General features: G+C 43.0%; 1 protein-coding gene across 1 annotated transcript; it reads left to right on the forward strand.

Moving 5' to 3' along the window:
* Window positions 1-2,899: 2,899 nt before the first annotated feature.
* On the forward strand, window positions 2,900-39,051 carry AMD1 (adenosylmethionine decarboxylase 1). Its single transcript, XM_040428879.1, has 9 exons — window positions 2,900-3,352; window positions 18,759-18,845; window positions 21,710-21,836; window positions 28,902-29,004; window positions 35,683-35,725; window positions 36,581-36,725; window positions 38,065-38,157; window positions 38,249-38,404; window positions 38,906-39,051. The coding sequence occupies exons 1-9, from the start codon at window positions 3,243-3,245 to the stop codon at window positions 39,041-39,043; spliced, it is 1,002 nt and encodes a 333-aa protein (XP_040284813.1). The 5' UTR covers window positions 2,900-3,242; the 3' UTR covers window positions 39,044-39,051.
* Window positions 39,052-72,089: the final 33,038 nt, after the last annotated feature.

A 72,089-nucleotide genomic window follows, 5' to 3' on the forward strand; every position in this document is an offset into this window, starting at 1 on the left:
GAATTTTAGATTGTAACATGCATAGAGGTTGATGCATAGCTTAGTGTCAATTTTAATATCCAAAGAGAGAGAAACCTCAACAAGTTATACCCTATTTTCTGAATAGGAAACAACTGTCCTAGTAGTCAGCCCCCCACCAATCACAAGAACAGGGATTCTGTATGCCCCATTTGAATGATGGAGTGGTTAAGTATCATGCTGCACTCCATTCAAACTCTATGGGAATGTTGGATGTAGCTGAGCGTTGTACTTGGTTATCTTCAGTAGTGTCCATGCTCAACTGCTTCTCCATTCATATATGGGACACAGGACCCTCATTCGCATGATCAGACACCCAATGTAACTATTGGAGAAGGGATAATTTGTTGTTAAAAAGGGGTCAAGGGGTTTGTCTTGTCAAAGAAGACAGCCAGTATACATATGGTGGAACTGAAAATCTGATGTTACAGGAATTCCGGTCTGGACAGCTTGGTGGTCTTCTGGAGAGGTTTTACTGCAATCACATAGCAAAAAACTGTATGGCTATTATTGCAATATATCTTTCAAACGTTTCATTAGCAGAATAGGGATTGTAGTCCCACATTCAAACCTGAGTCAGTAAAGCTAGGCAGACAACCAGGCCGGCTATGATGAAAGGAAGGGGCCCACTGTCCTCTGTGTAAAGATGCTCTTCTATGCACTTGTAAGCCCCAGTATTGTGCACTACATGGTATCTGCTGTGCATCACACAGACTCAGCCATAAAGTAACAGAACGGGGATGTACTGTGACACTGTACTGCATACACGCAGCCCTGATGGTACACATTTTGGAAAAGATCCCACTGGCATAGCAAACATTTCCGATCACTACATTATGGAGACTTTCTTTTGCAGTAACTTTGTGACGTCCTAAACGGTAGCTGTAGGCAGACTGGGCATACTGGGAGTTGTAGTTTTACAACAGCTGGAGAGCCACAGTTTGCCCATCCCTGTGCTAGTCTCATCTCTTAGGCCGGGGTCACAGCACTGTCTAGTTTTCTATTCTTCTGATTCATCAGATGAAACGATGCATCAGTTTATGCTCATTTTGCATCCGTTTTTGCCATTTTAGATGGGAGGAATTTTTCTCCGGTCAAAAATAACAGATCTCTGACCATACAGATGCAAACGGATAACGGATGTTCAGAATAAAGAATCCGTTTTCTTCCTTCTCTACTGACAGAAAACTAAAAGGTGATGTGAACCTAGTTCTGTATGCATTAGGTTCCATACAAATGGCAAAACCACTGTGGTGACACGTGGACTCCATGCGGATCTGTGCTATGTAGCAGTAAGCACTCGGTGCCGCCATACTGCTCTGTAGAATTCCTTCTCTCACCTAGAAGTCATGGTTTTAGAGGGAAGTGGGTCTGTAAGGCTATGTTTGATGGAGCATGCCAACATTTTGTATTCTCCTTCTGCAGTGGCGTAGCTAGAAATGACTGGGCCCCACAGCAACTTTTCGAATGGGGCCCCCCTCCCCCAGTAATTTTTTCGCAACCCCTTCCTTTCACGCCGCCCCCATTCCTGTGGCTAGTAAAGATCGCTCTCTCAGACCAGGCCCGGCAGCTGTTCTGTCACTGTATATCATTTTATTGTGTAATACTGTTGAGGGGGCCCTGACAAAATCTTTTAGTCCTCCTCCTCCTGGATGGGCCCCTTCTGTGTCAGGGCCCCAAAGCAGCCGCTTCCCCCTGTGCCAGATGTTAGAACGGTATGGTCCTACTATGGTCCACTAGTGTCTTATTGCCCTGGTACAAGCCACCGCCATTTATAGTCAGAAACAAATCTAAGGGCTCTTTCACACTTGCTTTGTTCTGTTCCGGCATAGAGTTCCGTCGTCGGGGCTCTATGCCGGAAGAATCCTGATCAGGATTATCCTAATGCATTCTGAATGGAGAGAAATCCGTTCAGGATGCATCAGGATGTCTTCAGTTCCGGACCGGAACGTTTTTTGGCCGGAGAAAATACTGCAGCATGCTGCACTTTTTGCTCCGGCCAAAAATCCTGAAGACTTGCCGCAAGGCCGGATCCGGAATTAATGCCCATTGAAAGGCATTGATCCGGATCCGGCCTAAAGCTAAACGTCGTTTCGGCGCATTACCGGATCCGACATTTAGCTTTTTCTGAATGGTTACCATGGCTGCCGGGACGCTAAAGTCCTGGCAGCCATGGTAAAGTGTAGTGGGGAGCAGTATACTTACCGTCCGTGCGGCTCCCAGGGCGCTTCAGAGTGACGTCAGGGCGCCCCACGCGCATGGATGACGTGATCACATGGACACGTCATCCATGCGCATGGGGCGCTCTGGCGTCATTCTGGAGCGCCCCGGGAGCCGCACGGACTGTAAGTATACCGCTCCCCACTACTACTATGGCAACCAGGACTTTAATAGCGTCCTGGCTGCCATAGTAACACTGAACGCATTTTGAAGACGGATCCGTCTTCAAATGCTTTCAGTTCACTTGCGTTTTTTCCGGATCCTGCGTGTAATTCCGGCAAGTGGAGTACACGCCGGATCCGGACAACGCAAGTGTGAAAGAGGCCTTAGTTCTCAGTTCAGTGAGCCTCAGAGATATGAACATGCATGTCTACCAAGCACTGTGTATCATGTCCTCGCCTCAGACCTCTGACACAGTGCCTGCAATGACGGCTACCACCATGACTACTGCACCCCCGCCCCTTTCCCGGCCGTTAATCCTTCTCAGATTGACTAACAGGACACCAGCCATGGAGAGGGAGATCCTGGGGGCGTGGCTTACACGACTGACGTGCTCTAACATCAGTTTCTTTCGAGCTGATAGGCTGTTCAGTCGCTCGAGCCGTCTACGTCATCAGTGTCACCGCCCCGGGTATTTAAGCGGCGGCTCGTGCCCCTTCTTGCCGCTTTACACAGTATGGCCGGCGATATTAGCTAGCGCTCGCTCAATCGCGTTCTCTGTAACAGGGGAATCGATATAACGGGAAATAAGAGACTGCATCGGAGGAATTCACTATATCCATCACATACAGAAACACCCAACATCGACCACCAAGCTTAACACCTCATAGAACCTTCCGAACGCCGAGGAAGAAGCTAAACACTAAGAATATTCTAGAATCATTTAATTTTTAACACGAAAAGGAAAAATCGGGCGTGGGAGGAAAGTAATATAAGCAGATATCTATTTTCCGTTTCTCGTTATTTTCTGCGTTGTTAGTGGGTCTCCGGCTGCTGGGGGCGAGATGGAGGACAGCGCCGCGCACTTCTTTGAGGGCACAGAGAAGCTGCTGGAGGTCTGGTTCAGCCAGCACGATGAGACCAAAGGATCCGGAGACCTTCGGGACATCCCAAGGTGAGTGTCCTGGGGCCGGCCGACTGTGGTGAAGGTGACACTGACCTGGCTTATGGCCGTGCTCTCCTTTCCCCTGCAGTGAGCCGGCTGCCCATGTGCTCTGTGCCGTCTGAGCAGTGGGGGATGGGGCGCTGACATCCCTGCCTGGCGGGGAGTATGAGCGAGGCAGACTGACCTGCCATTTTGTTTCTGCCTTGCCCCTCTTGTCAGGGTGCGGAGCTGAGGGGACAGGCAGCCGTTATAGACCCCTTGCTGCTGCAGCCGTGTGGGGGCTTGTTAGTGCGTGGGCGGTAGACTTTCATTCATTTGTGGCGCAGTTGTGCTGGTAACATATGGAATGGCTGCCTGCGGGCACCTGTTTCTGTATCTCACCGGGCAGCGTGCTGGAGTATGGTCAGTAATGGCAGCACACCTGTCCTGCCCCAGGAAGGCAGGAAATCCTACCCGCTGAGGTGCATTGCTTCCCCGGGGAGGGTGGGGCTCACGGGTCTCGGGCGCGGAGCATGTGCTGCTTTTGCACACGTTGCCAAATGGCTTCCCGTTGCCCTTATAAGGGGAGGCCCCATATAGAGCTCCTTGCACACACACCTCGCCAGGCCTGTGCACGGCACACCCGGTAGTGAAGTGACGGCCATAGACGGTGTGGCTCCTGGCAGGGAAGATTTATTAGCTATGCGGTCTCTGGTGCACGCTTCCATTGATTGCTGGTGAAGGACGCCAGGTGTGTGAGGCAGCCTGTCAGTAGTCTCTGACCTCTAACAAAGCCGGCTGGTGGAATATTTAGATGTTGTCTGCCTAAGGAATTGTGGTGGAGCACAATGAAATAATGACCTAATCATAGACTCGCTGCTCTGGCTACCCATTGGTTAGATTGGCTCAGTCAGAAGCTGGCATCTTTTCATTATTATGGCAGACCTAATGCTAGTGATGTAGTGTTTGAGAAGAGAAGCATGAGATTTGGGAAAATGCCATGGCTGCTTATGCAAAAGCATTTGGTTCATACTGACTGTCAGTGATACCCACTATTACAGCATGGGAACCCCTAATGCCTTTCCTGCCTCAGAGGCTGTGTAGTGACAGGTGAAACATTCTCTAATTCAACCTCGGCTAAAGCATTCTATAACTTCTACCTCCGAGAAGCTCAGTGTAGTGACAGGTAAAGCATTCTATAACTTCTACCTCCGAGAAGCTCAGTGTAGTGACAGGTGAATCATTCTATTTCTACCTCCGAGAAGCTCAGTGTAGTGACAGGTAAAGCATTCTATTTCTACCTCCGAGAAGCTCAGTGTAGTGACAGGTGAAGCATTCTATTTCTACCTCCGAGAAGCTCAGTGTAGTGACAGGTGAAGCATTCTATTTCTACCTCCGAGAAGCTCAGTGTAGTGACAGGTGAAGCATTCTATTTCTACCTCCGAGAAGCTCAGTGTAGTGACAGGTGAAGCATTCTATTTCTACCTCCGAGAAGCTCAGTGTAGGGGCAGGTAAAGCATTCTATTTCTACCTCCGAGAAGCTCAGTGTAGGGGCAGGTGAAGCATTCTATTTCTACCTCAGAAGCTCAGTGTAGGGGCAGGTAAAGCATTCTATAACTAACTTCTACCTCAGAGAAGCTTGTTGTAGTGACAGGTAAAGCATTCTATTTCTACCTCAGAGAAGCTCAGTGTAGTGACAGGTGAAGCATTCTATTTCTACCTCCGAGAAGCTCAGTGTAGGGGCAGGTAAAGCATTCTATTTCTACCTCAGAGAAGCTCAGTGTAGTGACAGGTGAAGCATTCTATTTCTACCTCCGAGAAGCTCAGTGTAGGGGCAGGTAAAGCATTCTATTTCTACCTCAGAGAAGCTCAGTGTAGTGACAGGTGAAGCATTCTATTTCTACCTCCGAGAAGCTCAGTGTAGGGGCAGGTAAAGCATTCTATTTCTACCTCCGAGAAGCTCAGTGTAGGGGCAGGTGAAACATTCTATAACTTCTACATCATAGAATCTCAGTGTAGGGGTAGGTAAAGCATTCTATTTCTACCTCGGGGAAGTTCTGTATAGTAACGGGTAAAGCATTCTATAACTTCTACCTCAGAGAAGCTCAGTGTAGTGACAGGTGAATCATTTTATTTCTACCTCAGAGAAGCTCAGTGTAGGGGCAGGTAAAGCTTTCTATAAATTCTACCTCAGAGAAGGTCAGTGTAGGGGCAGGTGAAGCATTCTTCTACCTCAAACTCAGTGTAGGGGCAGGTAAAGCATTCTTCTTCTTCCTCAGAAGCTCAGTGTAGCGACAGGTAAAGCATTCTATTTCTACCTCAGAGAAGCTCTGTGTAGGGGCAGGTGAAGCATTCTGTAATTTCTACCTCAGAGAAGCTCAGCGTAGGGGCAGGTAAAGCATTCTTTTTCTACCTCAGGGGCTCATTGTAGGGGCAGGTAAAGCATTCTGTAATTTCTACCTCCGAGAAGCTCTGTATAGTGACAGGTAAAGCATTCTATAACTTCTACCTCAGGGAAGCTTGTAGGGGCAGATGAGGCATTCTATAATTTCTACCTCAGGGAAGCTTGTAGGGGCAGATGAGGCATTCTATAACTTCTACCTCAGGGAAGCTCGTAGGGGCAGGTGAGGCATTCTATAACTTCTACCTCAGGGAAGCTCGTAGGGGCAGGTGAAGCATTCTATAATTTATACGTCACAGAAGCTCGTTAGCTTTAGTAGTGGATGTATATACAAGTGTAGTCATTTGGGAAGGGGATCTGTATAATGTGCAGCATATGATAGAGCCTTAGTTGCATGATTAATCCAGCAAGGACAGGATTTGCTCGCTGTTGGTTTAACCCTTCTACCTTGGTAAAGCCGTAGCAGTTATTGAGGGCGGTTTGATCTATGGAATGTGCTGTAGATTGATGTGCTATGCCAGGCTTTGGCAGAGTGGAGCTGGCGCAGGCAGGCTTTCCTCCCTTTACAACACTTGCTGGTACCCCACAGTTGAATATATACACTAGCATGTAAGTGGTGTAGGAGTGTTTGTTTACCGCAGCTCTATAGGTACCTAAACTTCAGGGGCCTGTTTTATAAGTAAAACTAACAAAAAAGTATATTAGAGAAATTATAGCATTTACATATATTTAATTTTTTTATAAAATTGTTTAAAAGGTTAGGTACACTTTAAAGGGAATGTCATAAAAAATTGCCTGTTTAAATTTGTTATACTTTTTAGATTATTTTTTGATTTTCATGTCACTAAAAATAAACATCCTGCCGTTTTCATGCTGACAACTAGGCTTGAAATGTCATGCCTTCTGGTTCTTTGAGAGCTGTCATATGGGCCATAGACACAATGGACAGGAGGGGATCTCACTAACTTCTAAGGGAGCATTCTGTAGGCATGTTCTGTGACCTGTGTAGAGGTCAGAAGGGAGCAGAGAAGCTGTGAGATTACCTATTGTGAATGGTGGATAACCGTGTTAGGCTACTTTCACACTCGTGTTTGGTGCGGATCTGCACAGACGGATCCGTTCAGTTAAGACAACCGCATGCATCCGTTCAGAACTAATCAGTCCCCATTGACTTACATTGTCTCTCAGTTTCGTCAGACTGACACCAAAACGCTGCTTGCAAAGCGGAATGGAGATGGAACGGAGGCAAACCTGATGCATTCTGAGCGGATCCTTTTCCATTCAGAATGCAAACTGATCCGTTTTGGACCGCTTGTGAGAGCCCTGAACGGATCTCTTAAACGGAAAGCCAAAACGCCAGTGTGATAGACTTATCTATATAGAAGTGATATCAGTCATTGTAATTCCGCCTATAAGTTTGCTACTGAAAATACCTGTGCAGAACACAGGCTCAACACTAGGCCTAGTGTTCACTGCAAAAACTGCACAATTTGTTTGTTTTTCTATTGGTAATTTTATAATGCCATATTCCCATTGTAGAAAAAGTATAGCAATCAGTGCTGTGGAGTTGGTAAGCAAAGATTCTGACTCCGACTCGCATTTTATAAAACTACGCCTCCTTCATAAATGGCCAATAATTTAGTGATAAATGTACTGGTGTAAAGTGTTATCAGGCATTTTCTGACGATCAGGCTACTTAGACCTTTCAAGGGTCCATTCACACATCGCCGGCACTTAATAGAAAATGCGGACAAGAATAGGACATGTTCTATTTTGTTCGGGAACGGAATTGTGGACCTGGAAGTACGGATCCGCAACTCTGGATCCGGGCAGCACATTATGCGACCCCATAGAAATGAATGGGTCCGCAATTCCGTTCTGCATAATGTGGAATAGAATTGCGGACGTGTGAATGGACCCTAAACCAGTGGTGAACCTATGGCATGGGTGCCAGAGGCGGCACTCGGAGCCCTGTGGGCATCACACCCTGGAAAAATCTATGGTGTACCAATCAATATGCCTTGATTTTTTATTTATTTTTTGCCTTCATCAGCACAGGACATGCTATGAAAAGCACAAGCAGCACATTGAATGTAGGCAGGCTATTATAGCGAAATGATAAAGTACATGGACGATATACTATATTGGTATTCAGGTTAAATTGCCGTGTTGGCACTTGGTGATAACTAAGTGGGCTTTGGGTTGCAGTTTGGCCACTTTGTCTCTAAAAGGTTCACCATCACTGCCTTAAAGGGAATAACTTTGTGCTGCCAGACAGGTGAGTTGATTTCAGCGATCTGTCATTTATAAGTTAAAAGTAAGTGGTTGCTGCGAACCAACTTCACAATCATTGCAGACTGGGCCTGGAAAGGAGTCCCGGCCACCTGAGAAGAGTCATGGTTATTCATGAATTCCTGCCCACCTGCTGATGACTGACCGTCTTCTACCTAGTTTTCTCCCTTTCTCTCTAGGAGAGAACTGCCAACCATCAGCAGATGGGCAGGAGAGCAGGAGATTAGGAATAACCAGGACTCTTCTCAGGTAGATTTGACTCTTTGGCCTGGGCTGCAATGGTTATGATTAGAGATGAGCAAATTTCCACTTATGAAATTCGTTCACATTTCGTTTGGTGGTAAAAGGTGAATTGCGTTATGGATTCCGTTACCACGGACCATAATGCAATTCTATGGCGGAATGCCTTCAGAGGTATTCCGTTATTCATTCTGTCATAATAGAAGTCTATGGGCTGCAAAAAGGATCTGTCCTGTTTCAATTATGGAGGAAGAGGACTCCATTCACCTTTAACCACCAAACGAAGTGTGAACGAATTTCATAAGCGGAAATTCGCTCATCTCTAATCATAATCATTGCAGCCCAGGCCTTGGCAAGAGTCATGGTTATTCATAATCTCTTGCCCATCTATTCAAAATATGAAATTCGCTAATCTCTGATGGTTCTCGGCAACCACTTTTAGCTGATGTGCGACACACCACTGAAATCAGTATTTCTGTGACTATTTTATGCTGCCATCAGTGAGGTCAGCATAAAGTTGATAGGTTCCCTTTAGACCATATTTATTGTAATACAATTTCTGAAATTCCTGACATTTTCTGTAAGTAAATATACAATGTACTGTGTGCATTTAATAAGTGGAAAACACTTATTATGCCATAAATAATTTTAAGAAATCTATGAATTTGTCTTCAGAAAGTTATAAAAGCTGTATTTATATGCAGAATCGTGTAACATTTAAAAAGTATGTGCTATGGATGTAACTATAGCCAGGGCACAAGAACATTGTAACTTTTTGTGGTGATAAACAATATAGTGGGTTATGTGGTGCTATTATACATGCATTTATTGTGATTTATGCTGGTGTTTTAATTTTTTTACACTAGGTGGTGGGAGCCTGCTATGAATTAGTTATTCCTCTTGTAGTTGATATATTCAGTGCTTGTCATAAAAGGGTTATCTGGGAATAAATAACTTTTCCGAGGTGGCTGCAGCCTTTCTCCACTATGGAAATATTCATACTTGGGGTACTTTCACACTAGCTTTATTCTTTTCCGCCATTGAGTTCTGTCCTAGGGGCTCTATACCAGAAAAGAACTGATCAGTTTCATCCTCATGCATTCTGAATGGAGAGAAATCCAGATGCATCAGGATGTCTTCAGTTCAGTCACTGTACTGAGGAAATACCGCAGCATGCTGCATTATTATCTCCGTCCAAAATTCCGGATCAGTTGCCGAAATGCCGAATCCGGCATTAATTTACATAGAAATGTATTAGTGCTGGATCGGCATTAAAAATACCGCAATACCAGATCAGTCCTTCCGGTCTGTGCATGCACAGACTGGTAAAAATGAAAAAATATAGAACTGATCCGTTTCTCTGGATGACATGCGGAGAGACGGATCTGTTCTTTGATAGCATTTGTAGACTGATCCGGATGCGGATCAGTCTTACAAATGCATTACGTTTGCATGCAGCCACGGAACTGCTTGCCAGATCACTCTGCCGCAAGTGTGAAAGTAGCCTTACCTGCTATCCGCAGCGCTGCTCCTGTTTCCTGGCTCCTATGTGTCTCTTCCAGTCTTTCTCTCCAGCATGGACCTGATCATCTACTCAGCTGCAGTCAGTCAATAGACACATCACCACTGAATCCAGTTATTGGCTATCGCAGAGCAGATAATCATGTCCATTAAACAAGCTGTGGATCGGAAGATGGATAAATGGGAGCCAGTTCTCAGGACTTGGGGCAGTTGGGAGTAGGCAAATATGTTACTTTCCATAGCAGAGGCAAGCTCTGGGCACCTGAGACGTTGCTTATTCCCAGCCAACCCCTTTAAGGCTGTTCTGTCTAGCAGTTCTGAGACAACCGCACGCGTGCCCAGTAGTGAACTTCCTCCTCTGGCCTTTAGAGAAGGAACTTACTATTTAGCATGCACAGTTTCAGGTATTGTAAGTAAGGGCCTTAGAGCAGCAGTGATAAGCAGGGTGTTCTAGTGGTGATAATCAGTTCTCACCTCCACACTTTATAGTATAAGGACAAAAGAGGTGAGAACTGATTCTCACTATTGGAACATCCTGCTTATCACTGTTTATTATATAAGGACAGTCTAGAACACAGGAGAGGTGAGAACTGATTATCTATCACCACTAGAACGCCCTGCTTATAACTTTTTGACAAATAAGGGCCATTGAATTTGTCACATAAAATATAGTTATGATTGGCATTTATAAACGTTTCTAAATTTATATGAAAGTTAATATCATTAGATTATTTAATGGTTTTTGTTTGCTGTAAAACATGGGTATCCTGACTTTGGAATCCTCCCCTCATCAGCCTTATATTTTTTTCAGTTTACAGGCCGTTTTTTGCGTTCCGTATACGGAACCATTCATTTCAATGGTTCCGCAAAAAAACTGAATGTACTCCGTATGCATTCAGTTTCTGTATTTCAGTTTTTCCTTTCTGTTGAAAGATAGAACATGTCCTATTATTGCCCGAATATCACGTTCCGTGGCTCCATTCAAGTCAATGAGTCTGCAAAAATAAAATGGAACACACATGGAAATGCATCCGTATGTCTTCCGTATCGTTCCGTTTTTGCGGAACCATCTATTGACCATTTTATGCCCAGCCCAATTTTTTCTATGTAATTACTGTACAGTCGTGGCCAAAAGTTTTGAGAATGACAAATATTAGTTTTCGCAAAGTTTGCTGCTAAACTGCTTTTAGATCTTTGTTTCAGTTGTTTCTGTGATGTAGTGAAATATAATTATACGCACTTCATACGTTTCAAAGGATTTTATCGACAATTACATGACATTTATGCAAAGAGTCAGTATTTGCAGTTATGGCCCTTCTTTTTCAGGACCTCTGCAATTCGACTGGGCATGCTCTCAATCAACTTCTGGGCCAATTCCTGACTGATAGCAACCCATTCTTTCATAATCACTTCTTGGAGTTTGTCAGAATTAGTGGGTTTTTGTTTGTCCACCCGCCTCTTGAGGATTGACCACAAGTTCTCAATGGGATTAAGATCTGGGGAGTTTCCAGGCCATGGACCCAAAATGTCAACGTTTTGGTCCCCGAGCCACTTAGTTATCACTTTTGCCTTATGGCACGGTGCTCCATTGTGCTGGAAAATGCATTGTTCTTCACCAAACTGTTGTTGGATTGTTGGAAGAAGTTGCTGTTGGAGGGTGTTTTGGTACCATTCTTTATTCATGGCTGTGTTTTTGGGCAAAATTGTGTGAGTGAGCCCACTCCCTTGGATGAGAAGCAACCCCACACATGAATGGTCTCAGGATGCTTTACTGTTGGCATGACACAGGACTGATGGTAGCGCTCACCATTTCTTCTCCGGACAAGCCTTTTTCCAGATGCCCCAAACAATCGGAAAGAGGCTTCATCGGAGAATATGACTTTGCCCCAGTCCTCAGCAGTCCATTCACCATACTTTCTGCAGAAGATCAATCTGTCCCTGATGTGTTTTTTTGGAGAGAAGTGGCTTCTTTGCTGCCCTTCTTGACACCAGGCCATCTTCCAAAAGTCTTCGCCTCACTGTGCGTGCAGATGAACTCACACCTGCCTGCTGCCATTCCTGAGCAAGCTCTGCACTGGTGGCACTCCGATCCCGCAGCTGAATCCTCTTTAGGAGACTATCCTGGCGCTTGCTGGACTTTCTTGGACGCCCTGAAACCTTAACAAGAATTGAACCTCTTTCCTTGAAGTTCTTGATGATCCTATAAATTGTTGATTGAGGTGCAATCTTAGTAGCCACAATATCCTTGCCTGTGAAGCAATTTTTATGCAACGCAATGATGGCTGCACGCGTTTCTTTGCAGGTCACCATGGTTAACAATGGAAGAACAATGATTTCAAGCATCACCCTCCTTTTAACATGTCAAGTCTGCCATTTTAACCCAATCAGCCTGACATAATGATCTCCAGCCTTGTGCTCGTCAACATTCTCACCTGAGTTAACAAGACGATTACTGAAATTATCTCAGCAGGTCCTTTAATGACAGCAATGAAATGCAGTGGAAAGTTTTTTTTGGGATTAAGTTAATTTTCATGGCAAAGGACTATGCAATTCATCTGATCACTCTTCATAACATTCTGGAGTATATGCAAATTGCTATTATAAACTTTTCCAATTTCCTAAATTTATGTAATTCTTAAAACTTTTGGCCACGACTGTATGCTGTATATGCCATATCGAAAAACGGAACGGAAACACAACCCGAACGGATCTGTGAAAAACGGACCGCAAAACACTGAAAAAGCAATACTGTTGTGTGAAAGAGGCCTAACTCAATTGTTCTTTTCCTCTATGGCATTGATGGCCATCCCATTGAAGGGTACTCTCCACACTCGGTATCAGTAAATTTGACATTTTCGTGTTGTGCTGTACACCATACAGCATGGCGTTTCATGCCGGGGCATGAATATGAACTTCCCTGGTTGTCAGCTGCTCTAATAAAACGATTAGATAAAACAAACAAATGTCCCATTATAACTGTTGGTCCGACACGGTTTTTAACCCCTTTAAGGACACATGACGTACCGGTACGGCATGTTTCCCGAGTCCTTAAGGACGTACCGGTACATCATGTGGTGGTCCGATCACCGCCGCCCGGTGATCGGACCAAGGTGCCTGCTCATACCATTGAGCAGGCACCTCGGCGTGACTCCCCCATGACTGCTGCGCTTTCTGCAGTTTCTGATCCCCGCAGTCCCTGACCGCGGGATCAGAAACTTTAATATGCCGAAAATAAAGGGGGGGGGGGGGGGCGGGTGGCAGGCAGTGCGGCAGGCGGTATCGCGATCCCCCGCCTGCCTCCTCTTGAATATTCATTGGCGTCCAGTGGTTATACCAGTGTGTCAGCACATTGCTGACACTCTGGTATAAACGGCTGACATCTGTGCTGTGATGTCAGCTGTTTAACCCTTTCCATACCGCGGTCCGTACGGACCGCTGTATGGAAAAGTTTAACAGTCGGGGAGCTCCCTCCCTGTGGCCACAACTGAGCAGACGGGGAAGGTTCCCATGGCAACAGGACGCCTTCTCAGGCATCCTGCTGTCCATGGTGCTGAACAGATCTGTGCTAAAGGCATAGATCTGTTCAGACAAAGTGTAAGTAAAATACAGTACAATACACTATATAGTATACTGTATTATACATACATCAGACCCACTGGATCTTCAAAAACCAAGTGGGTCTGGGTCAAACAAATGTGAAAAAAGTAGATAAAAAAAAAACACATTTATCACTGAATAAAAAAATAAAATAAAAAATACACTACACATATTGGGTATCGCTGTGTTCGTAACGACCTGATCTATAAAACGGTCATGTTACTTTCCCTGCATGGTGAACGCCATAAAAATAAAAAAATAAACTGAGGAAATTGAAATTTTGCCTACCTTACTTCCCAAAAAAGGTAATAAAAGTGATCAAAAAAGTCGCATGTACACCAAAAAAAGTATACATATTAGGTATCGCCGCGTCCGTATCCACCGGCTCTATAAAAATATCACATGACCTAACCCCTCAGGTAAAAAAATAAAAATGGTGTAAAAAAAGCCAACTGTGTACAAAGTGTAATAGCAAGCGATCAAAAAGTCATATGCACCCCAAAATAGTGCCAATCAAACAGTCATCTCATCCCGCAAAAAATGATACCCTACCTAAGATAATCGCCCAAAAACTGAAAAAAACTATGGCTCTCAGACTATGGAGACACTAAAACATGATTTTTTAATTTATTTTTTTCAAAAATGAAATCATTGTGTAAAACTTGCATAAATAAAAAAAAATTGTATACATATTAGGTATTGCAGCGTCTGTGACAACCTGCTCTATAAAAATACCACATGATCTAACCTATCAGATGAATGTTGTAAATAACAAAAAAAAATGCCAAAACAGCTATTTCTTGTTACCTTGCCTCACAAAAAGTTTAATATAGAGCAACCAAAAATCATATGTACCCTAAACTAGTACCAACAAAACTGCCACCCTATCCCGTAGTTTCTAAAATGGGGCCACTTTTTGGAGTTTCTACTCTAGGGGTGCATCAGGGGGGGCTTCAAATTGGGACATGGTGTCAAAAAAAACAGTCCAGCAAAATCTGCCTTCCAAAAACCGTATGGCATTCCTTTCCTTCAGCGCCCTGCCGTGTGCCCGTACAGCAGTTTACGGCCACATATGGGGTGTTTCTGTAAACTATAGAATCAGAGCCATAAATATTGAGTTTTGTTTGGCTGTTAACCCTTACTTTGTAACTGGAAAAAAATTATAAAAATGGAAAATCTGCCAAAAAGTGACATTTTGAAATTGTATATCTTATGCAACACCTAAAGGGTTAACAAAGTTTGTAAAATCAGTTTTGAATACCTTGAGGGGTGTAATTTCTTAGATGGGGTCACTCTTATGGAGTTTCTACTCTAGGGGTGCATCGGGCAGCTTCAAATGGGACATGGTGTAAATAAACCAGTCCAGCAAAATCTGCCTTCCAAAAACCATACGGCGCACCTTTTTCCACCACGTAAACTGTGTGCCAGTACAGTTGTTTACGGCCACATATGGGGTGTTTTTGAAAACTACAGAATCGAGGCAATAAATATAGCATTTTGTTTGGCTGTTAACCCTTGCTTTGTTACTGGAAAAAATGGATTAAAATGGAAAATTTGCCAAAAATTCAGAAATGTTATCACCATTTGCCATCAACTCTTGTGGAACACCTAAAGGGTTAACGATGTTTGTAAAATCAGTTTTGAATACCTTGAGGGGTGTAGATTCTAGAATGGGGTCATTTTTGGGTGGTTTCGATTATGTAAGCCTCACAAAGTGACTTCAGACCTGAACTGGTCCCTAAAAAGTGGGTTTTTCAAAATTTCTGAAAAATTTCAAGATTTGCTTCTAAACTTCTAAGCCTTGTAACATCCCCAAAAAATAAAATATCATTCCTAAATTGATCCAAACATGACGTAGACATATGGGGAATGTAAAGTAATAACTATTTTTGTAGGTATTACTATGTATTATAGAAGTAGAGAAATTGAAACTTGGAAATTTGCAATTTTTTTTACAAATTTTGGGTAAATTTTGTATTTTTTTATAAATAAAAAACATTTTTTGGACTTCATTTTACCAGTGTCATGAAAGTACAATATGTGACGAAAAAACAATCGCAGAATGGCCTGGATAAGTCAGTGTTTTAAAGTTATCAGCACTTAAAGTGACACTGGTCAGATTTGCAAAAAATGGCCTGGTCCTTAAGGTGAAATAAGGCTGTGTCCTGAAGGTGTTAAATAACATTGCCTGATGGAACAATAGAGGTCCCCTGTCAAAGTAAAAAAAAACTTTGCTAAACCTTATAACGACTCAATTGTCCCATATCACACATTGGGTTAATTGAGAATGATAACACTTCAAATAAAGTATACATTTAGCAATTGACACTTCATGGTGGTCCTCATCTTCATTCTTAACACATTAAATAATTGTAATGTTCAATGGCTTTGTCACAAGATAATACTGTAACATGTATCGCAGTGTTGGCTGTTCCCATTCTGAGTGACCAGGGTTCTCCCTCTCTATCACCCGATCAACAATAAGCGTATTTATTACCTGGGTCCCACTTCTGACACTGTTTTTTACAGTGAATTCTGAGATCCGGAAATAAAACTTAAGTCTTGTACAGAGCATGCACAGCAAACCAATGTGTCATGAGTAGTCTGCCCCCAACTCATATGCTTTCCAGTGTTTAGTACACGTCCTATGAGTTAAACTGCTCAGAAATGTGGCCTGGTGGTCATCTGACGCACGAGGTCTTTGTGCTACCTAGCTAACCAACTCGCTACATTAAACAAGTTAGTAATGGGTAAGAACCAATAAGAATAACTAAAAATACCCTTCTAACACAGTATGTTGCAGTGTGAATAATGTCTTAATTACATAAAGAGCCATGTTGCAATAAAAGTCCACTTACATTTATAAAATGTGTTGATTTCACTTCCTTATAGTTCTTTTACCATACAGCAGTATTTGTCAGTGGTGGTAACTTACTGCTCCCCAGACTTTGGTTCTGTACTTTAGTACTGATGATCCTTTGGATAGATCATCAGCGTTTGGTGGGGGTCAGACACTCGGGACCCCTGCCGATCTGCTGTTGGAGTAGGCAGCAGTGTTCGCAGTGGCACTGTTGCCTTCTCTTTCCAGCAGGCCCAGTGATGTCATGACTATCATCACTGACCTGGGTGCCGCTCAGCTGCCTTCGCTTTAATGGGGCTGAGCCATGCCCAGGCAAGTGAGGTCATGACGTCACTGGCCTGCAAGATGGCAGCTGCCTTCTCAAACAGCTGATTGGTGGGGGTCCCAGGTGTTGGACCCCTGCAGATCAGATGGTGATGAGCTATCCTAAGGTTAGATAAATATAATAAAGTGTAGAATCCCTTTAACAGTATGATACTGATGAGCAGATGACCTATAGATGAGTCCTAGCCGCCTTACATGTCTTCAATTAATTTTCAATTTTGTCATTGGCAGCAACAGCTCTGTGGCATTGTGGTGGTTAGGCCGTGTACATTTGTCATACTTAATGGGGTTGTCCACTCTATTACTGTTAATAGCCTATTCTGCAGTAACAAGCACTGTCCACTACACAATGACAGAGCTCTGCCACTGGAACTACTTTGAAACAGCTAATCAGCCAGTCAGATATTTATGCCCTTAAAGGGGTTCTGCAGTTTTTTTAAACTGATGATCTATCCTCTGGATAGTAACATAGTACATAAGGCCGAAAAGACATTTGTCCATCCAGTTCGGCCTGTCATCCTGCAAGTTGATCCAGAGGAAGGCAAAAAAACCCTGTGAGGTAGAAGCCAATTTTCCTCACTTTGGAGTCAGGAAGGAATTTTTTATTCCCCTAATCAGGCAATCAGACTATCTCCCTGGATCAACGACCCCTCTCTAGTAGCTATAGCCTGTAATATTTTTACACTCCAGAGATACATCCAGGCCCCTCTTGAATTCCTTTTATTGTACTCACCGCAGCCTTCTCGCTGTTTAGCGCAGGCCCGGTGACGTCATGACTAGTATCACTGGCCTGGGCGGGGCTAAGCTCCATTCAAGTGAACAGAGCTTAGCCCCGCCCACGCCACTGATACTAGTCGTAACGTCACTGGGCCTGTGCTAAACAGCGAGAAGGCCCTGGCGCTACTGCCAGCGCCTCTGCCTTCTCAAACAGCTGATTGGTGAGGGTCCCGGCTGTTGGACCCCCGCCGATCAGATGCTGATCTATCCAGAGGATAGATCATCAGTTTAAAAAACAAACAAAACTGCAGAACCCCTTTAAAAGGTTTTACAGACAGCCTGGGTTACGAGTAAGGGTCCATTCACATGCAATTGCGGACAAGAACAGGCATGTTCTATTGGTGCCGGCAATGTGCGGTCCGCAAGAATCGGATCCGCAAAACACGTTGCAGACGTGTGAATGGACCCTAAGGAGGATGAGTTCTGTCATTCATAAACCAGCCTGTATGGCAAGTTTGTGCTATTTTCTGTGGTGGGCAGTGCAGTTGTACTTATTGTGCTAGGATACAATATCTCTACACATACCACGTTATTGCCAGAGGCATTCAGAGGCCCCCATACCCTTTCATTGTCACCCTAAAATCTGGCATTGTATAGTTTTTGTGTGGGAAGGCTGGGGATCAGAATCACTGTTCTGTTATGGCCCCCATACTGTACTTTTGCCTTTCTGTGAATATCTGCACTCCTAAAGGAGTTGTCAACTAGAAATGGCAATATTGCGTTCCCATCATAGGAAATTCTGACCCATCACACTATATTATCAGTGATGGTTCTGACCCACAGTGTTGATCCTGTGATCTCTTCTCCAGCTTGCCCCACCCCTGTTGATGCAATGTGCTGCATTGGTTATGTTATTGCCTATGCTGGCGCACTACATAGAAACATAGAATGTGTCGGCAGATAAGAACCATTTGGCCCATCTAGTCTGCCCAATATACGGAATACTATGAATAGCCCCTGGCCCTATCTTATATGAAGGATGGCCTTATGCCTATCCCATGCATGCTTAAACTCCTTCACTGTATTTGCAGCTACCACTTCTGCAGGAAGGCTATTCCATGCATCCACTACTCTCTCAGTAAAGTATTACTTTTAAACCTTTGCCCCTCTAATTTAAAACTATGTCCTCTTGTAGCAGTTTTTCTTCTTTTAAATATTCTCTCCTCTTTTACCTTGTTGATTCATGGCCTGAACTTTATTATTCAGAAGCCTACATCTTGCCAAAATTCTAAACACCAGACACTTTCCAATCATGTTACCAGAGCCAATACTGATATTATATTCTTATGGGTGAGAGATTTTTCTATGATGCCAACCTAATGTCCTATCTTGTCTGACGGGACAGCCCCTGTGTAGTTGTGCTCTTCTATCTTCTGTAGGAGATGTTTAAAGCATTTGTATAATTTTCACTCTTGTATTTTCAGGTTTGAGTGGGACAAACTTTTGGAGAATGTCCATTGTTTGATCATAAGTGTGACAAAAACTGACAAGCAGGAAGCTTATGTACTCAGGTAATGTATATACTGCATCTGTCTATAGTCTATATAAACCTTTTCTTGTTCTTGGCACCGAGCCTTTCATCATAAGCATACATGATACAGTAGTCTTTATTAATGGACCCTGACAGGGAGCTGGTAATACATGGTCCTGCTTCCTGAACTTCTCTGGGGATGTTGCCATGGAAAGCACACGGGTAGTAGCCCTGTAGTGTCCTTCAATGCAAAGGCTTTATGTGGCACCTTCTTAATGAAAGGTTATCATGAAATGAAGCGCAGTCTGCAGGCAGCATGATATAGTTTTGAGGATAACGTTTTTTTTTTTACACTTAAGTCTCTGCTCTTTCTGTATTCATTTGTACACAGGGCCATCTGATCAGTAACTGAGTTTACATAGATGGCTGTCAGTCACTAAGAAGACAGCTCCCGTGTACAACTGAGCTCAGAAACAGCAGATCTAAATGTATATATTTCAAAACTATATTTCAATCTCTGCCCCTTCACTCTAACATGCTGCTTGCAAATTGGACTGCATTTTGTGATGACTGCTTCTCTTTTAAAAAATGTCTGCTTTAGACTGCCCCTATGCACATCGTTCAGTGACTGACAGCTATTTATGTATACATATAGAGAATGCTATTAGTCACTGACAAGATGGATCTGATTTGCTCTATGAACCTTCAGAAGACTTGTAACAACAATCTAGCATGAACACTGAAACTTCTTGTTGTAGCTATCTAGATACAAGTGCTGAGAGAAGAGGGCCACAAGATTTGCCATCTATGCAGTGCTCCACACACAAAAATGACCAGGAGCCATTGGCTCCTAAACTAAAAAATTTAAAAGCCAAATTACATTTTTTAGTCTCCAAATTTAAAATGCATATAATAAAATAAAAAAAAAGGACTTTGAGAAGATGAGACACAGGTGACAGTAGTGAGCCAGCACTACATATAGGAGAAAACAGCACCACATACCTCTCACATCCAGTGACCTCTTCTGGGGGACAAGGTGACTAAAAATGGCGAATTGCGTGGTTTAGAGGTTTTTTTTTTCTGTTACGGCCTTCACCGAGCAGAAATATTTTTTAATAGCTCACACTTTTTGGGACGTGGCGATATGTAATATGTATATTCTTTGTTTGTAATTTTTATATGTAAAACTGGGAAAGGGGGCCATTTAAACTTTTAGTATTTTTATTTTTTTTTTACTTTTTATTTAATAACCATTTCTTCCCTTAGGGACTAGAACTTGGATCTTTTCATCCCTTGTGCTATTCACCCTGATAGAGATCTATCAAGGTGAATAGGATCTCACACATCGTGTGCACACAGCAGCAGGGAGCTGAACATGGCAGCCAGGGCTTCAGTAGCGTCCTGGCTGCCATGGTAACGATCTGAGCCCCAGCAGTGTAATCTGCCACTGCCACCAATGAAGGGGATGGGACCCTGTGGCCACCATATAACAATGGGGGGGGGGAGAGACTTGTTGCCAGTGATAATGGGGGGGGCGCACTGCACCGCCAATGAATGTAATAAAAGAGGACCTTTCGTGGGTCCAAAGAATATGAACTTAGTAGCAGGCTGCATAGAGCGGCGCTCAGGGATCTAAGTGCACTTACTATTATTCCTGGGCGCCGCTCCGTTCTCCCGCTGTGGCCCCCGGTATTTTCAACATTCAGAGCAAGGAGGAGGAGACGCCAGTGTCTCTCCCTCTCCCTGACAGCAGCGCTGTCCAATCAGAGCTCAGAGCGAGGGAGTTTTTTTTTTTTTTCTCCCTGGGTCTGAACTCTGATTGGACAGTGCTGCTGTCAGGGAGAAGGAGAGACACTGGCGTCTCCTCCTCGTTGCTCTGAATGTTGAAAATACCGGGGGCCACAGCGGGAGAACGGAGCGGCGCCCAGGAATAATAGTAAGTGCACTTAGATCCCTGAGCGCCGCTCTATGCAGCCTGCTACTAAGTTCATATTCTTTGGACCCACGAAAGGTCCTCTTTAACTCCTCTATACAATTGTCTGCAGCGGTATCACAGACCCGGCCTCAATAACAGGGCATGCGATCTGTGGCACCTGAGGGGTTAATTGCCGCGTATCGTATGCCCTGTTATTGAGGCCGGGTCTGTGATACCGCTGCTTATACTTATGTTTTACATTCATTGGTGGCGCAGTGGCGACAGCTCCTCCCCTCCTATCTCCCCATTGGTGATAGTGGAGAGGGAGGGACTCCTTCCTTCTCCACTGTGCTACTGAAGAGAACTTAGGACACACAGGATCGCAGCGGTCCAGTCGCAAATGGCGACCAGACTGAAAAGTCTTGTCGCCATCTGCAAATTTTAAGGCGCACTGGCCACTGTTTGGATGCAGTTTTAGGCTACTTTCACACTAGCGGCACGTACCTCCGGCAGGCTGTTTCGTCGGGTGAACAACATATCGGATCCGTCATGTCGCTAGTGACAGTGTGCCTCCGTACTGCCGCTCCGTCCCCATTGACTATAATGGGGGCAGAGTTCCGGCGAGAGGCTGCTGGAATAAATGTCGGACATGTCGTAGTTTTATTCCGGCAGCCTCTTGCCGTGCTTAGCCGGAACTCCGCCCCACCCCCATTAGTCAATGGGGACGCAGCGGCAGTCCGGAGGCACAGAGTCACTAGCGGCAGGATGGATCCGACAGGCTGTTCACCCGATGAAACAGCCTGCCGGAGGTCCGTGCCGCTAGTGTGAAAGTAGCCTTATCCGCTGGGTTGTTGGAACCTGATAAGATTCCTTTGCATACATCCTCTGGTTATATAGAAAAATTATAATATACAAATGTAGATCAGTTGTAATGATAGAAAATTAAGGTATGCGTCCTAAATTTATTAATCTATTTTTTATTTACACAGTGAGAGTAGCATGTTTGTCTCCAAGAGACGTTTCATTTTGAAGACATGTGGTACCACCCTCTTACTGCAAGCACTGGTTCCCCTGTTGGAGCTCGCTAGGGAATACTGTGGGTTTGATGACATTCAGGTAAGTTGGCGTTTTCACTGCAGAGTCTCTACTGTTTAAGGCTTCCTGCACACAAATGTTTTTTTTTTTGTTTTTGTTTTTTTTTGCATTCCGTATACGGAACCATTAGTTTCAATGGATCTGCAAAAAAAACAGAAGGTACTCCGTATGCCTTCTGTTTCCGTTCAAACATAGAACATGTCCTATTGCTCAAAAAATAACGATCCGTGGCTCCATTCAAGTGAATGGGTCCGCAAAAAAAGGAATGCATCCGTATGTCTTCCGTTCCGTTTTTGCGGAACGATCTATTGAAAATGTTATGCCCATCCCAATTTTTTTATGTACTTACTGTTTAAAGGGCTTCTGCCACCCCCAAAACATTTTTTTTTTTTTTTTTGGCTTGTTAAAATCCTTTTTAACTACTATTCCCTATATAGGGATCTTACCTTTTTGTCTGTGGCTTCTTTTCCTTAAAAATCGATATTTTAAAATATGCAAATCACTTCACTACCAGCAAGTAGGGCGTCTACTTGCTGGTAGCCGCCGCAAAAAACCGCCCCCTCCTCCTGTTGATTGACAATGCCAGCGAATGCTCTCCTCCTCCTGCTGGCCCTGTCATCATTTCAAATCCCGTGCCTGTCTTCATTCGGCGCAAGCGCTCTGAGAGGAGGAGGCTCGCCTCCTCAGCACTCCCTTAGTGCGGCTGCGCCGATGACGTCTTCTCTTTCGGTGACGTCATCTGCGCAGGCGCACTGAGGGAGTGCTGAGGAGGCGAGCCTCCTTCTCTCAGATTGCCTGCGCCGAATGAAGACAGGCGCGAGATTTGAAATGATGACATGGCCAGCTGGAGGAAAGCGCTCGCTGGCCCTGTCAATCAACAGGAGGAGGGGGCGTTTTTTGCGGTGGCTACCAGCAAGTAGACTCCCTACTTGCTGGTAGTGAAGTGATTTGCATATTTTAAAAGATCGTTTTTTGAGGAAAAGAAGCCACAGCCAAAGGTAGGAGCCCTATATAGGGAATAGTCGTTAAATAAGGATTTTAACAAGCCAAAAAAAAGTGTTTTGGAGGTGACAGAAGCCCTTTAACCACCTCAGCTCCCCTAGCTTAAAAACCCCCTTAATGACCAGACCACTTTTTACAATTCTGCACTACACTACTTTCACGGTTTATTGCTCGGTCATGCAACTTACCACCCAAATGAATTTTACCTCCTTTTCTTCTCACTAATAGAGCTTTCATTTGGTGGTATTTCATTACTGCTGACATTTTTACTTTTTTTGTTAATCAAAATTTACCTAATTTTTTGCAAAAAATGAAATTTTTCAGTTGTAAAATTTTTCAAATAAAACTACATTTCTATATACATTTTTCTCTAAATTTATTGTTCTACATGTCTTTGATAAAAAAAAATGCAATAAGTGTATATTTATTGGTTTGCGCAAGTGTTATAGCGTTTACAAACTATGGTACAAAAATGTGAATTTCCGTTTTTTGAAGCAGCTCTGACTTTCTGAGCACCTGTCATGTTTCCTGAGGTTCTACAATGCCCAGACAGTAGAAACACCCCACAAATTACCCCATTTCGGAAAGTAGACACCCTAAGGTATTTGCTGATGGGCATAGTGAGTTCATAGAAGTTTTTATTTTTTGTCACAAGTTAGCGGAAAATGATGATTTATTTTTTATTTTTTTCCTTACAAAGTCTCATATTCCACTAACTTGTGACAAAAAATAAAAACTTCCATGAACTCACTATGCCCATCACGAAATACCTTGGGGTGTCTTCCATCCAAAATGGGGTCTGGAAGAAGTCTGGAATCCAAATGCCTAAAAAATGCCCTGTGAAATCGTAAAGGTGCTCATTAGAATTTGGGCACCTAGGCTGCAAAAAAGTGTCACACATGTGGTATCGCCGTACTCGGGAGAAGTAGGGCAATGTGGGCAATGTGTTTTGGGGTGTATTTTTACATATACCCATGCTGGGTGAGAGAAATATCTCTCTAAAAGACAACTTTTCCCATTTTTTTATACAAAGTTGTCATTTTAGAGATATTTCTCTCACCCAGCATGGGTATATGTAAAGACACCCCAAAACACATTGCCCTACTTCTCCTGAGTACGGCGATACCACATGTGTGACACTTTTTTTTTTTGCAGCCTAGGTGCGCAAAGGGGCCCAAATTCCAATGCCCCACATGTGACCCCATTTTGGAAAGAAGACACCCCAAGGTATTCCGTGAGGGGCATGGCGAGTTCAAAGAAGTATTTTTTTTTATTTTTTTTGGCACAAGTTGGCAGAAAATGATTTAATTTTTTTTCAGTCTCCCTTTTCGCTAACTTGTCACAAAAAGTTCAATCTTTCATGGACTCAATATGCCCCTCAGCGAATACATTGGGGTGTCTACTTTCCGAAATTGGGTCATTTGTGGGGTGTGTTTACTGTTCTGGCATTTTGGGCGGGGCTAAATTTGTGAGCAACCCTGTAAAGCCTAAAGGTACTCGTTGGGCTTTCGGCCCCTTTGCGCACCTAGGCTGCAAAAAAGTGTCACACGTGGTATCTCCGTACTCAGGAGAAGTTGGGCAATGTGTTTTGGGGTGTATTTTTACATATACCCATACTGGGTGAGAGAAATATCTCTGTAAAATGACAACTTTGTATAAAAAAATGGGAAAAGTTGTCTTTTACAGAGATATATTTCTCACACAGTATGGGTATATGTAAAAATACACCCCAAAACACATTGCCCTACTTCTCATGAGTACGGAGATACCACATGTGTGACACTTTTTTGCAGCCTAGGTGCCCAAATTCTAATGAGCACCTTTACGATTTCACAGGGCATTTTTTAGGCATTTGGATTCCAGACTTCTTCTCACGCATTAGGTCCCCTAAAATACCAGGGCAGTATAAATACCCCACAAGTGACCCCATTTTGGAAAGAAGACACCCCAAGGTATTATGTGAGGGGCATGGCGAGTTCCTAGAATTTTTATTTTTTTTGCAAAAGTTAGCGGAAAATTATATTTTATTTATTTTTATCTTACAAAGTCTCATATTCCACTAACTTGTGACAAAATTTTTTTTTACATGAACTCTCCATGCCCCTCACGAAATACCTTGGGGTGTCTTCTTTCCAAAATGGGGTCACATGTGGGGTATTTATACTGCCCTGGCATTTTAGGGGCCCTAAAGCATGAGAAGAAGTCTGGAATATATTTGGATTCCGTGAGGGGTATGGGGAGTTCATGTGAGATTTTATTTTTTGCCACAAGTTAGTGGAATATGAGACTTTGTAAGAAAAAACAAAAATTAATTTCTGCTAACTTGTGACCAAAAAAAAAAATCTTCTATGAACTCGCCATGCCCCTCAAAAGTGATCTTTTTATAGCGCCGCAGCGATTTTACAGTGTTTTGCAGTGATCAGGAAAAAATAATTCTGTCACTGCAGTGGGGCGGACTGAAGGCAAGTGTGCGCACAAGATCAGGCCTGATCGGGCGAAAACTGCATTTTTTGTAGAGCCTATAGAACATGTCCTATTCTTGTCCGCAATTGCGGACGAGAAAAGGCATTTTGTATATAGTTCTGGCAATGTGCGGATCCGCAAAATGCGGAAAGCACATTGCCGGTGTCCGTGTTTTGCTGACGTCTGAATGGAGCCTTACAGGGGGGTGATCAGGGAGTCTATATGGGGTGATCAGGGGGTTAATAAGGGGTTAATAAGTGTGTGGGGGGGTGTAGTGTAGTGGTGTTTGGTGCTACTTACAGAGCTGCCTGTGTCCTCTGGTGGTCGATCCAAGCAAAAGGGACCACCAGAGGACCAGGTAGCAGGTATATTAGATGCTGTTATCAAAACAGCGTCTAATATACCTGTTAGGGGTTAAAAAAAAATCGCATCTACAGCCTGCCAGCGAATGATCGCCGCTGGCAGGCTGGAGATCCACTCGTTTACCTCCGGTTCCTGTGAACGCATGCTCCTTTTTCAAAACTTGCCGGAATGCCGGATCCGGCATTAATTTCCATTGAAATGTATCCAGCATTAAGTGTTACGGCAAAAAGGATGACACCGGAGAGACGGATCCGGTATTTCAATGCATTTGTCAGACTTATCCGGATCCGTCTAACAAATGCCATCCGTTTGTCAGGCGACGGAACTGCCTGCTGGAATCCTCTGCCGCAAGTGTGAAAGTACCCTATGGCTGTCATACCTATAGAGATTGAAAGGATTAACAGGCAATGCTGGGAAATGGCCTTTAAGAGGACCTTTCATTAGTTTGTACTTTAGAACATCAATACCTCACGTTGTAGGCCAAGATTAGGAGATGCCATTGTGGTCTGCTATTTATTAGCATACATGGTGCCAAAACAGAACAGGGGGCAATGGAGCAGTGCATCAGTAAAAAAGACCGCAATGACATCTCCTAATCTTGGCCTGCCTCGTGAGGTATTGATTTTAGAGAGTACAAACGAATGAAAGGTTCTCTTTAAACATGCAGCAGTAGAATCCGTGTTGCCACTCAGGTTTTCACTGCCAGGCTTTATTTACCTGACTGCATCATGTCAGTCATGTGACTTGTGCAGCCAATCACTGGTCCCAATGGTAAACTGAAGCAAAGGTATGATTACCTTTTTGGGGCTGTCAGCATTGTTTGTTTGCTTAACTTTTTACTGCTTCCTTTTAATAAATGTAAGCAAAGCATGTACATATACAGTGTTTCGCGATAATCATAAGACATTAAACAATTGCAGTGTAGCAAACCTCGCCACTTACAGAATGTCTTTGTATATATCTTGCTCTTACTGTAATGTTATTGCCTGTATGGTCGGTGTAGCAGAATAGATACTCTGGCTACATTTTTATTCCCTTTGGTTAGGCTGTCTGTACGGCTGTTTGTTTACTGTTTACCATGTTAAATGCATTGCTTTTCTGTGCCTCTTCCCCTCCCCCTTTTTCCTGTCCCATTGTTTCCAGAGCAGGGTGTTGTCTCGGGGACACTGGGAGACCAGTTTAAACTAGCTGCTCTGTCCCTCCTCAATCTCCCATCAGCCCGTGCTATTGTCTGACTCCACCTTTCCTTGTACTATAGTAATCTATATACCCTATTGTATGTAAATAAAGTTAGTGGACTCCCAAGCTATGTGTCGTCTAGTTCTTGGGGGAGGGGGGGAATATTGTAATGCTACCTGGATTATTGTATGTTGTTCCTGTCTACCAGCGGAGTTATTGTGGATTATACTGCCTCTCCGCTACATGCAGCAAACTTAGCTTCCAGTAGCTTTTAAGTGTCACTTTATTTCTTGCTGAATCTGTCTATTTAAAGGGATTCTTAACCTTTTTTTCTTTCTAATAAAACCTTTTGGATAGGTCATCAGCATCTGATTGGTGGCCTGACACCCAGGACCCCCACTTATCAGCTGTTTGAGAAGGCAGTGGTGCTCGAAGTAACACTGTGGCCTTCTTGCTGTTTCCCCGCAGGCCAGTGATGTCATGACTATCTCACTGGCCTAGGTGCAGCTCAGTCCCATTCTATTCAATGAGGCTGAGCTGTGCCCAGGTCACATGACAGTCATGACATCACTGCAATGACCACTGCCTTCTCAAACCCCCAGCGATCAGATGCTGATGACATAGATAATCAGTAAGAAAAAAGGTTTAGAACACCCTTTAAGCCAGGGCTCGACAAATCCCAGGTCGCCATGGCGACCAGGAATTTAGTCCTGGCGCTTGTGTATTTGTCAGCCCGTTTTCAAAGGTGCCTGGGCGATGGGTGCAGAGCTGCCGTTCTGTCCGGAGGCAGCACCGTTGTAAACAGCCTCAGTGTCAGTCAGCTCTGTCACAGCACACACAGAGTGAGACGCTGGCAGCAGGGAGGGGAGGGACTGGGAAGGAGTGTAATCTGATCCTAGAGTGGAAGCTGCTTCTGGCAGCCCCTCCCCTCCCCGCCCACCAACCAATCAGAGCTGAGGCAAGGCAAGCACTAGCAGCTCTGAGTCTGAGTCACTGACACAAGTACAGGAGGGAGTCTAAAGAATCGAATGAGTCACAGAATCTAAAGATCCTACAGTTAGTGACTCATTCGATTCTTTAAGTTAAAAGAACCGTGAGTCAGAGTCTAGAACAGTTTACACTGAGGCTGATGCTTTTGCAGCAGTGATAAGATTAAGGGACAGGAGCAGAGAGATAAGAGAAGTGACAGATGACACAGAGTTTAGATTACAGGTTGAATTAACCCTTTAGGATCAAATTGGCTTCTCAAGGAGATCTATATGTTAAAGGCATCCCTTCTTCTGTCTCATTCAGTAGCTATAGAACTAAGGGTACTTTCACACTTGCGGCAGGATGGATCCGGCAGGCTGTTCACCCTGTCGGATCCGTCCTTCCGCTGTTTCGCCGGACCGCAGCTCTGTCCCCATTGACTATAATGGGGGCAGAGCTCTGGCGCAGCACGGCAGTGCATGGTGAAAGGCCGCCGGACTAAAAGTACTGCATGTCCAACTTTTTAGTCCGGCCTCTCACCGCGAACTGCCATGCTGCGCCGGAGCTCCACCCCCGTCCCCATTATAGTCAATAGGGTCCGGGGACGGAGCGGCGGTATATGTAACATGGTATACAGCATTATTGGGGGGGCTCTATGAAGAAGTGGGGGGGGGGGGGAGCACTATGGGGGCACCTACTAGGGGCTTTATGACGCGGCTCCGCCTGGCTCCTAACTTTTTTAGCTGGCTCCTAGATTCCAAGGAAATTTGTCAAGCCCTGCTTTAAGCCATAATTTTAAAGGGGTTGACTCATTAAGTCTGCTCCTATCCATATTGTCTATTATGCCTCTGAGATGACCATATTTAAAGGCTATGTACACCTTTTTGGAGGCAATTTTTGTTTGACTGCATTATACTCTGTATGCAAAAAAAGTATTCCATATTTTTAATTAAGACCCAACTCAAAAAAATGATTTTAGCTCTAAATGAGTACAATGTAATAATAATTAAAAAAATAATTACTCCCAGACGTGTACATAGCTCATAAGGACACTTGTGTGTTAATGTGTCAAATGTCTTTTCTTATGTGAAACTTTTTTCCATTTTGCAGAACTTCTTTTATTCACGAAAAAATTTTATGAAACCAGACCATCAGGAATTCCCACACAGAAATTTCCAGGAAGAAGTTGAATTCCTAAACGAAATTTTTCCAAGTATGTGGATTATTCAGCTAAAATGCATCTTTCCATCTCTTAATATATGCTGATTGGCTGGCAATTTTAAAAACACAGCACCATTCTTCCCCTCTTACATTTTATGCACTAGTCCCAGTCTGTATTTTAGCCTAGGTAACTATGGTCACCTTCTGTGTGCATTCTGTTATGTCTCACTCCAATTGATACAAAGGACTATTCTGCAAAAAGTATGTTTAGCATACAGATGAAAAAGGTGGTCGTGTGTGTTAGCCAGTGTTTTTCTTTATAGTGCCTAAACTTGTGATATGAGGTATGACTGAAGTCTAACTATAGATGCCAAATTTGGTGACATTACTAAGACGCTGAACAAAAATTATAAACGCAACACTTTTGGTTTTGCTCCCATTTTGCATGAGCTGAACTCAAAGATCTGAAACATTTTCTACATACACAAAAGACCCATTACTCTCAAATATTATTCACAAATCTGTCTAAAACTGTGTTAGTAAGCACTTCTCCGGCACTAATGCAAGTCAATGGGAATTAATGCTGGCATTCCGGCGACAGATCAGGCATTTTGGACGGACATAATACCGCAGCATGCTGCGGTATTATGTCTGGCCAAAACGCCTGACTGACTGAACGGAAGGCATACTGATGCAAACTGAACTGATTTCCATCTGTTCAGAATGCATTGGGATATGCCTGATCAGTTCTTTTCCGGAATAGAGCCCTTTTGACGGAACTCTATGCCGGAAAAGAATAACGCTAATGTGAAAGTACCCTAAGGCACACCTTTGCAATATTCATGCAATATGCCACACCTGTGAGGTGGGATGGATTATCTCGGCAAAGGAGAAGTGCTCACTAACACAGATTTAGACAGATTTGTGAACAATATTTGAGTAATGGGTCTTTTGTGTATGTAGAAAATGTTTCAGATCTTTGAGTTCAGCTCATGCAAAATGGGAGCAAAACCGAAAGTGTTTATATTTTTGTTCAGTGTATATACTAGTGCTATTTACATCGTAGTAAGCAACTTAACCACTTAAGGACCACAGGTTTATACCCCCCTAAAGACCAGGTCCTTTTTTACAAATCGGCACTCCACAACTTTAGCGGTTTATTGCTCGGTCATGCAACTTACCACTCAAATGAATTTTACCTCCTTTTCTTCTCACTAATAGAGCTTTCATTTGGTGGTATTTCATTGCTGCTGACATTTTTACTTTTTTTATTAATCGAAATTTAACGATTTTTTTGCAAAAAAAATGAAATTTTTCACTTTCAGTTGTAAAATTTTGCAAAAAAACGACATCCATATATAAATTTTGCTCTAAATTTATTGTTCTACATGTCTTTGATAAAAAAAAAAATGTTTGGGTAAAAAAAAAAATGGTTTGGGTAAAAGTTATAGCGTTTACAAACTATGGTACAAAAATGTGAATTTCCGCTTTTTGAAGCAGCTCTGACTTTCTGAGCACCTGTCATGTTTCCTGAGGTCCTACAATGCCCAGACAGTACAAACACCACACAAATGACCCCATTTCGGAAAGTAGACACCCTAAGGTATTCGCTGATGGGCATAGTGAGTTCATAGAACTTTTTATTTTTTGTCACAAGTTAGCGGAAAATGATTTTTATTTTTTTTTTCCTTACAAAGTCTCATATTCCACTAACTTGTGACAAAAAATAAAAACTTCCATGAACTCACTATGCCCATCAGCGAATACCTTGGGATGTCTTCTTTCCAAAATGGGGTCACTTGTGGGGTAGTTATACTGCCCTGGCATTTTAGGGGCCCAAATGTGTGGTAAGGAGTTTGAAATCAAATTCTGTAAAAAATGACCAGTGAAATCCGAAAGGTGCTCTTTGGAATATGGGCCCCTTTGCCCACCTAGGCTGCAAAAAAGTGTCACACATCTGGTATCTCCGTATTCAGGAGAAGTTGGGGAATGTGTTTTGGGGTGTCATTTTACATGTCTTTTGCCAAGATATTTCTCTCACCCAGCATGGGTATATGTAAAATGACACCCCAAAACACATTCCCCAACTTCTCCTGAATACGGAGATACCAGATGTGTGACACTTTTATGCAGCCTAGGTGGGCAAAGGGGCCCATATTCCAAAGAGCACCTTTCGGATTTCACTGGTCATTTTTTACAGAATTTGATTTTTAAACTCCTTACCACACATTTGGGCCCCTAGAATGCCAGGGCAGTATAACTACCCCACAAGTGACCCCATTTTGGAAAGAAGACACCCCAAGGTATTCGCTGATGGGCATAGTGAGTTCATGGAAGTTTTTATTTTTTGTCACAAGTTAGTAGAATATGAGACTTTGTAAGAAAAAAAAAAAAAAAAAAATCATCATTTTCCACTAACTTGTGACAAAAAATAAAAAATTCTAGGAACTTGCCATGCCCCTCACGGAATACCTTGGGGTGTCTTCTTTCCAAAATGGGGTCACTTGTGGGGTAGTTATACTGCCCTGGCATTTTCCAGGGGCCCTAATGTGTGGTAAGTAGGTAAATGACCTGTGAAATCCTAAAGGTGCTCTTTGGAATATGGGCCCCTTTGCCCACCTAGGCTGCAAAAAAGTGTCACACATGTGGTATCGCCGTATTCAGGAGAAGTTGGGGAATGTGTTTTGGGGTGTCATTTTACATATACCCATGCTGGGTGAGAGCAATATCTTGGCAAAAGACAACTTTTCCCATTTTTTTTATACAAAGTTGGCATTTGACCCAAGATATTTCTCTCACCCAGCATGGGTATATGTAAAATGACACCCCAAAACACATGCCCCAACTTCTGAGTACGGCGATACCAGATGTGACTTTTTTGCAGCCTAGATGCACAAAGGTGCCCAAATTCCTTTTAGGAGGGCATTTTTAGACATTTGGATACCAGACTTCTTCTCACGCTTTGGGGCCCCTAGAATGCCAGGGCAGTATAAATACCCTACATGTGACCCCATTTTGGAAAGAAGACACCCCAAGGTATTCAATGAGGGGCATGGCGAGTTCATAGAATTTTTTTTTGGCACAAGTTAGCGGAAATTGATATTTTTTATTTTTTTCTCACAAAGTCTCCCTTTCCGCTAACTTGGGACAAAAATTTCAATCTTTCATGGACTCAATATGCCCCTCACGGAATACCTTGGGGTGTCTTCTTTCCGAAATGGGGTCACATGTGGGGTATTTATACTGCCCTGGCATTCTAGGGGCCCTAAAGCGTGAGAAGAAGTCTGGAATATAAATGTCTAAAAAATTTTACGCATTTGGATTCCCTGAGGGGTATGGTGAGTTCATGTGAGATTTAATTTTTTGACACAAGTTAGTGGAATATGAGACTTTGTAAGAAAAAAAAAAAATAATTCCGTTAACTTGGGCCAAAAAAATGTCTGAATGGAGCCTTACAGGGGGGTGATCAATGACAGGGGGGTGATCAGAGTCTATATGGGGTGATCACCCCCCCTGTCATTGATCACCCCCCTGTAAGGCTCCATTCAGATATCCGTATGTGTTTTGCGGATCCGATCCGTGGATCCGTAAAAATCATACGGACATCTGAATGCAGCCTGACAGGGCGGTGATCAGGGAGTCTATATGGGGTGATCACCCCCCCTGGAAGGCTCCAGGGAGACGCCTGTATGTGTTTTGCGGATCCGATCCATCTATCAGTGGATCCGTAAAAATCATGTGGACATCTGAATGGAGCTTTACAGGGGGTTGATCAATGACAGGGGTGTAATCAATGACAGTGGGGTGATCACCACAGTCATTGATCACGCCCCTGTAAGGCTCCATTCAGACGTCCGTATGCGTTTTGCGGATCCGATCCATCTATCAGTGGATCCGTAAAAATCATGCGGACATCTGAATGGAGCTTTACAGGGGGGTAATCAATGACGGGGGTGATCAGGGAGTCTATATGGGGTGATCAAGGGTGAATAAGGGGTTAATAAGTGACGGGGGGGGGTGTAGTGTAGTGGTGCTTGGTGCAACATATTACTGAGCTACCTGTGTCCTCTGGTGGTCGATCCAAACAAAGGGGACCACCAGAGGACCAGGTAGCAGGTATATTAGACGCTGTTATCAAAACAGCGTCTAATATACCTGTTAGGGGTTAAAAAAAATCACATCTCCAGCCTGCCAGCGAACGATCGCTGCTGGCAGGCTGGAGATCCACTCGCTTACCTTCCGTTCCTGTGAGCGCGCGCGCCTGTGTGGGCGCGTTCACAGGAAATCTCGCCTCACGCGAGATGACGCCAATCGGCGTTAGTGTGACCTGGGAGCGCCGCAGAAATGACGCCTTTCGGCGTTAGCGTGGCGGGAAGTCGTTAAGGGGAATGTGTTATCAGGAAATGACCCATTGTCTAAATTTTTGTTAGTTTTTTTTCTGACATTTTACAGAATCTAATGAGCTGTTTTAGAAGGCAGCAGGAAATCACAGTAGCAGCGTGGCCTTCTCTCAGCTTTTCCTAGGCCAGTGTTGACACGTTCATTGGTCACGGGGCCTAGGCTCGGCTCCATAAATGTGAATGGGGTGAGCACGATGCCAAGCATAGCAGCTATACAATGTACGGCACTAGGCTTGGTGAGCCCAGAGAAGGCTGCGGCGCTCTCAGGAGTGCCTTCTGAAACAGCTGATTGGTGGGGGTCCTGGGTGTCGGACCCCCACCAGTCAGATAATAATGACCTATCCAGGTCATCAGTAGTAAAATGTCAAAATGGTTATATTTAAGACTTTTTGGAGATTTTATGTCATTAATCAAAGATTCAGCAATTTTTACATTGACCCCAAGACTTAGTATGCCAACACTGGCATAGAAATCTTGTACAGATCACTTTTGTTTTAGTTCATTATTATCACATGCAGGATTACAGTGAGAGAACACGGCGTCCCACAATTCAGTGATCCCTGCAGAGGTCACTGAGCATGTCTAGAAAGCTCAGTAGTGTCCTCTCCAGTCCATTGTGTCTATAGTCCAAGTGGTTACTGTAAAGCATATCTCTAAATGCTGTCAACAGAAGTTCAGCTAAGGGTCACACTTGCGTCAGTGATCCGGCAAACAGTTCCGTTGCTGGAACTGCCTGCCGGATCCCTAAATCCGTTTGCAAACTGATATCATTTGTAGACTGATCCGGATGTGGATCTGTCTGACCAATGCATTGAATTTCTGGATCCGTCTCTCCGGTGTCATTTGGAAAAACAAATCCGGTATTTATTTTTTCACATTTTTTAAAGGTCCGCACATGCACAGAACGGAAGACCAGATCCGTTTTGCCGGAACACTAGATGCCGGATCCGGAATTTTGGCCGGAGAAAATACTGCAGCATGCTTCGGTATTTTCTCCGGCCAAATACCGTAAGAGGGACTGAACAGAATGCACTCTATTCAGAATGCATTAGGATAAAACTGAAGCTTTATTAATTATTATTATTATTATTATTATTATTATATATTTTTTTTTTTATTGAGCCCCTAGGATGGAACTCAATACCGAAAAAAAAAAACTAGTGTGAAAGTACCCTAAGATGGCAGCTCCCATAATCAAGAAAATTGTGTGCAGAAATGTTTCACTGTCTGGTTTTAGGCTAGGTCTACATGACGACATTTGTCGCGCGACATTTGGTTGCACCAAAGTTGCGCAACAATTTTTATAATGGCAGTCTATGGTGTCGCACTGCAACATACTGCGACGCAACAGTCGCAGAAAAATCCATCTCTCAGCATGTCGCGTGTTGCAGTGCGACACCATAGACTGCCATTATAAAAATTGTCGCGCGACATTGGTGCAACAAAATGTCGCGCGACAAATGTTGCACCCTATCTGTCTCGCGACTTATTGTCGTCGTGTAGACCTAGCCTTAATACCAAAAAGATGTGATTCAGGTGGCGGTTGTTAGAGGACCTGTCAGAAAATGCAGTGCAATCTGACAGCACCATGTCATAGAGCAGGAGTTGCTGAGCAGATTGATAAATAGTTTTGTGGGAAAAGATTCAATAAAACCTGTAATTTATACATTTATATCTGTTTTTTTACTTCCTGGGTACAGCATCAGTACAGGAGGAGGTGATAAGTGATAGCATTGTGTGTGTATATAGAGATGGCTGTCCTCCCTGTACTGATAGCTCTTCACAGGACTGCAGAGGTGCATGTAAAAATTACAAGTAAACCGAACCTTTTCCCACAACTATTTATCAATCTGCTCAGCTCCTCCTGCTCTATAACTTGGCGTCTGTAGATTGCACTGCATTTTGTGGTGAAAGGTCCTCTTTAAGTTACCATCCCCTAAAATGTGTAATTGACTGTGCGTGCCTTGTGCTCTTTCAGTGAAGTGAATGTATCTGAAGAGCCACATGTCTAGAAACAATGAGTTCCTGCAGGAGGTTTGAGCATAAGTTATGTAGTGATAATTGTTTGCTGCTTAAACTGTGCAGCTTAAAAAAAGAACAAACCAGACATCACACCCAATGATGAAATCCTCTTGATACAGTTCTGTCCAATATCACTACCTAAGGCGATTAAAATATAAATCTTCATGTGCAAAAGAAGTTTGGTCAAAGAATGGTGGAGAGAAGTCGCTTTCTCTAGCTTCTATGCAACTTGACACAGATGAGGCCCTATTCAGCTTGATAAGGCACTAGAGGAAAGTGCAGTAAATGACGTGTTTTTCTCTTTTCAGATGGTGCAGCTTATTGCATGGGACGCATGAATTCTGACTGCTGGTAAGTGTTTTACCCCTATAGAATAATTTGCCCTGATCGGATGTGTTTAGAAGCGTCAGTGCACAAATAAAGAAAATTAAGAAGGAATGTAATTGCTGAGTAGATGTTAGACTATCTGCACTCTAATCAGGAAGCTGATTTCTAAACTGCTGTTAAGTTTACTAGTATGCGTTTTCTACATCACATCTACATGCCACCCATGATTCTGTTAAACCAGTCACAAAGCTTTTTAGGTCTAGCTTAACTGAATGTAATAACTTATACTTAGTGATCTGTTGCTTAATTCTGGACAAACAGTACTCTAATTCATATGCATGTGGCAGTTATGTACACGTAGGCCCCTCTGTGCACCCTTGCTCCTCCTGTTTCCCTCTCCTTCATGATTGATGGGACTAGATCCTCTGCATAGTCATCTCGCTTGGCCCTGTCACTCAAGGAAAAGGAAGGGCTGTCAGAGGAAGCAGCAGGAGCAAGGGTGCACAGAGTGCACTTAATTGCTCACTTGAATGTGGAGTAAAAGTACATTTTTTTCCAGAATGAAGCTTGCTAAGTGAAGGGTATCATTACATTAGCTGAGCTAGCCATACAAGGAATTCTGCCTGGTTTACCACTGAATTTCCCGGTGACAGATTCCCTTTAATAAATTACATGCATCCCTAGCCCTGGAGGCAAAGACTGTCCCGTTAAGCCCCACCCACATTTTAGACACGTGCCATGAGAGATTTGTAACTTTTAAGCCAATTTTCTGACATAAAGGCAGAAATAATATTCCTATGTCGTTCTAACCAGCAGGAGAAGGGTGTTTCATAGTTTGCCCCAGTCAATATATTGCAATATTTTGGATTTTGTCTCTAGGTACCTGTACACCCTAGATGTTCCGGATGGGTTTCTCATCAACCAGCCAGATCAGACACTGGAAATTTTAATGAGTGAGCTTGACCCAGAGATCATGGACCAGTTCTACATGAAAGATGGTGTTACTGCAAGTGATGTCACTCGTGTAAGTTAAATTATCTAATATGTAGCATAATTATCTACTGTATTTTTCACTATATAAGACACACCTGATAAGACGCTCTTAGATTTTTGAGGAGGAAAATAAGAAAAATATTTTGAACCAAAAGGTGTGCTTTTGGTGGGTTTTGAACTAATGGTGGTCTGTGGATGACAGTTATGGGGGATCTGTGGAGGACACACACATAGCATCTTATGTAATGGGGTCACTATTCACACAGGGACAATATACTGTGACACATGATACTGTGACCAGCTATCAAAGCGGCCGGCAGTGTAACATCCCTCACTCATTCACGCTCCTCCCACTTCATTAATGGAGCAGGAGCGTAACTGAGTGAGTGAGGTTATGCTGCCGGCCTGCCTGACGCTTTAATTGTGCTAGTTTAAAGCAGAGCCACTGCTTGAAGATTACATGAATGGACTTTTCATATGAAAACTGCAGGGCCCAGTGTAATGGAGTACAGTGACTGCACCAGGCCCCGCAGCGAGTGAACAGCAGTTGCCGGCCTCCAGCCCCTCCTCCCTCCCCTCTGATACATCGCAGGCCGCACTATGCAGCATAGCAGCCGGCTATGCATCCGTTTCAGACATTTGAAAAGCGCACCATTCACTTTATAAGATGCACTGCCATTCCTCCCCACACACACACTTTTGGGGGAAAAGTGCATCTTATAAAGCGAAAAATATGGTAATTGCTAGCTGCTATGAAAGCAACATATAGATGTCAAATTGCTGGAGACAGCCTGTCAGAGTTCTAAGGCCTCTTTCACACGGGCGAGATTTCCACGCGGGTGCAATGCGCGAGGTGAACGCATTGCACTCGCACTGAATCCAGACCCATTCATTTCTATGGGGCTGTGCACATGAGCAGTGATTTTCACGCATCACTTGTGCGTTGCGTGAAAATCGCAGCATGCGATTCTGTCTTTCTTCAGGACCTGGGTAAAGGACCATGTTATTAGGGAAAATAATACAATCTACACAACACCTAACCCAAACCCAAACTTCTGTGAATTTTCTCACGCGCATGCAAAACGCATTAAAATGTTTTGCACTCGTGTGGAAAAAATTGCGCATTTCACATCTTATCCGGTCCAAATCCATGACGCCAGTAAGAAAGAGGCCTAAAAGCTGTGATATATATATATCCAGGAGGAGGCAGTCGGTCTTATCGTACCCACACAGTCTGCTTTCTCTATGCATACACTGATACTGTACTTAAACTTTCCGATAGGATTAGTCTTCTGATTGTACTGTAAAAGCAGTGTAGTATTGTGTGCCTTTTTTTAATGATCAATTTCATGTACTTATTTGTTCTTTAGATGAGTGGAATTCGTGACCTGATACCAGGTTCTGTCATTGATGCTACAATGTTCAGTCCTTGTGGCTATTCAATGAATGGGATGAAATCAGATGTAAGGATCTTTCATTGTACAGTGGTTTGTTTTATTTCCAACTTGTCGTTCACTCCAGCATCTTAATTCATTGTCATTTCATTTTTCTTAGGGAACTTACTGGACCATTCACATCACTCCAGAGCCAGAATTTTCCTATGTTAGCTTTGAAACCAATGTCTCGCAAACTACTTATGATGACCTCATTAGTAAAGTTGTGGATGTTTTTAAGCCAAGGAAATTTGTTACCACCCTTTTTGTTAATCAGGTAAATCTATTTAAAGTTGCGTTGTATATTTGATGTTCTGATTCTGTATGAGGATGAATTGGGTTTTGTGAGCTCTGGGAAAATTGGTTAAGATGGGGAAATGCTATAAAATAACAGTAGAATGACTCGCCTGTTCTCCCACCGTTCCTCTTTACGTAGCTGCAGTGATAGGTGTGTGCTTTGGCAAGTTACTGGCTTCAGCAGTCTCAAGCCATGTGCTGCTAAGGCCAGTGATTGGCTCCAGTGGTTAAGTGGGTAGAAGGAGACGTCATTGAAGCCAATGAAATAAAGATCAGTAGGAAGCACTTGAGCTGGAATGGTGGAGGATTTAACGGACACCCCCTCATCCTCCTGTTGGCATAATTGTTGCAAAATAAGCATCACAACAGATCGGTTTGGAGATCAGTTTACTTTTTAAAAAAAACAACTTCATATAGCGACTTGGGTGTAACAATACTTTTGACAGACCCTTTTTAACAAATTTTAATGCTTTGTATTTAGAGTTCCAAATGTCGCACAACATTCACTTGTGCACAGAAGATTGAAGGCTTCAAGCGACTTGATCGCCAGTTCGCTCAGTTCAACGATTATAATTTCGTCTTCACCAGTTTTGCAAAGATCCAGTTACAGCAGAGTTGATTAGTAAAGATGAAGAAAAAACGCAAAAAGAAATCAAATAAAAAAGGTGTTGGGTGCTTGCTAGCTAATGTCGCCAGGGCTAATGGTTTCCACTACCATCACCTTCTAGTTACAGGAAGCCCTGAATATAATCCTAGTATGAGTTTGAATTGTAACCATTATACCAAGGCGTTAGATAACTTGCATGAACGCCCTCTCCTGTGTGTAGATATTCAATGCCACTCTTGCTGTGAAATTGAAGTGCATGTAGAAAAGATAAACCCATACAGTACTAGATTCAATAAAACATGTAAAAATGCACCTAGGTCAACCCCCAGCTTAATTTTTCTACAGGTATCCCCAAAAATTCCACACAGACAAGGTTTTCGTCCACACTAGCAATATTGTAGGGCCTTTACAATGCCTTGTGAACTGCAGGGTTAAATGTATGCTGTTTCATCACTGGACCATGTTTTCTGGCTATATGGAATTTTTCACAAATAAAATTATTTTGCGCATAGTTTAAAAGCCTGTCTAATTTCTGGTTATGTTGAAAATATATATATATATATATATATATATATATATATATATATATATATATATATATATATATATATATAATATAAATTTTTATTTTTTTTTCCATTCTCCATTTTGAGACCTTCTAAACCACATTGTTCCCCATTCTGATTTGTACTGTATAACAGTATTGGCTGCAGGTGGCTTGAAACCTATGTAGTATGAGCGTACTGACATTTTGTGCTGGTATTGGCCTGGATCTTTCTCTGTAAAAAATCAGTTCTGATTATGTGTTAACAATATGCTGTAAACCTGCCAGATCTCACCTCAAACTGAATCCTTACCTTTTCATCCTGTATCCCTGTGACATTATGCATGTGATTACGGTTCTGTATTTAACAGTGCTTCCTTGTGTAAATGTTGTGCTCCTTTGTTACCATGCATAAGTTACATCATGGAGAGTTGGTGAGAATCTGGGACTGTACTTGTCCTACTAATGGTCAATCATGGTGTAATGTGCAGAATTTCAGAAATTTTGGTCTAGTTAGCATCTGGAGCTCTGAAATAACACATGTTGCTGTTATCAATGTCTTTATGTATCCTTTTTGGATATATTGCTTCCTTGTACCTTACATATTTTGCACAACACTTTTAATAGTGTTTAAAATATGCTTGGTTTGAAATCAATGATTTTGGGACACTTGTGTACTTCAGAATCAGAGAGTTGACAAATTCTAACAGTTGATCCTCTGATGAAAAATTGGAACTTTAGCCTTTAGTCATAGTTTTAAAACTCTTGCAGTGTTTGGCTTATGTGGTCGATGCTGTTCTGGGGATCCTCTGGTGTCCCCAACTATCCCACAGGTGAAGCCTGTGCTGGCTATTAATAGTGATGGTCAGATTTTAGATTAAAGGGTTTTCCGAGATTTTTATGCTGATCGGTGGGGTACTTACTGCCGGGACTCCTGCCGATCAGCTGTTTGAGAAGGCAGCGGCATTCCTGTCAATGCTATGGCCTTCTCTCAGAACATGCAGGAAGGGGGTTCTGAGTGGAAAAGACCAAGCAGCAGGCTACTTTTTTTATTACAGAAAAGTTGTTTTCTGTGGCGGGGAGAAGGGAGGGAGTAAGGCCCCTTTCACATGAGCGAGTTTTCCGAATCATGACCCATTCATTTTAATGGGTCTGTGTACATGAGCATTTTTTCCACGCATCAGTTCTGTGTTGTGTGAAAAACGCAGCATGTTCTATATTGTGTTTTTCACGCAGCCCTGGCCCCATAGAAGTGAAGTGGGCTTCAGTGAAAAACGCATTGTATCCGGAAGCAAGTGCAGATTCAATGCATTTTTTACTGATTGCAAGGAGATGTTTGTTAAACTTCATTTTTTTTTTTTTATCACGCATTTGAAACTCGTCAAAACTCATTGCACCTGCGCAGAAAAAATTAAGCGCAATCGCAGACAAAACTGACTGAACTTGCTTGCAAAACGGTGCAAGTTTCCCTGAACACATCCAGACCTCATTTGTCACGCTTGTGTGAAAGGGTCCTAAGGTTTAAAAACATATGCCAAGAAAACAAGTCACCAAATGCTGAGGAGCAACTATCAGAAGATAGTGGCAGGCAGACCCTCCAGTCTGACATAAAAATGTAACCTCTCAAGTGAGTAGTGCAGTCCATTCTGAGAACTGGGTGTGCCTCAGACTACCCAAGCATAGTGTAGATTGGGGAGTCTTGGGCTACCTACACACATGGAGGTTTACGTACATTTTTCTCACATGAATCTTTGTACAGAAAATATGCAGTGTAATACAGTACCAATAAAATGAATGAGAATTCACAAATCTCATCAAAATCTGCAAGTAACTTGAGGATTTTGGTGCGGAAATGCAGAAAAACCTGTGGAAATTCTGTTTGGAAGCCTGTGCAGGTACCCTTAGAATGCTGCATCTGTGATGTGGGAAAGCAGAGGCCTAGAAATCAGTGGTACAATAAATGAAAGGAGGGCACCAGGTAACTACACAAAGCATTCCCTAGATGTGAAATGTTTGTCAGACTGGAAGGTAGGTTTAACCTTTCCTTTCTTGAATAGTGTTTGAGTACCTGTTCTCCAATTGGTGCTCATTTTCTGAGGACCAATCTTTGAAATGGTTGTCCACATTTGTTTTAATATAGCCTGATCTTCCAAAGTTTCTCTCAGGCTTCAATGTGTTCCCAACGTATTGTATGTCTATTACTTGGATGTGTCACTGACCCAAACGCACAGCATCCTAGGGTCTATGATTCTGTAATGTCAGGTTAGGCTACTTTCACACGGTTCGGTGCGGATCAGTGTTGTATCTGCACAGACGTATCCGCACCTATAATGCAAACGCTTGTATCCGTTCAGAACAAATCAGTTTGCATTATTCTTTAAAAAAAAAAGTCTACGTCAAAACGGATCCGTCCTGACTTACATTGAAAGTCAATGGGGGACGGATCCGTTTTCAATTGCACCATATTGTCAGTGAAAAGGGATCCGTCAGCATTGACTTACATTGTAAGTCAGGACGGATCTGTTTGGCTCTATCAGGCGGACATCAAAACGCTGCAAGCAGCATTTTGGTATCTGCCTCCAGATCGGAATACAGATGCAACGGAGCCAAACTGATGCATTCTGAACGAATCCTTATCCATTCAGAATGCATTGGGGCTGAACTGATCAATTTTGGGCCGCTTGTGAGAGCCCTGAAACGGATCTCGCAAGCGGACCCAGAAACGCCAGTGTGAAAGTAGCCTTACACATCCAGGTAATACAGATGTGTGAATCTGGCATTAGCCACGTTGGGTATTTTACATGGGGGCCATCCTAAGTGAATGTGATCAGGAGGAGCAGGTTATGTTAGTCAGTTGTAGACTACCTATTTTTTATTTTTTTTTGTCTAAAATATGCCTGTGAAATACCTTACAAACAAGTACATAGTAATATATACGGATGACCTGTTTGAAAGTGATGGGAGAGTTAATTGCATTTTAGGTACTCTAGTTCAATGAGATGAGGAGCAAACTATGTTAGATTTTGGTTAATTGAACTGTACTGAGAATATCTGTACCTCAGATCTAAATGCTTCAATAAAAGTGCTTAAATCATGTATTTTGTCGGTCTTATTTTGTGCTGTTAGATATCATGCACACAACCAAATTTTTTTGGTACGCTATCCACATTTTTTTGACCCATTAATTTCTATGGGGCCATGCACACCTGTATTTTTGCAGGTCTGTGTGACCATTCTGCAAATTAAAGGAGTTATCCAGGAAAATAATCTCGGGATGGGTCATCAGTATCAGATCTATGGGGGTGTGAGACACGGGATCCCTGCCCATCAGCTGTTAGAAGAGGCCTTGAGTGCTGAAGCCTAAGACCAGTGACCTCACTGTCGGTCGGTTACATCACCTAATTGCAGCTCAGCCCCAGTATGACACACAGCGCTGTCTTTGGAAAGCTGCCGGGAGCATGCATTGCTTACCAGAGCTCCAGTGAAACAGCTAATCGCTGAGGGTGCTGGGACTTAAACCCCTGCTGATATGATGATGACCTTTACCGAGGATGTCATTATTTTTCAGGACGTCCCTCCATGACAGCACCCACTGGAGGATGTCCTCTTGGTCTCTGTAGGGACAGGAAGCGAGAGAGATGAAAAGGCCCCTCCCCACTCCAGTGTTCGCTCTGCTCCTTTCCCTGTAGGGACAGGAAGGAGTCCCTGCTTGGGATGAACCCCCTGAGGCTGAGGGACTGAGGCTGGTCGGGGTCAGGAAGATATTTGTTTTCTGGTGAAGATTTAGATCCCCTCCTAACAGCAGTAAGGCAGACGATGGTGGAGGAGGAACAGGCCCAATACTTTCAAGACGAAATGTTTGGGGGCCTGAGAGCAAAAAAACACTTTCCGGTGAATTCTAACCTGAAGGAGTTAATAAAAGATGAATGGGAGGAAGCAGAAAATAAATTAAATGTGCCACGGGAATTTAAAAGCAGACTGCTTTTTGACCCAGAAGAGACCCAATTATGGGAAGAGAATCCCTAAAGTTGATATTCAAGTGGCAAAGAAAACCACGATTCCAATTTAACCCCTTAGTGACCAAGCCTGTTTGGGCCTTTATGACCAAGCGTTTTTCTTCCTTTTTTTATGGTCTCGTTCCAAGAGCTATAACTTTTTTATTTTTTCATCTATATAGCTTTATGAGGGCTTGTTTTTTGCGGGACAAGTTGTAGTTTTTAATGGCGCCATTTTGGGGTACACAACTTTCTGATTAACTTTTATTAACTCTGGGAGGGAGATAGGGAAAAATAGCAATACTGCCACTGCGTTTTTACATTATACATTTTTTGGCGTTCATTTTTCGGTACAAATAACATAATATCTTTATTCTCTGGGTCAGTACGATTACAGTGATACTAAATACTTATAATTTTGTTTACGTTTTACTACTTTTTTTGCAATAAAACACCTTTTATTAACCAAAAAAATAATTTTGCATTGCCACTTCACAAGACCCATAACTTTATTTTATTTTTTATATGGAATTGTGTGAGGGCTTGATTTTTGAAAGACGACTTGTATTTTTCATTGGTATGATTTTGGAGTAAATGGCGCTTTTTGATCGCTTGTTATTACGTTTTTTTCCGGTGGAAACTAAGAATAAATTTGAAATTCAGTCTTTTTTTATTTTTTACGGCGTTCACCATAGGGGATAATTTATGTAATATTTATGTAGTCCTGGTCGTTACGGATGCGGCAATGCCAAACATATGGGGGATATTTTCTTTTTGCAATTTTTTTCATTGAAAAGCGTATTTTCAATGGAAAAAAAAACTTTTTTATTTTATGGAATTTTTTTATTTAATAAATGTGTTTTTTTTTCTATTTTTTTTACTACTTAATAGTCCCACAAGGACTATAATATACAGTATTTTTTGATTGCTTTTAAAATGTAATGCATTATCTCTATAATGCATTGCATTTCAATAGCAATGCTATTCGAACATTGACCAGCAGGCTGCGCCAGAGAGGCACAGCCTGCTGGAAGTAACGGAAGAAAGGCTCGGGGCCCTGATCGGAAGCAAGGTAAGCTTCCCAGCACATCAGCACCCTTCGATCGCATTTTCGGGGTGCTGATGGGAGACAGAGGGAGTCCGCTCCCTCTGTCACCACTTTACATGCAGCGGGCGCCATTGCGCCCGGCATGTAAAGGGTTAAACAGCCCGGATCGGCACTCCTGCCGTTCCGGGCTGTTAGAGCAGGGACCCGGCTCTCATGTGAGAGCCAGGTCTGCGCTCCCCGCTGCACGGGGGAGCCGTGCAGCGCTTAAACTGGGCCGCCGTAAAAACGCGGCAGCCCAGCCTAAGGCCCCTTAGTGACCGCCGTAAAAACACGTATGGGTGGTCACTAAGGGGTTAAGATTCATCCCAGCTGAAGGATCCGATGGATTGAAAAATTGATTGCTTATTAAAGAAATCTTGGGAATCTTCGGCTGTGTCTATTAACACAAATATTGCGGCCACATCCGTGGCCAGGGCAATGTTTCTGTGGCTTGAACAACTGGAAAATCTAAAACTGAAGACATCCATGGAAGAAATTTGAGTCACTACCATTATTAAAGATGGCTACTTCTTTCATGGCGGATGCCTCAGCAGAATCCATCCGGTTCTCAGCAAGAAATAAGTCACTAATACGGCAAGATGGGTGCTCTGGCTTAAATCCTGGTCAGGCGATATAGCCTCTAATAGGTTATGTGCAATCCCCTTTACTGGCTCTTACCTGTTTGGTCCGGTCCTGGATTCTATCCTGGAAAGTGGGGCAGATTAAAAAAAAAAGGCTTTCCAGAGGAAAAATCTAAGCAACCGCAGCCCTTTCGGAAGCCCTCTAGACAGTTCCAAAACATAACTGCTATAGGAAAGGGTAAGATGGGTAGATGGAGCTACCCTAAGAGAGGAAGAGGTTTTCTCTTCAACCCAAATGCAGGAAAACAATGACACCAGGCTGGTGGGGGAAGACTGCGCTGCTTCTGGCAGAGATGGATGCGAGTTACAAAAAACCCGAGGGATTCAAAATAGAGTTCTGTTGTCCTCCTCAGATATTTTTGATCACAGAATTTTAGACAGATTCTCATCAAAATCAACTGCTGGCAGATATAAAAAAAAAAAAACTGGTAAGTCTGGGAGCAATAATTCAGGTGCCTCACCCACAAGAATTCAAAGGACACTACTCAAAACTGTTCTTCATAAAGAAACTAGATGGGTCAATCAGGACAATTATCAATTTTAAAATTCCTGAACAAATGGGTGGTATATCACAAATTCTAAATGGAATCGATAAGATCGACAACTCCACTAATAACACCAGGTGTGTTCCTATGCACCATAGACTTAAAGGATGCTTACTACCACATCCCCATACATCAGCAGCACCAACAGTACCTAAGATTTGCGATCAAATACAAGGGAAAACTTTACCATTACCAGTTTCAATGCCTGTCGTTTGGGATATCCTCAGCCCCATGCATATTCACAGAAATGATGGCCTATGTATGACAAAACCAAATATTAATAGTACCTTACCTAGATTATTTCTTACAGATAGCAGAATCAAAACAGCGTCTGGAGGATCATATTCCGCAAACCCTATCCCTCTTTAAGAGTTGGGATGGATTATAAATTACAAAAAAATCGGACCTACATCCGAATACCAGGAAAAAATTCCTGGGAACGCTTCTAGATTCAGTAGAGCAGCATTCCGATCTCCCAGACATAAAACAAGAAAGGATAAGATAAAAGATAGAATCCTTCAGAAAAAAAGAAATCCTACCTTAAGAGTCCATGCAGATCCTGGGTCTAATGACTTCATGCATCTCAATTATACCTTGGGCACAGTTCCACTCAAGAACATTTACAAGACACAGTGCTCTCATCATGGGACAGAGACCACCGCTCCCTCAATTGTGAAGAACGCCCTATCCTGGTGGATGAACTCTGAAAACCTAGAGAAGGAAGTTCCATGGAACATGTCTCCAGAAATTGTAATTACCACGGGTGCGAGTCAAAGAGGCTGGGATGCCCTTTTGAAAGATTGCTTCTTTCAGTGAAGATGGTCCTTACAGGACAGCCAGAGGTCATCAAATTTCAGAGAGTTGAAGGCGGTGCTGGAGACCCTAAAAGCAGCGGAGCATCTACTTCACGGACAACATATCAAGATACTTTTAGACTATGACCACGGTCTACTATCTGAAGCGTCTGGGAGGTACAAGACGTTCTCTACTTCAGACTCAAATATTTACATGGGCAGAAAAGAAAATCCTTTCCATATCCGCCGTACACCTAAAGGGAAACATTCAACTCCATGGCAGATTTCCTGAGCCAACACAAATTCAACCCAGGGAAATGGATGCTAAACAGGGAAGTATTCCAGATGATTTGTCACAGACTTGTATCAAAAGAAAATTCTCAGCTGGATTGTTTCTATTCACTAAGTCCAAGAGACAGTCCATTGTGAGTAGATGCTTTTGCTCAGGAGTGGAATATGATCCTGGCATATGCATTCCCACCGTTACCTCTGATTTCTGCGGTCTTAAAAAAAAAATAATAATATTGAGAATGAGTTCAACTCTAATCTTGATCGCACCAGCATGGCCCAAGAGAGGCTGGTTCCCAATTCTGAAGGAAAGTTCTATTGCGGATCAAATATCCTTCCCAAAAAGACCAGATCTTCAAGGCCCTCTGGAACATCCGGATCGCGAAGTTGAATCTAACAGCCTAGATCCTGAGAGGCAGACTCTAAAAAAAGAAAGGCCTCTCAGACAAGGTAATATCAACTTTGCAAAAATGTCGCAAACCAGTTACTTCGGCCATATATAATAAAATATGGAAGAAGTTTTCTTCATGGCTGTTTCTTACCCATCCAAATAACACTTCACCCTCAATAGGTTGCATTCTGGATTTCCTTCAGATGGTATTTGATATGGGACTAAAACCCAGTACCCTTAAAGTTCAGATTTCTGCATTAGGTTGTTTTCTAGACACCCCATTAGCAGTCCACAGATGGATAAAAAGGTTTGTAAAGGCAGTATCCAGGATGAGACCTACATTTAGACAGTAGGTTACTGCTTGGGATTTAAATGGCCTTTGTAGCCCCCCTTTTAAATCGGTTGATCAAATATTGGCTAAAATGTCCCTGGTAGAGATAACTACAGCTTGGAGAATAGGGGAGATCCAAGCCCTTTCTATGTTGGAGCCATACTTAAAGATTTTAGACGATCGCATAATACTGAAACTAGATCCATCCTTCTTACCTAAGGTAGTTTCATCGGGATTAGGAAATAATGCTTCCTTAATTTTGTACCTCCCCAAAAATGTACAGGAGGAACGATTCCATTGTCTGGATGTTAGATGAACAATCCTGGCTAACCTTCAAAAGAACAAAATCCTGGAGGAACGCGCTGCGCCAGAAGGCTGGAAAAACACCACTTTAGACTCCTTCCAATAATCCGTGGATATAGGGAAGCAAAAGGCCACAGAAAGCAGCTGAATCTCCACTCATTCACCTCTGTCAGACACCAAAGGATAGCCACAATAGTGAAATACCATCACATAAACGGAATAACTATTTATTATACTCCCAAAAGTGAATAGAATACTATTTAGTATGCTATTTTATACTGCTTGTATTCTATTCACTTTTGTGAGTATAATAAATACTGTTCCGTTTATGATGGTATTTGTGGCTATCCTTTGGTGTCTGACAGGCGAATGAGTGGAGACTCTGCTGCTTTCTGTGGCCTTTTGCTTGCCTATATCCACAGATTATTGGAAGGAGTCTAAAGTGGTGGTTTTCCTGCCTTCTGGAGCAGTGCGGTCCAACTGGAAAAATGATTGAGATTTTATGTGAACTGTACCCACTTCACGATTGGGACCTGCAACGCAGAAAAAGGCAACGTACCGGAGACTATTTTTATTTATTTATACAATCCTGGAGATCGACTAATCTTTTCATCCAGTTCGGCGGGAGGAACAAAGGCAACAAGGCTTCAAAACATACCCTAGCGTGATGGATTAACCGCCCCCGGACCGCCTAACGCAGGATCGCGTTCCGGAGGCGGCTCACTCAGGCACAGTCACGCATATACGCGTCATCTTTCGAGAGGCTAGATTTCCTGTGAACGCGCGCACAGGAACTGCAGGTAATCGAGTGGATCTGCAGCCTGCCAGCGGCGATCATTCGCTGGCAGGCTGTAGCTCCGATTTTTTTAACCCCTTAAAGGTATATTAGACGCTGTTTTGATAACAGCGTCTAATATACCTGCTACCTGGTCCTCTGGTGGTCCCTTTTGCTTGGATCGACCACCAGAGGACACGGGCAGCTCTGTAAAGTAGAACCAAACACCACTACACCCCCCCCCCGTCACTTATTAACCCCTGATCACCCCATATAGACTCCCTGATCACCCCCCTGTAAGGCTCCATTCAGATGTGTTTTGCGGATCCGCAAAACGCATACGGACGTCTGAATGGAGCCCTAGACTCCCTGATCACCCCCCTGTAAGGCTCCATTCAGACGTCTATGTATTTTGTGGATTCGCAAAACACGGACACCGGCAATGTGCTTTCCGCATTTTGCCAGAACTATATAGAAAATGCCTTTTCTTGTGGACAAGATTAGGACATGTTCTATAGGCTCTACATTGCCAGAACTATATAGAAAATGCCTTTTCTTGTCCGCAATTCGCCCAATCAGGCCTGATCTTGTACGCACACTTGCGTTCAGTCCGCCCCGCCTCAGTGACAGAATATTTTTTTTTCTGATCACTGCAAAAACACCGTAAAATCGCTGCGGCGCTATAAAAAGATCACTTTTGAGGGCCATGGCGAGGTTTTTTTTGTCACAAGTTAGCGGAAATTGAATTTTTTATTTTTTTTTTCTTGCAAAGTCTCATATTCCACTAACTCACCATACCCCTCACGGAATCCAAATGCGTAAAAATTATTTGACATTTATATTCCAGACTTCTTCTCACGCTTTAGGGCCCCTAAAATGCCAGGGCAGTATAAATACCCCACAAGTGACCCCATTTCGGAAAGAAGACACCCCAAGGTATTCGCTGAGGGGCATATTGACTCCATGAAAGATTGAACTTTTTGTCACAAGTTAGCGGAAAAGGGAGACTTTGTGATAAAAAAAAAACAATTTCCGCTAACTTGTGCCAAAAAAAAAAAAAAACTTATATGAACTCGCCATGCCCCTCACGGAATACCTTAGGGTGTCTTCTTTCCAAAATGGGGTCACGTGGGGTATTTATACTGCCCTGGCATTTTAGGGGTCCTAAAGCGTGAGAAGAAGTCTGGAATCCAAATGTCTAAAAATGCGGGCCCCTTTGCGCGACTAGGCTGCAAAAAAGTGTCACACATGTGGTATCGCCGTACTCAGGAGAAGTTGGGCAATGCGTTTTGGGGTGTCTTTTTACATATACCCATGCTGGGTGAGATAAATATCTCTGTCAAATGACAACTTTGTATAAAAAAATGGGAAAAGTTGTATTTTAGAGAGATATTTCTCTCACCCAGCATGGGTATATGTAAAAAGACACCCCAAAACACATTGCCCAACTTCTGCTGAGTACGGAGATACCACATGTGTGACACTTTTTTGTAGCCTAGGTGGGCAAAGGGGCCCAAATTCAAAAGAGCACCTTTAGGCCTCTTTCACACGGGCGTTGCGGGAAAATGTGCGGGTGCGTTGCGGGAACACCCGCGATTTTTCCGCGCGAGTGCAAAACATTGTAATGCGTTTTGCACTCGCGTGAGAAAAATCACGCATGTTTGGTACCCAAACCCGAACTTCTTCACATAAGTTCGGGCTTGGGTTAGGTGTTGTGTAGATGTTATTATTTTCCCTTATAACATGGTTATAAGGGAAAATAATAGCATTCTGAATACAGAATGCTTAGTAGGTGATCAATTGAGGGTTAAAAAAAAATAAACTCGCCTTCTCCTCTTGTTCGCGTAGTTCCCGGTCTCTTCTTTACTTCTTTAATGATGAGCTGTGGGCTAAAGGACCTTTGGTGACGTCAGATCACATGCTCCAATCACATGGTCCATCACCGTGGTGATGGACCATGTGATTGGAGCATGTGATCTGATGTCACCAAAGGTCCTTTAGCCCACAGCTCATCATTAAAGAAGAGACCGGGAACTACGCAAACAAGAGGAGAAGGCGAGTTAATTATTATTATTTTTTTAACCCTCAATTGATTACCTACTATGCATTCTGTATTCAGAATGCTATTATTTTCCCTTATAACCATGTTATAAGGGAAAATAATACAGTGAATAGACTGTCACCTAGCAACCATGCTTGAAAATCACACCGCATCCGCACTTGCTTGCAGATGCTTGCGATTTTCACGCAACCCCATTCACTTCTATGGGGCCTGCGTTGCGTGAAAAACGCAGAATATAGAGCATGCTGCGATTTTCACGCAACTCACAAGTGATGCGTGAAAATCACCGCTCATGTGAACAGCCCCATAGAAATGAATGGGTCGGTATTCAGTGCGGGCGCAATGCGTTCAGCACACGCATCGCATCCGCGCGGAATACTCGCCCGTGTGAAAGGGGCCTTAGGATTTCACAGGACATTTTTTACACATTTGAATTTCAAACTACTTCTCACGCATTAGGGCCCCTAAAATGCCAGAGCAGTATAACTAGTGACCCCATTTTGGAGAGAAGACACCCCAAGGTATTTCGTGATGGGCATAGTGAGTTCATGGAAGTTTTTATTTTTTGTCACAAGTTAGTGGAATATGAGACTTTAACTTGTGACAAAAAATAAAAAGTTCTATGAACTCACTATGCCCATCAGCGAATACCTTAGGTTGTCTACTTTCCAAAATGGGGTCATTTGTGGGGTTTTTCTACTGTCTGGGCATTGTAGAACCTCAGGAAACATGACAGGTGCTCAGAAAGTCAGAGCTGCTTCAAAATGCGGAAATTCACATTTTTGTACCATAGTTTGTAAACGCTATAACTTTTACCCAAACCAATAAATATACACTTATTGCATTTTTTTTTTTTATCAAAGACATGTAGAACAATAAATTTAGAAAAAAAATTATATAGAAATGTAGTTTTTTTTATTTACAACTGAAAGTGAAAAATGTCATTTTTTTTGCAAAAAATTTGGTAAATTTAGATTAATAACAAAAAAAAGTAAAAATGTCAGCAGCAATGAAATACCACCAAATGAAAGCTCTATTAGTGAGAAGAAAAGGAGGTAAAATTCATTTGGGTGGTAAGTTGCATGACCGAGCAATAAACCGTGAAAGTAGTGTAGTGCAGAATTGTAAAAAGTGGTCTGGTCATTAAAGAGGACCTTTCACCGATTCTTACCCTATGAACTAAGTATACAGACATGTGGAGCGGCGCCCGGGGATCTCACTGCACTTACTATTATCCCCGGGCGCCGCTCCGTTCTCCTGCTATGCCCTCCGGTATCTCCGTTCCCTAAGTTATGGTAGGCGGAGTCTGCCCTAGCGCTGGCCAATCGCATTGCAGAGCTCACAGCCTGGGAGAAAATAACCTCCCAGGCTGTGAGCTCTGTGCTGCGATTGGCCAGCGCTAGGGCAGACTCCGCCTAACATAACTTAGGGACTGGTATCTCCGCCTACTATAACTTAGTGAGCGGAGATACCGGAGGGCATAGCAGGAGAACGGAGCGGCTCCCGGGGATAACAGTAAGTGCAGTGAGATCCCCGGGCGCCGCTCTACATATCTGTATAGTTAGTTCATAGGGTAAGAATCGGTGAAAGGTCCTCTTTAAGGGTGTTTAAGTTAGGGGAGCTGAGGCGGTTAAAGAGACTATCAGAGAATCCTACAGACTTCAAAATATAGTCTGCCCTTTATCCATAAAAGCCCACTCAACCAGAGCCATGGCAGCATCTTGGGCAGAGAAAGCCGAGGCTTCAGTTGATCAGACTTGCAAGGCCACAATATGGTCTAGTTTCCTGACTTTTGCTAAACACTATAGACTAGATTCTCTAGCCAACCAAGACCTGGCATTTAGACGAAGTCCTCCAGGCGGTGGTCGTCCCAAACCCCCCCCCCCCCCCTTTTCTTGGTTCATTGATTGATCTGACTATGTAACAATGTGATATTAAACATTCTGATTTTGAATAAATAATTTGGATCCTAAACTATGTAGCAGGTTGGAAAGCACTGGAGGGTGGGGAGGGGCCTTTTAATCTCTCTCGCTTCCTGTACCTACAGAGACAATAGGACATCCTCCAGTGGGTGCTGTCATGACGGACTCCTGGAAAACCATTTACTGGTAAGACAAAACTAGTTTTTCCAGGATAACCGCTTTAATGGAGAATAGTTATTTCTGTTGATGGGAGTGAGAAACATGAAATTCACACAAAAGGTATCCATAGCTGGTGGATCCTCGTTTTGGAAAATATGGATACGGTCGTGTGCATGAGGCCTTGAATAGTACTTTTTGCCCTACTGTAGGAAAATCTTTGCCTTTTATTAGTCATTGACTTGTCCTCTGTGTGAATGTCCAGTACATCCACCATGTATGCACCAACAGTTGCTAACCCACTCTGTCATTCATCTTTCCCAAGAACCTGAAAATTAAATCTGCTGCAGTTGTGGAGCTCTATCATATTAACTAATGCATTGAGCCATTCTGGAATCTAGGAGAGCTGACAAAGCCCATTTTGGGAGCTGTTTTTTGCAGCCTTAGTGTACGTCAGTCTTAGGCCCCGTGCACACAGCTGTTGCCTGGCCATTCTGTGCATTGGGGACTGCAATTTGCATTCCAGACGGATCCAGACCCATTCAACTTGAATGAGTCCGTGATTGATCCGCACCGCAAAAAAATATAACATGTTAAGTCAGGCATGCTCAAGCTGTGGCCCTCCAGCTGTTGCAAAACTACAACTCCCATCATTCCTGGACAGCCTACAGCTATCAGCCTACAGAAGGGCATGATGGGAGTTGTAGTTTTACAACGGCTGGAGGGCTGCAGATTGAGCATCCCTGTGTTAAGTTAATTGGCTGTTTGTGGCAACGGGCGTGTGCATGAGGCCTTAGGGTGTGTTCACATGACCATGTATTTTGCGGTCTGCAAAACACGGATCTGCAAAAAATACGGATGATGTCCATTTGACATCCATGTCGCATCGGGTTTTATTTTATTTATTTTTCTGATCCATTGCTTATCTTTGTCCGCAGACCAAAAATACAGTTGTATGAATGCACCCTTAGTGTATGCCAGTATACTTACCCAATAGATGGAAACACTCACATTCCAGACTCAAAACTAATGAAGTTCATATCATTCACTGATGTACTGTGTATGACTCGATGACTTCAGCCTCACGTAATGGAAGCCATTTTGGAAGTTCATGTTCATGCCTGCTCTTCATGGAAGAAATAATGAGGAATATAGACTACTTTTGTGTATGGAGCATATCCCTGATGTTAAGGCTAGGGCTACACGGCAACAAAAAGGGTACAACTACATTCGCTCAACATTTTTTGCAACTGTTGTGTCACAGCATGACCCACTGCAACACAATTGACCATTATAAAAATGTTGCGCTACTTTTCTATGAGAAGAAGTGGTGTGACAAATGTCGCTGTTTAGCCCTAGCCTAATAGTTTCTGCTTAAATGCTCATGGGGTTTAAAGGGAACCTGTCACCAGTTTTATGGTGTCCTAACTAAGGGCAACATAAATAAGTGACTGATTCTCTTAGCAAAATGCTGGGTCACTTTCTTTAATTGACCCAGTCAATCTGCCAACATCTTGTATTGAAAAGCTCCAGCTGATAATGATGAGTCCTGAATATTCATGAGCTCCTGGCTCTCCTGCCTACTTGCTGCTGATTGACAGTTATTTTCCATATGACTCAGCAGCAGGTGGGCAGGGGAGTGGCTATAGCTCTGAATTAAAAAGACGCTGGACTCAATGACATCATGCTGGACTCAAATCAGCTCATTGGCATGCGGCATCTTTGTGTGTATATTATGAGATAACCATCTGTCACACCAGTAAGTGATTACATCTAAGGCACTTTTTAGTAGTTAATAATTGTATATAATTAGATTATAATCAAATATCCACATGACAGGTTCCCTTTAAGCATGAAGTTTACAGTACCAACTAAGTGACTTAGATTTTTTGGGAAAAAATAATAATAATCTGCTGCATAAATTGATCTATGGTGCTAAATTGACTTTAAACAGGTTAATAATTTTCGAGGAACTTTCTGCTAGCCCTTCCCCCATCCACCAAAACTGTCACCAGACCCGCAGAAAGAAGCATAGTTACCTGTTTTCCGCTTCCAGGTTCTGGCTCCTATGGTCCCCCAATGCTGTGCTTTGACGTCCGTTTTCAGTTTGGTGAGGGTGAACAACCCCTTCAAATGCTGCAGCAGAAATTTCACATACATGAACATGCCCTAACTGGGAACTGAAGCTGTGCTGAATGCTAATTATGTAACTGATATGAATATACTTTTAAGTGGTTTTATTCATTTGCTCGTACCTGGTACATGCAAATATGTTATACTGACTTGTGAATGCCTCGGGCAAAGAATGCTGAGAATGCGGTCTATCCACCTAGGCTCTGGAACTTATGCAACACTACTTTTCTAGTATTAATCAACTATCAGAGAAGAAAATAGTTATTCCTGAACAATATTTCGACTATTCCATCTGTTGCAAATTTTGTCATTTATATTGGAAAGCACTTCATATTGGGGAACATCTTCCGTCTATTGCAATGGCAGGATGAAATACCTAATATATGCATACGAGAGACAGTCATACAATTCCATGCTGTGATTTATAATATACTCCGTATTCATAGCAGCGATTTCGAGACTTACTGTATACTGTTAATTATTATTTTTGTTGTTTATCAGAAGTGATTGATAATTAGGGTTACAGCAAGGGAAGAGATCAAGGGCATTAAGTTCAGATGGTCTTCATAGCTACCTATTATTGAATTGGGACAACATCATAAAGCCAATGACATTAGGGGTTTGCTAGGGTCTGTCACCAGTGCCAAATAGGTATTATTCACCTCATTACAATGGTGCCCTGTTTTGTTGATCACGGCAGAGAAAATCTACTTTTTATCAATATGCAAATTAGGTGTTTAGTTCAATGAGGGTGGGGCCGTTGCTGTCATTGTATTCTAGGGCTGCACCTTTTTCTGCCCAGCCTGTCCATAGAAATGTGGATTGACAGGACCAATCTCCCCTGGTCCTGTAAAGGAACAGTGCTTAAGAGCAACCATGCCGCCCTGGTTGCACTAGGTGCCATGCATGTTGATAAAGAGCAACAAAGCAAGGGCACAATTGTAATCAGGTGAGCAATGTCTATGTGGCACTAGGCTTGCTTACACAGAGCTTAGTATTTCTACTGTATATTAAAGGGGTTATCCCATGAATATTGTAAAAAATGATAATCAGACAACATATAGTGCGTGCCAATCTTTCTAACAAAGCTAGAACCAGCCCTGTACCTCACATGGATCTAGAGATCTCTCCATTCATTGCTCTAATAGATATATATCAATCTGGCAGCTCAAGGGGAGTGTTGCAGGGGGTGTTTACTTTCTGCTAAAGCTCTCCGTATCACAGCTCAGGAGGCAGTTGAAGGATAGAACTGAACATGTGCGGCCTTCTCAGTGAGCAGAACAAAGAAATAAGAAAAAAAACAGCAGGTGACGCTATAAGATACATTTTATTGAATAACTCACTGGCTAAACAAAATATTTAACTACATGCAATTACAACAGTATTCATATCCAGGAATATTTTTCGTTGGACAACCCCTTTCATTTTAGTATTACAGTACAATTACATTCAGTGACTGATAATGGCTTCTCTGATTGGAGTCATCCTTTCCTTGGTCCAGCCTGCTATGAACGCTACTTTTAGCTATGCCTTGTCTCTGCAGATTTCTGACCAGATATCTTGGGTTCCTCATATCATGCTCCCTATCTTCTTAACACAAAGTCCATATTCAAGTACCAGTAATGCATTACTGTAGAAATAATAGTGACTTAACCCTTTCCCGACATGTGATGTATTATTATGTCAGTATGATTCCATTACAGAAAGGTCACACAGGAGCACACAGCATTATCAATCATGATAATGCTGGGGTCTTTTCTAGTCCGGACTGCACAACCCCTTTCTCACACTGAGAGCAATTCCCACAAGGGACACACTCGTGTGAAAGTGCCCTAAAGATGGCACCCACCACAGCTGTTTCACACTGCAGACACCCGAGCCTAAAGACCACAACTAGTGGTAATGCCAGTCACAGACATTTAACCCCAAACGTGACCAAGGCATCTGGGAGAGCAAAAACCTGGAAGCGCGCACTTTCGGGTGTGTACCGACACCTTCTAGCGAGGATCGGGGAAGCCGGATGGTGTGTGCGGCAACCTCGGTCCTCCTGAATCCGAGGCTGCCGCACATATGTTCCTTATGGCAGGGCTTAATAGGAATATAATGAAGAAAATATAAGGCTGGCACTCAAATATGTTAAATCAATAGAAGTGACAATTTATTACATAAAAACCAATACAATGCACAATCAATTGATTAAAATATGTAGGAAAATTCACAAAATATAGAATGTAAAAATGCCGCAGAATAGAAATGCCTGTGGACTGCAATCTAGGGGTATTGTATCCCTTGAGAAGCTCAAGATGTATCTCTTAGTTGGGTCTGTAGCGAAACTTATGAGAACAGTTTCTCTATGATGTAAAGTAATGTCCTCCTTGAAATAATCCTCTGATTAGGATACGGGCTGTTCCAGGAACGGCACTGTGGCCGGATGGTAATGGCAATTCAAGGAGAAAATATCAAGTTCCAACTGGTGTGGATATACCACAAAGTAACTGTAAGGCTGCAGGTGGGGAGTAAAGCAGAATCGGTGTATCTTACCCTTCTAGTTCGGGTCCGGTAACTGGGAGGTCTCTTCCTCTTGCCGCTACTCACCACGATGCGCCGGCTTCTGCTCACGCTGTTCGGCGTCCTCGCTCGAGACTATCGTGTCACGTGATACTTGTCTCGCGGGATTTGCCTTTCAGGAAGTTCAATCTGTTCTTTCCTCCGGCTACTTTCGCATTAGATATCTATGGAGCGCTCCAACATCCGAAAGGCTTGAGAACTTGCTTAGTGACTCCAGGTCATTCTTTGGGGGTGAACTCGCCAGACGCGTTTCGGGGACGTCTCTCCCCTTCCTCAGTGCCCTGCAGCATGGGCACTGAGCCATTACGAGTCCTCAGCTATCTATTGCCTCATCCTGGAGAACTAGTACTTTTAATCCATATGCAAATGAGCAGTTAAGTGCACTGAGAGCGGGTCCAAACCACCCTTGCTGCTCCTGCTTCCTCTGCAAGCCACGCTTTGATTGACAGGGCTAGGTGAGATAAATGAGAAAGCAGGAGGAGAAAGGATGCACCCACCCTTGGTGTACTTATATGGGGCTTACAATGGGGCTTTTCACATAGCCGCTTTTCTGCTCATTTCCATAAAGATTTAAAGTATTTTCTCCAGAATGACTCGATAGATTGCAAAGTGAAAGGTATAACAGCTGTACTAGCCCTAGAAGGAATTGTGCCAATTTTACAAGGAATTTTCTGGTCATGGACTCCCTTTTAAAGGGAACCTGTGACCAGGATTTTGTGTATAGAGCTGAGGACATGGGTTGCTAGATGGACGCTAGAACATCCGCAATTTCCAGTCCCCATAGCTCTGTGTGCTTTTATTGTGTAAAAAAACGATTTGATAAATATGCAAATTAACCTGAGATGAGTCCTGTCCCTCACTCATTTCAGGTTAATTTGCATATGTATCAAATCGTTTTTTTTACACAATAAAAGCACACAGAGCTATGGGGACTGGGTATTGCGGATGTGCTAGCGGCCATCTAGCAACCCATGTCCTCAGCTCTATACACAAAATCCCGGTGACAGGTTCCCTTTAATTGTAGGCACCCCAAAATAATTGTGACAAGTGGATAGTGCCTTGACAGGATTATTGCCCCCAACAATATCATACCAAGCAGATAATGCCATACCATGCTAACCAATAAGTTCTCTGCACATATTGGAGGCAATTTTATCATTTCCCTACGCCAGTTTTCTGGTGGGAAAAAGTTGCAAGCACAATTCCCCTGCCACTATTGAAAACATATTTGCACATGTCGTGTTTCTTCACTGCCTTTGCCACTTTCCCAAAACGGAGGTGTGATAGGGCCTGGCACATTTATCTTTTAAGCCAGTTTTCTGGCATAAAAAAAAGACTGAAATCTGGTGTAGGTTTCAGTTTAGATGCATGGACTGCTGAAAGCTTTGCCTAAATTATGATGAGGCATGTGCCTCTTCATAAACTAGGCACAGCCTCGAGCAGCACACGGGGATGTCATAGACCAGCATAAAATGCCGGCCTATGATAAACCAGGTCCATTGTGTTTGCCCCTGATGGTAATCTGTTCAGCACCCATCATCAATAGCCTGCAAATTGGGAGTTGTCCAAGTTATTCATTTTCAGTTGACTTACTACAGTGACCCATTCTCATACTTCACTGAGCATCACGTAATTTGTGACATCAGCTTGTTTGGCTCCTATCATGAAGCTTTGTGCACCAGCCTAGCACTGCGGGAGGGAGCAGTTCTGCTTCTGTGCACAGAACGTCACCAATGATTGATCTGTGCGCTGTGCTTGTCGGAGCAACAATATAGGCCCCCTCTCTAAAATTCCCTGTCAGAGATTTCTAAACACTCCCAAATCGGGTACTTTTCCTTGTCTTCATTTCGCTCAGTGCTCCAGCATAATCAAGGGCAACACAATTACACACCCTTACTCAGGCAGAAAATACTCTATCAAGGGATACTTCACGTTCAACTCTACTCATGTGGTTTATCTCATTAAATGCCCCTGTGGCCTCATCTACATTGGTGAAACCACCCAACTCATAAGAGATAGGATCTCCAAACACAAATCTACCATTAGAACCAATCAACTACTGTTACCAATCCCCACTCACTTTAAGGAATGCAACCACCAGGTTTCCTCCTTGCAATTCCAAGTCTTGGAACAAGTACTAACCCCACGGAGGTGCGGAAACCGGACATTATTATTAAAGGGTTTCTACCACCAGAAATACTGTTATGTAGCTGACTGACATTATATATCTTCATATATACTTACCTGTAACTATATTCATATTTACTTACCTGTAACTATATTTACTTACCTGAAACTGACTTTACATCAACTGTGAACAATATTTTTTGTCCTGAATTCCTCATTACTATTTGGACCCAGAGCAATATATGTATATTAAGTCAGCATGCATATGTATGTAGATTTTCCATAATCAAGTAAAATTTTATTTATCTGTACATTTACTCTACATCTTTATGATCATTTTTGTAAACCAATATACCGTATAGAAATTGTTTTATATTTTTAGTATCAAAGAATAGGTTCCGTGTGACTCTATCCCACACTTTTTACAACACCTTCAACAAAGGCAAAGACGTGCATATACATCATCAATACAGTTATACATAGATGTGCCTGTGTAAATGTTGCTGTTGTTTGAGCGTGCCGTTCCTCCTTTGTATATTGGTATTCGTATACTTGAGTGGGGTAAGGAGCCCTATATATTTTATATTTATACACACACGAGTTTGCCCCGGCCAGTGGCACGGCTCAATAGGGATCGACCGATTATCGGAAGTACCGATATTATCGGCCGATATTCAGGATTTTATTCATTATCGGTATCTGCATCTAACCTTGCAGAGATACCGATAATGCGTATAAAGCAAATACTAGTGAGCGCTTCCATTATGGAAGCGCGCACTAGTATATATCGGGAGCGGGGAAGAAGCACAGCAAGCGCTTCCAATACTCACCCTCCCTGGTCTTCTTTGATGGGGCCTGCACTGCACTGTCCTGACCCCGTACAGCGTCAGGGCGTAGTGCGCGCACTATGCCCTGATGCTGCACGCTGTCAGGTGACAGTGCAGCGCAGGCGGGAGAAGACAGGGGAGCGAGACGCTGGACCCGGAGATGAAGAGGAGCCGCGGCGCAGGAGAGGTGAGGAGTTTTTTATTTTATTAATCTGAGGTCTGATAGGGGTTAATAAAGGTCTGATCTGAGGTCTGATAGGGGTTAATAAAGGACTGATAGGGGTTAATAGAGGTCTGATAGGGGTTAATAAAGGTCTGATCTGAGGTCTGATAGGGGTTAATAAAGGGCTGATCGGAGGTCTGATAGGGGTTAATAAAGGGCTGATCGGAGGTCTGATAGGGGGTAATAAAGTCAGTGAGGAGGGAGGATGGTGTGGAAATTTGCATTTGGCAATAGTATATTATAAATGTAAATGATAAAATTGACTACCAACTAAGGGCTTTATTCATTTATAATTTACATTAATAATATACTAGTGCCAAATGCAAATTTCCACCACCTCAGTGACCAACTAATATAATATTTATTATGAGATATAAATGATCGGCCTGAAAAGTTCCCAGATTATCGATATCGGCTCTAAAAAATCAATAATCGGTCGATGGCTACTGCTCAATATTAAGCCTACTAGTTCATGCTCGACTTCGAGCGCTGTGAGACGTCACAGAACCAGAGTACCGGTATCTAGGAGTGTCAAAGAAGCCCCAACGCGTTTCAGATAATTGTTATCCTTCATTAGGGATATCAACTACTCCTCCCAGTGTTCCTTATATAGGGTACTCCTCCCCTCCCATTTTTTAACCCTTAGTTCTTAACCATATTCCTCTCCTTCATTCAAATTCAAACAATTCAATCTCTCAATTCAGCCGCATTGGCACCAATGTATTCATGTTGAAAATCCAATGTGTCTCCAATCTAGACATTTTTCTAATAAAATCATAGAAAATATGAGGGTCATCCCTTATCCTGACCTTACAGGGAAAAACATGGAGGTTTAAGTGAGGGCACTCGATTTAGCAGAATGTAAATAGTTAAGGTGGATAAAAGAGGGCATCTCTTTAATCCACATTAACTATTTCCATTCCGCTAAATCGAGTGCCCTCACTTAAACCTCCATGTTTTTCCTTGTAAGGTCGGGATAAGGGATGACCCTCATATTTCCTATGAATGTTATTGATGTGTTCCCCCATTCTCTTCTTTAATGACCTTTTTGTACGTCCTATATAGATCTTATCACATGGACACATTAGTGAATAGATGACGACTCGACTATTACATGTAATGTAGTCTTTTATATCATATACAAATGAACCATCTGTATTTATTTGTATATTTTTTCCAGATTTTTTGTAATTTAGTTTTTTTACACACAATACAGGTTCCACATGGAGGTTGCTTTATTTTTGGATTATTGGTATGCGTACTCCACCATATTCCCCACATTACTCTCCTTTCTATATATGAATCTAGGGCATTTTGGGATATAGTCACCTACTACTTTATCCTCTTTCAGGATATCCCAATGTTTTTTGATGATATTTCTAAATATCTTCGTTTGGCAATTATATTGCGTAATGATGGATGGCATTTCAAATTGTTCCCCTCCATTCTTCTCTCCATTTTCATTCTTACATCTATTATCCTTAATTTATTCTTGTCTTTCTAATGTGGCTATTATTGTTTTTTATTCTACCAACCTATACCTATTGTAACCTTTCGATTCAAATTTATGTTGTAATTTCTTCACCTCTTTTTCATAATCCTCCCTTTTGGTAGAATATCTTTTTATTCGCATAAATTGGCTCTTGGGTATATTCTCCAACCACTGAGGTAGGTGACAGCTATCCCGTGAAATAAAACAGTTTGCATCCGTGAGTTTATTATATGTCCTTGTGCATATTCTATCCTTCTCTATGTAAATGATTAAATCAAAAAAAATGAATCTCCCTCATACTGTATGTTGGTGAAAATTCTAGATAAAATTTGATTTTATTTAGTTAATTAAAAAATTCCACCAATTCAGTTTAACCACCCCCCAAATAAAAAAAACACATCATCGATAAAACGTTTCCAGAGGACGAGATTCGCCCGGTGCTCGCCATTGAAATAGATTACTTCATGTTCCCACCGTCAGGGCCGGCGCTACCATAGAGGCAAGGGGGGCAATTGCCCCCGGGCCCCCGACTCCTTAGGGGCCCCCAGCGCCGGCCCGGCCGCAACTACTACTATATCTATAATTCTATTGTGTGGCGCCGTGCCGCAGTAATGTAATTAAAACTGGGCTGGAGTCTGGAGTGGAGGGGCCCCCCCGCCGGACGCCGGCGGCTGCTGTGGCTGCTCTGCTTGTCTCTTTAAGAGATCCGAGACTGGAACAGCGGCATGCACAGCATAGGCAAGGCAGGCACGTCTAGCGTCTGGCTGACGTATGTTATGTTGCCACAGGCTCCGCCTCCCCTGCCCAGAGCAGAGAACTTTGATTGAAGGAGAAGCAAAGCAGTGGCGTACCTACCATAGGCAGACCACGCAACTGCTATGGGGCCCGTGAGGAAGGGGGGGCCCCCAGTGGAGGAGAGTCCCCCCCCCCCCCATCTATCTTCCTAACTTTCTCCCGTCTGCTAGCCCCACCTCCTAGCTCCGCCTCCCGCCTGATTCCTCTGGATTGCCACAACCCCACCAGTAATGAAGTGACGACTTGTAGGTGAGGACTGTGCAGAGGTGTATGTGTGGAGGGAGGGGGGGGGGGTCACTCAGCTTTCCCAGGTTATTCCTCTGCACATATGCCATTCAGAACAGGAGGAAAGCTGGGTGCTATTATGTAATGTGACTCAGCTTTCCTGATGTCCTGTATGGCACAAGTGCAGAGGTAGGAGAAGATATAAGGGGAGGTGGGAGTTGTGTTAGGCTACTTTCACACTAGCGTTCGGGGTTCCGTTTGAAGGCTCTCACAAGCGGCCCCGAACGGATCCGTACTGCCCCAATGCATTCTGAGTGGACGCGGATCCGCTCAGAATGCATCAGTCTGGCAGCGTTCAGCCTCCGCTCCGCTCAGCAGGCGGACACCCGAACACTGCTTGCAGCGTTCGGGTGTCCGCCTGGCCGTGCGGAGGCAAACGGATCCGTCCAGACTTACAATGTAAGTCAATGGGGACGGATCCGTTTGAAGATGACACAATATGGTGCAATTTCAAACGGATCCGTCCCCCATTGACTTTCAATGTAAAGTCTGGACGGATCCGTCTGACTAACTTTCACACTTAGATTTTTTTCTGAACTATAATGCAGACGGATCCCATCGTCTGCATTATAGGAGCGGATCCATCTGTGCAGACATCAGACGGACCCGCTCTGAACGCTAGTCTGAAAGTAGCCTTATACTCAGCTTTCTCAGACTATTCTCATGTCTCTCCACATATGCCATGCAGGAGAGCAGAAAAGCTGGGTGCTATTACATCATGTAATGTCACTCAGATTTCCTGCTATCCTGCAAGGCATAAATGCAGATAATAAGAACATGGAAAGGCAGAGGGGAGGGGGTCACCCAGCTTTCCCAGAGACTCATGTCTCTGCACATGTGTCATGCAGGATAGCAGTAATGTCGGTGTCTCCCAGCTGTCCTGCATGACACAGAGGATGGGGGAAGGGGGGCACTCACTTCCTCACACTTTTCTCATGTCTCTGCGCATGTGCAATGCTGGACAGCAGGAAAGTTGGGTGGTATTACATCATGTAATGCCCCAGATTCTTGTCAATATATGCTGAACACCGCCGGGATCCAGGGTGGGCGGGGCATACTGGCACTGGGACGGGTGAGATGGTGCCTGGGATGGATGGATCCGACCCAGTTTAATCAACCAACCTACCAGTAACTGGTTGATTAAAATGGATCGGGATCCATCCCAGTCTGGTAGGTTGGTTGATTAAACTGGGTCGGATCCATCCCAGGCACCATCTCACCCGTGCCAGTGTACTAGCCCGCCCTGGTTCTGTTTGGAGTCAGTTGCACTGGAGAAATGTGCATTTGGGGGGATTTTTACTTGTACATCTTGCTTTGCCACTTGCATTTGTTTACAATAAGGGACGTTAAAGTCAGCAAGTGTCGTGGGGGGGGGGGGGGGGCCGCCCTTATTGTTTTCCGCCCCAGGGCCCCATTTCACCCAGAACCGGCCCTGCCCACCGTCCTACATATAGATTAGCGAACCCCGGTGCAATTCTCGTCCCTATCGCAGTCCCCCACTGCTGAAGATAAAGTGTCCTCAAAAATAAAATAATTTTTCTTTAAAATAAATAATATACATTCGGAGTCAATTTGATCTCTAGGTAACTCCCCCTGTTTCTCTAAAGAATTTTGCAGCTGTCCCACATAGAAAGCTTATCAATAAAGTGCAGTCTTTGGGCTTGGACTCCCATATTGTTGAATGGATTAGGCAGTGGCTGAGGGACAGGCAACAGAGGGTTGTAGTCAATGGAGTATATTCAGACCAAGGTCTTGTTACCAGTGGGGTACCTCAGGGATCTGTTCTGGGACCCATATTGTTTAATATCTTTATCAGCGAAATCGCAGAAGGCCTCGATGGTAAGGTGTGTCTTTTTGCTGATGACACAAAGATTTGTAACAGGGTTGATGTTCCTGGAGGAATACACCAAATGGAAAAGGACTTAGGAAAACTAGAGGAATGGTCAAAAATCTGGCAACTAAAATTTAATGTGGATAAGTGCAAGATAATGCACCTGGGGGGTAAAAACCCAAGAGCAGAATATAAAATAAGTGATACAGTCCTAACCTCAGTATCTGAGGCAAGGGATTTAGGGGCCATTATTTCAGAAGACTTAAAGGTAGGCAGACAATGTCATAGAGCAGCAGGAAATGCTAGCAGAATGCTTGGGTGTATAGCAAGAGGAATTACCAGTAGAAAGAGGGAGGTGCTCATGCCGCTCTACAGAGCACTAGTGAGACCTCATTTGGAGTATTGTGCACAGTACTGGAGACCATATCTCCAGAAGGATATTGATACTTTGGAGAGAGTTCAGAGAAGAGCTACTAAACTAGTACATGGATTGCAGGATAAAACTTACCAGGAAAGATTAAAGGACCTTAACATGTATAGCTTGGAAGAAAGACGAGACAGAGGGGATATGATAGAAACTTTTAAATACACAAAGGGAATCAACAAGGTAAAAGAGGAGAGAATATTTAAAAGAAGAAAAACTGCTACAAGAGGACATAGTTTTAAATTAGAGGGGCAAAGGTTTAAAAGTAATATCAGGAAGTATTACTTTACTGAGAGAGTAGTGGATGCATGGAATAGCCTTCCTGCAGAAGTGGTAGCTGCAAATACAGTGAAGGACTTTAAGCATGCATGGGATAGGCATAAGGCCATCCTTCATATAAGATAGGGCCAGGGGCTATTCATAGTATTCTGTATATTGGGCAGACTAGATGGGCCAAATGGTTCTTATCTGCCGACACATTCTATGTTTCTATAAATTCATAAACGTATTAAAAGACTGGGAATACTCTTGTATCGGATGGTATCTGGGCTTCATTCTCAGACCAGTATATTTATATTCATTCTTAATTTCCTCCCTTCTGTTGTCATCATCTCTTTTCTCATTTTTATTAATTCTCATTTTTTTTTAAAATAAAATATTTCTTTAATGCTAACCTCCTCATGAACTTTCGTATCCCTATGAATGCCTCAAATTTATTGAAAAATATTGTCAACGCAAACTTCAGACCTTTTTGTAGTATTTTTAATTCTCCTTCCTCTAATCTGTTTACTCAGAAAAAAAAAATATTTGCCCTAAAGATTTCTTCGTTTAGTCCAATTGGTGGTGACTTCTTCTTTTTGGTGAATTTCCCTCCCCTACTTCCCCTTTTGTATTTCCTTTCCTTCTGGCCTGAAAAAAATCCTGTTTTACTGTTTTTCTTACCACTACCTTATTTTTATCCCCCTTGTCACTGGCAGGAGTAGTTGATATCCTTGATGAAGGATAATGATTATCCGAAACGCATTGGAGCTTCTTTGACTATGTATAACTGTATTGATGCTGTATATGCACGTCTTTGCCTCTGTTGAAGGTGTTGTAGAAAGTGTGGGATAGCGTCGCGCGGAAGCTATTCTTTGATACTAGCCTTCTTGTTTCTTTGTAGCAGCTGTGATACTGCTACAGTACTGCAGCGTCAGTGATAGGTACAGAGGGTAAAAGCGCTAGTGTGATATAATTGTTTTATATTTTTCCTTGATATCTGACCGAAACGTTGGGACTACTTTCATGCCCTGTTACATTGGTATACAGTCTGGATGAAACGAAACACACAATGATGTAAAATTGGACATTATGTATTAAAAACACAATGTCTCTGCGTAGGAAATCAGTCCCCCTCAAGCGCTGCAAATCCCAAGACAGTGTGGGGAAAAAAGTCAGTAGAACAAATAATAGGGAGAAGGATTGCGCTGCAAGAAAAGATTCTTTTAAATATTCCTATTATCTTCTAAAATTCGAAAAAATCTTCAGTTAGATGGACCACATTCAATAATTTTCAACAGTTGCATGGAAACCTAAAATGCAGTGAAAAAAACGCACTATGGTGTAGTATGTTCCAAACACCAATCGCATCGGATATATGCCATATACTCACAAGGATCACTTATACTGCGCACAGAAAGAGACCGGTGTATCTTCAATCAAGGAGCTCAAGTTATAAGACCAGCAAGAACCAGGAGCCGCTTATAAGGAGATGTTTAGTCCAAACTCCGATCTCACTGGATGAGCGTCACTTCAAGGTAACAACTGTCTCACACTTCCATAGTGCTCGGAAGGGAAGGAAAGCGCAAAAATAGTGAAGTACGTCTCAGCGACTACAGATGAAAATGGTTTATTGTACTTACAAAAATACAAGGATAAAAACGTGTTTAAGAACAAGGTATGTTGTCCGACCCGGGTTTCGCCATAATGCTTCGTCTGGGGCGCCCCAGACGAAGCATTATGGCGAAACCCGGGTCGGACAACATACCTTGTTCTTAAACACGTTTTTATCCTTCTATTGGGTGAGGGCTGTCGGTCCGTGAAAACGGGCAAAAATAGGACGTTCTATTTTGTGGTGGCTGCTATTCATTGGTTGTGACGGATACCACCCCTCGTGCCCGCTTGACGTCAACTACGTTGAGCTCACGAGACGCGGTATGGTACCTGGTTGCCGTGACGTTACGCCCTCCCAGAGAAGCATGTAAGGTCAGCTTGGTACAGTTTACACAGACACCTCCTGTCCACGCGGGCACAGAAAGATGAGTAGTCTACTACCAGAGTCAAGTTTCCAGACAGCCTAGTCTTTTGTGTGGCAAGCCACATACTTTACCTATGCACATCATTACCTTAATATTGTAGCACCATATCAAATTAGTTTTTTTGCGGACCATATGCAGAACCATTCATTTCAATGGGTCCGCAAAAAAAAAGTTATTTTGTGTACATTCCGTTTCCGCATGTCCATATTTCTGTTCCACCAGAAAATAGAACATGTCCTATTATTGTCCCTATTACGGACAAGGATAGTACTGTTCTATTAGGGGCCAGCTGTTCCGTTCCGCAAAATATGGAATGCACACGGAATGTTTTGCGGATCTGTTTTGTTGTGGACAGCAAAATACATACGGTCGTGTGCATGAGCCCTTAGGGTACATTCACATGAACGGTCAGTTTTTTTAACAGCTGTGTTTTTGAAACACAGCAATAAAAAACTGCCCCCTTCTATTGGGTGAGGGCTGTCGGTCCGTGAAAACGGGCAAAAATAGGACGTTCTATTTTGTGATGGCTGCTATTCATTGGTTGTGACGGATACCACCCCTCGTGCCTGCTTGACGTCAACTACGTTGAGCTCACGAGACGCGGTATGGTACCTGGTTGCCAAGACGTGACGTTACGCCCTCCCAGAGAAGCATGTAAGGTCAGCTTGGTACAGTTTACACAGACACCTCCTGTCCACGCGGGCACAGAGAGGCAACAAGCTGCACTGCCGCAATGAAACAGCACCTTCTCAGCCCGGGTAATCTGCCACCAGCTTCTCGTTTGATATAAGCCCGGTCCGCTAACGGGATTATATGGGGAAACCAACCCGCTGTAGCTTATAACTAGGCCGAAACACAGACGTTGGGATTCGGGATTGAGATACAAGACAGCACAAGATTAAATTATATATTTAATCGCCTTAAGGGCACACTACATATAACACTATACACACAGAATATATACAGTGGTCTGAGGTTACAGATACAGGTAATATGGTACAAACAGGATTACACAGAGCACAAGTCAGTTACCGGGTAGATGAATGTTCCTTTGCTGTATTCACATGGAGGGCAGTGATGTCAGCTGGTTTCCAGGTCTCTCCAAACACATTTGCACGATGTAACCCCCTTTCAGAAAAAGACCCGCCCGCTTGCTGGCACAAGCCTTTTAAACTGTAGCCGGCCCCTCCTCTGGGCCGGCATTAAATGACCCACAAAACCCTTTATGGTTCATAGCTCCAGACCAGAATATTGTAGGGAGGTGGTTCCGGGCCCAATCGATCCGCCTGGGTTCCGGCTACAACTAGAGTCCAAACATGATGCCGCTACGTGGTTTCTGTAGGGAGTTATGTATATCATCATTCCCTGACATCCCACCATCAAACTAAGACCATGGGCATGTTCATCGTGGCCATCGGGACACAAATATGTATCCGATTTGCGCCTGCGATGGATGGGCGATTCATAATTCCTTATAAATCGCCGGTTCCATGCTGTCTGCTAGATTCGATTGAACTGGGGAATGGCTTAGACCCCCTGCAGGGAGGTTTTCCTGCAGGATCCATGCTGTCTAAATGGAGGTGTGAAATGTAACCAAATGTTGCCTGCTAGGAGTTTTCTGCTATCTGGCCGCGGCTTTGAAGCAGGGCCCTCCTGTGGAGTTCACTACCTCTGCTATCTTTCAGCAAATGGTGGGTGTGAGGACATGGCTGAGAGAAAATATTAATCCATATTCCTGACATTGGTGGTTAAAACAAAATGGCCTATTTTCTTTAATGGTTCTGAAAACAGCCGTGTGATGACTGTCTCTCACTGTTGTGTGTCAGTAACTTACAAACTTATGACTACCTATTACAAGTTACAATGTGCTATAACTAATATAATGATCTTTGCTGGTCATGATTCACTGCATGCTTTCCCCAAGCAAAGGTAACTCTGAAGTCATTGCCGGTGTATACTCCAATAAAAGAACATACAGTTTATAGCAAGCACTATGGTGGTGTTATAGTAGCTTGTATACAGTTACTTAAGCACATTTCTCAATTAAAAATCTGCCCACATCTACATGTTATTGTCTAAACAGGCACTAACCCAAGTAGAACAATTAGAATGCCTGCTAATAAGACTTCTGATGCTCTGAAAGGTGATTAGTCAGCTTGGAGTATGACAAGGCTTACCAGCTGAATTGGACCCTCAGAAAGCACCATGTATAGAAACTCTACTGCAGAGAGCAGTGCTGATTTAGGGCTCATGTACCTGGCCGTAGTTTCGGTTCACATACAGTGTGCTGTCCGCATCCATAAGTCTGTTCCGTGACCCCGCAAAAAAATGGAACATGATCTAATCTTGTCCATTTTGCAGACAAAAATAGGACTTTTCTCTAGACAGGGGGCAAAGGCAGCATGCTCACAGCCAGGATTCGTGTTTTGTGGATCCACAATTTGCACACCGCAATGTGCATGAGTCCTAATTGAGAGCTTTAAGAAAATTTTTCATAATTTGAGACTCATTGTTAAATTGTTTTTCTTTAATGTGGTCATTTATCCCTTATAGGGGTTGTCCACTCCTTTAACCCCTTCCCGACACATGACGTACTATTACGTCATGGAAGCCACTGCGTTCCAGCAATTTGACGTAATAGTACATCATGGTGATCGGGCGGGCACCAGAACGGTGCGCGAGCGATCACTGCAGTGGCCTGGCAGTCCCTGGTAGCCGGGCCCCTGCTGTATCTGCCAGCATCGCTGTAAAAGCCGATGCTGGCGGATAACCCCCTTCTAGGCCACGTTATGCACTGACTGCGACATAGAAGGGGTTTGTGTTGGGTGACCGAGCGCATCGAGTCCCCGCGGGACCTGCCTTCTACAGGTGCTGAGGAGATCCAGCCTCAGGCTGGGTCTCCTAAGCAACCTGTTTGTGTACTACTCACTGTAGTACACGAACAGGCAATGCATTACAATACAGATGTATTGTAATGCATTGCAGAGGGGATCAGACCCCCAAAAGTGGACATCAGAAATAAAGAAAAAAAAGTTTAAAAAAATTGTGTTTTTAATAAAATTAATAAAGTAAAAAAAGAAAAAAAATGCTCCTTTCCCCTTATTTTATAATAATAAAAACACATATTAGGTATCGCTGCGTCCGTAATGACCGGCTCTATAAATATATCACATGATCCACCCTGTCCGATAAACACCATAAAAAAAACGGTGTAAAAAAAAAATCCATTTTTGTCACCTTACATCACAAAAAGTGCAACACCAAGCGATCAAAAAGGCATATGTTCCACAAAATGGTATCAATAAAACCATCACCTCATCCTGCAAAAAATCTGCTCCTACCTAAGACAATCGCCCAAAAAAAAAAAAAACTATAGTTCTCAGAACATGGAGACCCTAAAACATTATTTTTTTGTTTCAAAACTAATGATATTGTGCTAAAGTGAAATACATAAAGAAAAAATATATATACATATTAAAATATATATACATAATAAAAAAGCCATCACTCTCAATGATGGACAATGGAGACACTAAAATATGATTATTTTTTGCTTCAAAACTGCTGCTATTGTGCTAAAGTGAAATAAATAAAAAAAAAGTATACATATTAGGTATCAAATATAAAATAGAAGTGGGGCACTCTCTTAAGTAAAGGGATCTTTATTGTACAGTGGTAATATATAAATACAATAACATTTATTACAACAGCAGATAAAAGCAAAGTAAAAGCAAAGTATCAGTCCTACAATAATATTAAAAATGGATTAAATAGTACTCGATATAAATATGGATCCCAAGTGAATAAAAAAATGAATGTATAAAAATTATTTCATTGTTATTCCACTCTCCAAAAAATAGAGATTCATAGAGATGCTTTCATAAATATTATTAATTCAGTAATGAGCCTGCAGGCAAGTGAAAAAATAATTCATTAGTATAACCAGTCTCTTGTAAACTTCAGTCTGTAACTAAACAGAAAGTTCTCTTATTGGGAGTAGTAACAAGCTGCTGTTTAGTGTAACTGCAACTTTGTATCAACACATGTGCGTAATTGTCCACAGTTCAAAGCAATGTAGCTATTCAATAGTTGCGGTGGATGTTTAGAAAAGCTACTAATGCTTACAGCGGCGTCCCGCTGTATTTGATAAAGCGATCGCTATAGGATCAGTGTAATCTTACCCGGCGGTCTTTTTGGCTGGACGATGAGCCCTCGACTCGGC

This window comes from Bufo bufo, chromosome 4 (assembly GCF_905171765.1).
Source record: "Bufo bufo chromosome 4, aBufBuf1.1, whole genome shotgun sequence".
Taxonomy (NCBI): domain Eukaryota; kingdom Metazoa; phylum Chordata; class Amphibia; order Anura; family Bufonidae; genus Bufo; species Bufo bufo.

Bases quoted from the DNA above. Each gene is read 5' to 3' on its own strand.
- AMD1 (XM_040428879.1), top strand. From the start codon at position 3,243: ATGGAGGACAGCGCCGCGCACTTCTTTGAGGGCACAGAGAAGCTGCTG. The intron at 21,837-28,901 runs GTAAGTTGGCGT...TCCATTTTGCAG, and splicing joins GTGGGTTTGATGACATTCAG to AACTTCTTTTATTCACGAAA. The intron at 35,726-36,580 runs GTAAGTGTTTTA...TTTTGTCTCTAG, and splicing joins CGCATGAATTCTGACTGCTG to GTACCTGTACACCCTAGATG.